The sequence below is a fragment of the Copadichromis virginalis genome, linkage group LG16 (genome assembly GCF_057382275.1).
Source record: "Copadichromis virginalis isolate Kocher_CV1m ecotype Utaka linkage group LG16, C_Virginalis_male_GT1.1, whole genome shotgun sequence".
In the NCBI taxonomy this organism is placed as follows: Eukaryota; Metazoa; Chordata; class Actinopteri; order Cichliformes; family Cichlidae; genus Copadichromis; species Copadichromis virginalis.
In genome coordinates, this window is record NC_140633.1 from 17,776,265 (window position 1) to 17,832,982 (window position 56,718).

General features: G+C 41.6%; 3 protein-coding genes across 3 annotated transcripts in view; 1 reads left to right on the forward strand and 2 right to left on the reverse strand.

Annotated features, from left to right (window-relative positions):
- Window positions 1-13,532: 13,532 nt before the first annotated feature.
- Window positions 13,533-17,692, reverse strand: zic2a (zic family member 2 (odd-paired homolog, Drosophila), a). Its single transcript, XM_085435661.1, has 3 exons — window positions 16,088-17,692; window positions 14,739-14,902; window positions 13,533-14,545 (listed from the first exon to the last, which is right to left on the reverse strand). Exons 1-3 carry the CDS (start codon window positions 17,058-17,060, stop codon window positions 14,351-14,353), a joined length of 1,332 nt encoding a protein of 443 aa, XP_085291787.1. The 5' UTR covers window positions 17,061-17,692; the 3' UTR covers window positions 13,533-14,350.
- Window positions 17,693-21,851: 4,159 nt separating this feature from the next.
- Window positions 21,852-27,363, forward strand: zic5 (Zic family zinc finger 5). The gene is made up of 2 exons (XM_085435662.1): window positions 21,852-23,070; window positions 24,390-27,363. The coding sequence occupies exons 1-2, from the start codon at window positions 22,029-22,031 to the stop codon at window positions 24,827-24,829; spliced, it is 1,482 nt and encodes a 493-aa protein (XP_085291788.1). The 5' UTR covers window positions 21,852-22,028; the 3' UTR covers window positions 24,830-27,363.
- An 11,438-nt stretch (window positions 27,364-38,801) lies between these two features.
- The window catches only part of clybl (citrate lyase beta like), a 68,297-nt gene continuing 50,380 nt past the window's right edge, over window positions 38,802-56,718 (reverse strand). Inside the window, exons 3-8 of the mRNA XM_085435663.1 lie at window positions 52,838-53,026; window positions 48,186-48,287; window positions 46,728-46,821; window positions 45,910-46,077; window positions 41,967-42,091; window positions 38,802-40,787 (exon numbers count right to left, since the gene is read on the reverse strand). Of these exons, the coding sequence (XP_085291789.1) occupies window positions 40,692-40,787; window positions 41,967-42,091; window positions 45,910-46,077; window positions 46,728-46,821; window positions 48,186-48,287; window positions 52,838-53,026 (774 nt within the window). The 3' untranslated portion in view covers window positions 38,802-40,691. The remainder of the gene's footprint in view (window positions 40,788-41,966; window positions 42,092-45,909; window positions 46,078-46,727; window positions 46,822-48,185; window positions 48,288-52,837; window positions 53,027-56,718) is intronic.

Here is a 56,718-nt window from a genome sequence, read left to right on the forward strand (position 1 = left end):
CAACCTGATAAAATGTTGGAAATAAAATGCAATGAACCAGCTCTCTCCCACAGAGCTCCCTCGTACAGGTCTGGGGAAAGCCCAAGGTAGTGACACCAGAAGATTATGATATGAAAAAGCATGCCTATGTCTACCATTTACTCTCTGTATACTATCTTCTATTTCATGCACGCATTAGGCTCTGCAAACATAAAAATAAACAAGGCAATTACAATTGACAAAACAAATGACACGTGCCTACTCTCCTCACAGCTGTATATGCATGCTAACACAAACAAATTTACCTGCAGCATGCGGTGCTAATTAAGAGAAAGTGAACAGCAGGGGGTATAATTCCAAGAAACCTATCCCCGACAGCAGCAGCATAAAGTATGGAATCTGTATGTGCCATGGGCACTATTGTGCTCCTTCGGTTCTCCTCATGTCTTCCTCATCCCTGTGTCTCCAGTGCTTATGTTCTCTCTCCTCATTTGTCATGTACACCCTCTATTGCTTTTCATGGTTGTGGATTGGCAGAGTCTTTGGACAGCCTTGGAGACAGTTGTCTGTAGCTGTTTCCTGTCACTAGGGGGCAGCTTCACAAACAACAGGTTTCTGGGCTGCTTTTGCTTGCACTGTTGTTGGTCCTCCAACCAGAGATGAAGAAGAGTGAAAGTATAAGTAACAAAAAAAGGTCAGAGTTAAAATGAGCGTTGAAAACAATTGTTTCACTCTCTTCCGTGTTGTAGCCAACCTTTTAACTAGTCAGCACATACACATCTTCAAGCTAAGTTCTGTTGGTGTTTTTGGAGGAGTGCACACAAGCACATCTTCTTAGGTTGCATACTCAATCAAATATAATACTATAAAATCTGCATTATGCTTAATTTACATTTCATCAGTGCATCTATGTAGAGCCTACGATGTAGTCACTCAAATGATCATTGCTGTTGCTAGCATGCAGGATGCATCACCAGGGACATGTACTTCCTTTTCTAGGGAGGTGCGCAACAGAGGTGGCCGTTATGATTTACCTGCAGCATAGATTTAACACAGAAGTATAAATCCCCCATTAGTCCCTCCCACATGAAATACAAGCAGAGGAAGCAAAAAAGACACCCAGGGAGCGAGAGAGGAGGCAAGTGGCATTTAACAAAATGAGGCATTGTTGCTTCAGCTTTATCATCTGTCCATTCTTTCATTAAAGCCTACTGCTGCGTTTGCTCATAGCTTCTTTGGTAAGCCTTTGTATTCAAGATGAATTTTAGGGTTTAAAACACCTTTCAAGATGGCCAATTGACACACAAGTCAGGAAGCTTTAGGAGCCTAATCTTTATACCATCCTTTACATATTTGCTAGTAAGTTCGGGTTCCTGTAAATTTCCTCGTCAAGGGATGCACGTGAGGCTGTGTGCAGTCTTCTGCATATCCTGCAATCTGTTGCGACTGCACAGTTTTTTTTTAATGATATATTATTCATGTCTGAATATGGTATTTTGAATGGTAACTGTACTTAGATCAGTTCAAGGATTACCATAATTATCACACCACGGTAAATGAGCTCTGTATTGACCCTAGAAATGTCATCCACTGAGCCAGGCTGTAGTTGAAAAGGACAAAGACGGAAACAAGAAGTGAAGCATAATGTGACATGTCACTAAATGCTTGCTTGACTCTTTTGCTATCTGAAGAGTACCTAAATTCAATTCAGTCTAATTAATTCACTTCATTAAATCAAATATGGTCAAGTCAATACGAAGGGGTTTGCATGAAAAATGTGATTAGCTTGCAAATGACACCCTGATTCTTGACACCATGCCAACTGCACACTTCAGCCTTGTAGTGGCTGTAGCTGGGCAAAATGACCCGACACTACATGTTCTGGAGCCTGATTGATAATGACCCCTTCTGTGGGGGAAAACTGGTGCTCCATCTGTAGCTGCAGTTTCTAGAAAGTGGGATTGGGAGCTGGGAACAATAGCAGAGCAGCTAAACGTGGTCAAAAATAGTTCCTGCTCCACAAGAAAAGTTTGTTCATGACGTGGATGCAAATCCGAAAGGTAAAGTGTGTATTTGCAAGGTTTGTTTTTTATAATTCAGAAACCATCCACATTCCAAATGCTGTGGAGGGCTCAGATCAAGACGAGTTCAAAGCACTTCTTGATTGTGACCTATACTGATCTTCGTCCTGTGCTTGTGTTTTTTAAAAAAAAAAATGGAGCAGAAATACAAATCTTCAATTTGCAAACAACCATACTGTAGTGTCCCACTATTAGTTTCTCTGGGGATGTGCAAAAGTGTTTCTGGTGTATGACATACACGTTTACCTTGAAGGTAGCAAGGCAATCAGAACAGTGAGGCATTTATACATGAACTTAGAGAGTGGAAGAAAATACTTTGATTTTTCTTTTTTAAAGACAAAAAAGAAAATATAAAAATATAACAAACAAACACATCATCTTTGTCCAAATCAAACTGAATGAGACATGATTTAAGAAAAAAATAATAATGAAACAATTTTTTAGCATTCACAGTTCCTATCAGAAGATTGTTGTTTATAATGTTAAACTGAAGAGGCTGGTAACAACTCCATTGTGCATCAGGCGTGCCTCTTATCGGTGCACAGAGCCTCTGCATGTCAAGCAGAGGTGGGGCACTGTCCCTAGAGTCCACTATCACAGCAGGTTAACCTGGCACTGCTTTTCTAAGGACTGATTGCCAGGCCCCCTGCAGCTCGAGGTAAACCGACAATTTTCCATCAGCAGGGAACGTGGCTTTATTAGCAAAAGTAGGGGGGATGGTGGGAGGTAAGGGAGAAAAGTGAAATCAGGTTCACAAAGTAGCTGCGGTTGTTATGGAGGAGGGCAGCAAAATGTGTTGGCAAATCCAAATCTTACATTTGATCATGATATTAGTGTCTAATGTTCTAAGGCTGTTCCACAAACAAACAGCATTTAAACGACCTCCGAATGACAAAACAAAACACGCCCCGGCGATATGGCAACCGCTCCTGAGCTTAAACACAGATTTTATGGAGATTTTTTTGGTGGAGTTTTTGCAAATTAGCTCTAGGGTATCTTTCAAAGTAGTCAGATAACTGTAAAAGGCTGTATCTAAAGACTTAATGTCAAACAGTATTTCATCTTGCAAAGACTTTTTGACAGGTGGGAAAACATTCACCTGAATAAAAAAAAGCAAAAAAAACTGAAGCCCTTGTATCTGAGATGAGACAAACTCTGCACAGCAAATCAATAGAATCCCTGGGCTGCATGTGAATTTGGAAGGGCCATCTCTGCAGAAGACTTTATATTTCTAAACCAAAACAGAGGTAAATCTACAAACAAACACAGACCATGAAGCTATCTGGGCAAAAAAATAAAAATAATAAAAAAAGGTACAACTTAGAGGGCAAACAAGCAGTGCCTTATGGTTTTCAAGGTCTCTATTTGTTTTTCCATGTTCTACTGTCAGGTGCAGAGAGGGGAGAGAGCAGTGGAGAGAATGGCGAGCCATAGAGGGTTAAAAGGCCATGGCTGGGATTATAGCACAAGTAGGGACCCCATACTGTGGCTTGACATGCCTAGCAGCTTACAGTGCATTTTTCTCTGACAATGCAGGGTCATACACTGTCAGAAAGCATGAAATGTCTTCACACACATGTTGGAAGACAAGTGAGAAGCTCAACGTTGAAGAGTCTCCCCCTCAAAAGGTTATTTGCTTCGCATTATGCTTTTTAATGATAATGTCCCGTTGCAAAGTCAACATCCAATAGTTGAAAGGGCATTTTGAATTGTGACCCTGCAAGGGCAGCTCGACATGCTCCTGCGCACTTAGCGGCTGTGAGCCTCATTTCGTCTTTGCTAGTGCTCTCTCTGGACTACGAGTGACACAAGGACTTAGTTTCTCTTAAAATGATCTTCTGTAATGATCTTCAAAATTTCAAAACGCCATTGCATATTGCAAATAGATGCCATAAAGGCTATGGTGTAATCACATATACAATAATAAAGTGTTGTAGCTGAATAATCAGAACTCAATTCTGCAAAGTCATGAAACCAGAGAGGTATTAGCTCATGAAAAAGTATCTAATATATATATATATATATTTTTTTTTTTTTTTAAACAGCAATAATACACCATTTACTAATGACTCACTGAGTGCCTTTGAAATAATTACGCAGATATTTGTTGCTAGGTTCTTCTGATCTGTTGCTGTTATCAAGAGGCCAATGTGAAAAAGGACATAGTGAGGCCTGCTCGGTAGTTAGCTGCTAATCAGCATGGGAGCTAGCTAATCCTGCCACCAATGAACTCATCTGTCTGGCCACTCCACCCTCAGACATGTGCTAACATGCCATAATAGTCATAATTCTACTCCTGCCATGGGCTCTGCCACCTCAGCTACCTGATTAAGGCCCAAGTCCCAAAGGTATCGGTGTTAAAGCTTTACTAATTCCACCCTTAGCTTCACACCAGCCTGTCTATAGCCTTTCCATTAAATATGGAATATCTGAGTCAGTGAGGAAGACATGTAGACATGTGTATAGGGGAGGGGAGATGGGCTGTTTTCTGAGAAGCTTTCTGTGCATCTGACAAAAACAAGAATGCTTCTCAGTGTGTCATCTGCATTGCCCCGTGATGCAGCATAGGATTGCCTTTTATCAACAACTAGCGATGACACTTTCCAAATATTTAATTCATGGGGGAATTTCTCACTCAATCCGAGTGTGTTTAAACTGAAAACTGTACTTCCTTCGGAAAAAAAAAAAAATCCCCCCCTCCAAATCATTTTTTTTCCTCCAGCCACGAAAATATCATGTCATGAATACCACTCTTTTCATGTAATTCCCCATCCTCCTGCTTCACTGTAAGCACCTGTCAACAGTGTGTCTGATTTATTTCTTAAGTGTTGGCGGTACAGGGACTCCCACATGGCACTCCTGTACCACGCTTCGGGGGGTGGGTGTGAGGGGTGGGGGCCCAGAAGGGCAGGCAGAGTCTCATTTCCTGTGGCTCAGGAGACTCGTGGTGGGAAGTAAACTTAGCCAACGCTCCTGGAACAGGGTGCCACACACCCATCAACGCCTCCTTAGCGGGTGAACGAGAAAAGCGGGAGGAAACGTCAGTCTGTCTCTGAAAAGACTCTTGTGTGAGGTGGTTTTCGGAGTCATGTTTATATTCATGTTTTGTAAGACTAATATGGATCTCTCAAGAATATATGCATGCACCTGACACTGATAGGAGCGAAAACATACTGACAAACGTGCTGCCCTGACACTTTTGATTGTCTGTCGACAACACGTGTAGACAACACAAACTACTATGCATCTGTGTCACGCCAAACAGTGATGACCCAGCAGATAAAACTTCGGGAAAACAAATCCCAGCTCCTAATACAATTGTAAAATAATCATAATAATAATTTAGAAGGATTGACAAAATTTAGCCAAATTCAATCATGGCGAGTTGAATTTATAAATGAAAGCCTTGTATTTCTGTGCCCATGGGTTTAGTCAGAAAATGGCCGTGGGTGGCCACAGTCATCGCTAACTAAAGGGCCCATTATGACCCCTGTTCTCACCTTTGCAAGCACCAAAAGCAGTGTCACATCTGCTGGTGCAAGCCATGCTTTGTGTTATTTTAGCTGGTGATGCACCTCTCAAATTTATTAACCGTGTGAGGTTGTCATGGCCACCGCTGCCAAGTTACCCAGACAGCACCTTCCATCACTGTGATGTTGGCATCACAGAGGAATGTAGCTGGTAAAACAAGCTCCTTTAATACAGCGCAGTGATGTATCCTATCTCTGAGTGACTCTACCCAGGAAGCATTGGGTTGTTTGGAGAGAAAGCTACATTAACGCTGCTCTGTGTTTGTTGTGCATAGAGAGTTGGAACCTTGGCAAAGCAGCTCTAAACAATGGAGAAACAACCTCTTCCCACTGCATAGCACCTACCACCACCCACATAACAGATATTCGTCGACGGTAAGTCACTGTCATTATGGCTTTTACCACCATTTCGGTGTTAATATGGTGCAGAACTTCAGCTATTCCCAGATTATACATGGGGAAGTACTTAAACAGCTTGAAAAGATGAGACCTTCTTGAGGAAGGCTTTCTGCCACGTTCCAGGTACTTCAGATGTTGGAACTCAGGAGTCATGTAGCTCCTGAATTAGTGCAATCCAGTAATAATGTTGGAAAAGTAAGAAAAAACAGGATTGGTTTGATTTTTAATAACTGCTGTTTTGTTTGTTTGTTTGTTTGTTTGTTTGTTTGTTTGTTTGTTTGTTTGTTTGTTTGTTTTAACTTAAAAACGCTGTGCAGTTTTAATACTACTTATGCTTCCTGCTGCCATCTTGGATTGTTAAGTAAGGGTTGGTGGGGCCGGAAGGTATGCATATACTCATTTATACACCTACATCAAATAATTATTATCATTGTAGCAAACTTTTTTTGTTCAAACAATGCAAAGTAAATTTTTTAAAATGTTGAAACATCAGTGACTGTGCCATCCAGTGTCCCGATGTAAATAATGACCTCGGCCTGGTGACCTTACCCAAACTAAGTTTATTCCTGGGTACAGATACTTTGCACTGGGGTTAAATCTGCCATAATCTCCCAGACTGCTGTCAGATAAATCAGTTCTGCCAATGAGAAATATACACAAACACCCAGAATCTTAACAAGACCAAGACTGGACTGGACATTGACATGTCAAGTGCTAACTGACTGCCTGTCAATACACTCACTGACCAGAAAAGTCTTACTGTCAGGGGACTGTGGTGTACAAGGGAGAGAAAAGAAAAGGAGGTGAAAGTCAATGAAATTAGCTCCTTCCAGCTCACTAAACTCAAGAAGTAGAGGTAAGCAAGTTCACCCTCGTCTCAGAGAACAGACAATGTCTGAGTGGTACCCTGCTGAGAAAGCCCAGCACTGGAGAAAACTTGTCATACTTCCAAATTTCCAATAAAAGAAGAATATGCAAGAAATATAATCAATACCATATATCATTCCTGTGACCAAATGGTGAATTTAATGGAAAAACAAAAGTTGAGGATTGCTGATTTGCATGTGACAAAGCCTACACACGTGTGTTATTTGTTTGTCTCCTCTGGTGAGTGGAACCCTCTGGAGAGAAGCAGACTGTGAAAATGCTGTTAAGATCAGAGTGATAATGACTTTGTGAATAAGAGTCTGCGTCGCGACGACCGCAACTGGTTTGATCTCTGTCCACTTTCATTTCTTTCTTATTAGTTAAACCAGTGGAAGTCAGACAGCCTTTTACCACTGATGTGCTTTAAGATATTAAGCATTCAACACAGTCACGTCGCAACACATCAGAAATGAAATCATCTCAAAGTGAGGCGAAGATTTACTCCAAACTCTCCTCGCTGCTTTCCTTTAGATTAAGCTCATGTCAGGGGTTGTCTTGTAAGATTTGAGAAGAAAATCAATAAACAAAATCTGAAAAGATGAGAAGACACACAAGTTGACAGAAGGTTTGTAGGCTTGCGTTTGTGTCTGTGTGTGTGTGTGTTGGGGGAATTAGTAGGGGGCATATTCAACTCATTCCTGTGTCATGTCATATAAAAATATTTGAATATGAGCAGTGACTTTTGTTTTCTGATCGTTCTTGATCTGAATGTGAGTGACAGCGGAGGGGGGCATGAGCACTGCGCTCGCACCTAGCTTCGCTGGCATGAATCGCTTTCCTGAAAGAAAAAAAAAAAGTAAAATAAAATAATAAAAAAAGGTCCCTCAGAAACTTTTCTAATCTGTCACAGTGAATGTTCAAATGGGAAGATCAACTGAGTGAACGTGATTTGCATTGCATTTTCATATTGCGATAACGTTTTAGCTGTGACCTTTTGAGTTTGCTGTCACTGTCGAGAGGAAACAAATCAAATGCTGCTCGCTACAGCTTAAGCAAAAATCCTCAATTTGCCCATTTCAAGTGCTATCAGTTCAGTCTTTTTAAATAAAAATACAGACTAACACCTCATAAATGATCAGCTTAGACTGTTCACCATGATCGTATTTGCACAAGAGGTGAAATGACTCCCTTTGAAACCCTTCTACTCACTTTCTGACTCGCTTAAAATGCTTTGTTCTTTTTTGCACAGGTACTATTATTTTAAAGTGTTGCATTTAAAACATTTTGACCTAAAGTGGCAGTTTTTACTTCAGCATTCAGGCTGCAGTCCTTGTTCTTGGACTTGACTGTGAGGTGATCGGGCTTCAGCTTCATCTGAGATGCTCCTCATTAGGAACCCACTACAGCATGGGCTTAAAATATGAAATGCAAAATGGCCGTGAGGTATGCTCCATTACCAGCCAGCATTCCTATAAACCAGAAAACACACACCACCTAGTCACCCTTTCTGCACGGGGTCCCCCAGGGCACAGCTCTGGTCTGTTTGAAGATCAAAAGAGCTGAGGTAAAACAGCATGTTTACAGGTGTGAGGAAATTGAAAATTTCCTTGGCCTTGTCTCTCTCTGTGTGTGTGTGTGTGTGTGTGTGTGTGTGTGTGTGTGTGTGTGTGTGTGTGTGTGTGTGTGTGTGTGTGTGTGTGTGTCAGAGACAGAGAGAAAGAGAGAGACAGGGAGTAGTGTACTTCTTGCAAATTTCTCAAAACATTCTGCAATGAACTTGTCACATGTTCCACATTCTGTGTGTATAAAAATGTGCAAACTGTGGATACATGAGAGAGAAAAAAATCAATAACATAATCTGATTTCTGGTTAGCTTTGTTTTCAGCATGCAGATAATTGGTCTTTGATGCTACACCTGCTCCTGTCTTGAAGAGTCTTGGCTTTGGCCAGAGAGAAAGAAAAAAAGAGGAGTTACCTGAAAACGTCTTGTATTAGCAGCACATTATCTATTGTTTAATAAACAGAATTGGCAAAGTGATGTGTAGGAGCCACTTCGAGAACTTCACTGCAAAATCAGCAGCAGGGGAGGATGCAGAGTTTTTTGAGGGATTAGTGGGTTTCAAACTCTTTTCTGGGGGGACGAAGACAACAATAAGTCAGTCCAGCTCGAGTATGTCATTTACTCTGCACCTCTCCACTTTGTGTTTCTCTGTGTGCATAAGAGGACCAGTCATGCCAAGCTTTCTGCATGAAAGGGAGAGTGTTTAGCTTTTAAGGCTATTTGTGCTTCTGACTCTGTAGTGTTTGTGTCCGATGGGAGGTGCCTGCGCCAAGCTTCCTTAAAGGAGTAGGGGGTTTTGTTTGTTTCTCCATCGTGCCAGGAGAAGTGACAGCCATTCCGGCTCTTTCACAGAAACACATTCATCTGTGTGAGAAAGGCGGCCGCTGAACTCAGATGAAAGGCCATGAGAGCTGCGTTGTACAGGAAGGCAGACTGTGCATCGACTTCAGTACAAAAACAACAGAAGCCGTGTCACAGACAGACAGACGGGCAGGCAGACAGACAGACAGACAGAAAGAACGAAAGAAAGACATTTTCTCCCCAGCGCTTCAGAGAATAGCAAATAAAAGATGAATTAATAATTAAATAACTTCATTTTTACTTTTCTTTATTTTTATCACTGTTGTATATATAAATTTTTCACTTTCTCATAATACAAGGCCCTCTATCTATCTATCTATCTGACATAGTGAAAATGTTTATATTCTACTTAAGCTATTTATTGCTCTGGATATTAAGTGGACTGCACTTGTCTGCACACTGAAGTGACACCCCTATTAACTTTTACGAGGGGAGACCAGGAAGGCCTTGTCACACCTCCTCCTCCAAGTCTACATGCAAATTATAATATCAGCATTAAACTAATCTTGTCAGTCCAACTTTAATTCATATATAAAAAGATAATAAAACATTTTTTCTTTACATCATGTGAGTAAAACTAACGTGAGCTGTGACTGTAAGTTTTTTTTTTTCGTTTTCTATACTGTTTCTCTTTCATTGTTGATCTTTCTTTAAGGAAATCCTACGTGACATTTACTACACGTATTAAAATTCTCTTTAAGGTGGGAACGCCCACTGTTTGAAGTGACAGAGCGGCTATAAATAACACGCGCAGGCGAACAGACGCGTTCATTAGAACGGTTCAAATTCAATTAAAGGATGTGACGTTTTTGCTTTAAAACTTTTCTGACCAAACATGCTCACCGACCGAAGAGCGCTCATGTTATTTCTACTGAGAACGGCCCGTTTGGGAAGTAGCCTGCCTGCATCGTGATATGACATTTCTTTCAACGCCAACTAAAACAGCAGAATTCACAGATTTGGTAACGAAGCAGGGCAGAAGAAAAGAAAAGCAGGCTCATATATATATATATATATATATATATATATATATATATATATATATATATATATCGGTCAGTGTGGAAAAAAAAACCTCACTAATCCACCCACTGCCCCTCAGTGCTCCGCATCAGTACCGCGTTCATAATGTGCATCGTGACGTTTGATATCTCAAAGTAAACCGGATCCGTTTTATTTACCCTCACGCTGGCTGCCTGTCTGATCAGGGGAAGGTAAAACAGGTGTAGCTCTGTCCGTAGCCTTCGCTACAAATAGGCTACATGGACAAAATGCTCGACATTAAACTAAAACAAACAAAAAAACAAGCAAGCAAAGGGTGCCATGAATATGAATTATGAATGACAAAGAGCAATAATTTATGCTGTGGTAATAACCGATGGGCCTGCTGTTACTTTAATTTTTTTTTTATTTCTTTTTTCCCCCCCACAAGACCTCTAACCAGAAATAAACACACACACACAGCCACACGTGTTACAATAAAGCACCTTCACGTACATATTTATACTGGCTGAAAGCAAACCGTGGACACTTAGAGTGTATGAGAGAGAGAGAGAGAGAGAGAGAGAGAGAGAGAGAGAGAGAGAGAGAGAGAGAGAGAGAGAGCTCCTGAAATCACCAACGAACGACGCGTCTCATGTGTTGCTGTGGTTGCAAACCCAACAAACTACAGCAGCTCAGGACACGCGCGTTACGACTTGGTTTAATTCCCAGGAGGCCCACGGTCCCATCCAGAGCTGCCTCCCTCTGTTACTCAAACTTCAAACCAGCTCCAGTCAGCAGATTCCCTTTTAGCTCACATCTTGAACTGCAACTCCGGTGCAGCTGAATTTAGATATTCTCGAGTCAAACGCTGTACCTAATAGTTGTTTGCCGTAAACACGTCCCTAATTATGACCGAGGACATCATTCACAATTCCCTAACTGAGTGTAATACTATCCCCATTCTCCCTGAGAAATGACAAATAAAGTTGGGTGCAATAGTATCCTAAGTAGCATAATAAAGGCGAAAAATACACTTGTCATTTTTTTTCCTATTTCGTTATCTACTGTATTCTATAAATGCGCAATACGCTGTCTGTTAAAGAAGCCATTATTTAAAGTAGCCTATAATGTGAGTGAAACCTGTTGTTTCCAAGCTGATTTTATTTTACTGACATGTTGGTCGCAAAGGCGACGATGGTCTAGCAATCAGGGTGCTGATTGCGTCTCAGTAGCAGTTTAAAATCCAATTTGTATTCTCCATCTCGGAAATTAAACATCACCCCCAAATAGTCGTCCAATTTTTATTTATTTATTTTAATTTTTGCATTTTTTTAATGCATATTAACAGGTTTCACCTCTGCTGTCCGCATATAGTCTGACCGCAAAAGTGACACTTTGTCAAAGTCAAAGTAAACCTTTTTGTCATCTCTGTTATATACAGTACAGTAAGTATAAAGAGAGACGAGACGACGCATAACACGTTGTGGAGTGAAACATCACAAGACTTTAACAGACCTATATGTAAGGGCCCTAGTGAGGCAAGTCGAGTGTGCCTTTACAGTATACACTACAGTATTATCCTAACAGAACACAATGTAGCCTACAAAGAGATGTGAGAAGGAAAAAAAACCCGCTTCCTTCTCTGCGGATCAATATCAGCACAGCAGGAGCCGAACAGGAACCGACATCGACACACTGTGTGGAGCTGACCTTTCCCACTCCCCACAGGTCATACCTTCCTCATGCGAGGAGGTCACCGGGCCAGCCACTAAAAAGGCCATTAGGAGGTGATTTCAAGTGCTAAATACTGTGAAAAAAAATCCACAACTAATAATTCTTTCGTCCATCTCTGCCACAATGATAAAACAGCACCAAACTCAAGTTTGCGCTCTTGATTGGCACATAATCCAAGTATGTGAGGCGGAAAGGAGTCTAACAAAACTCAGATGTATTAAAGAATTGTAAAAGTGAGAGAGACAAAGAGAGAGAGAGGGGGGGGGGAATAAAAACATATTTTTATAAGGTTCTAACAGCTTTTAGTTAATATTGTCTGGTCGTAATCAGCCTGACTTCCCGGAGGATCCACAATCTTTTCATTAACCACATCACTCCGAGAGCCAAGAAATGTGAGCACTAACTCAGTGTTTGCTAACAGCTCAAGAAGACAGAGTGCCACTTGCTGCTACAGCGGTCTGGAAAAGATAACGAGTCCCACTTCGCGTTTTTCTTTGCTCAACATCCATGAAGCACGACTCATGTAAAAATAATGACAGCAGCTCGTTCTGGTAAGCATGCGCAATACAGCAGAGGCCGGCGTCTCTCAAAGCGTCACGCCACTAGACAAGCACTTGTCGTGGCCTCAGACGGTGACATTTAGCCCTTGGGGTGTAAACAGGCTGCAAGGTGACACTGATATTAATCTGAGTCGTTAAGTTTAACAGCAGCAACACAAACCTTCACATCCGAGCACTAAAAACCATCTATATTAATAGCAGGACTACGGGAAACACATGGTCATCCCCAAGAACAGGCTGAAACCAGAGCACCAAGATGAGCTCCCAGAAAACAACTAAAGCTGTGTCAAGTTCAAGTTCACGGCTGCTTCACGGCTGCACTAAACTCCTGTCCAGTGAAATGTCCAGCGTGGGGGGAGGGAGGGTGGGTTATATTTACAGTTTCTATTTTCAAATAAAAATCCCCGCACCTGGTTTGGGAATTTTTTTTAAAAGGGATAAGACAATGATGTACGGAGAAGAAAAGCTTTTGCTCCCCCCACACGCCTGCGCGAACCGAACAGCTTTCGCACGCATTTTGTTGCGTTCACGTGCGCAGAAGTTAAATTGCGTAGTTTGCTTTGTTTTCCTCTTTAATTAAAATAAAACTAATGTACGAATTGAATCATTCTTTTTAAAAAAGTTAGAAATTAAATTCATTATTTCAAATAGTTTGGCTTTCAGAAAATTCAGACTGTGTGCGCACACAGGCCACTTTTAATTCCGGGACTTCTTATTTATCTCCACAGCCCCATTGTCTTAAGGGCCTGACAGCATGATTTCCACGATGCCTTTTCCTCACCGAAAAGAAAAGAGTTGACAGCATGGACATTTAGAGGGGAGATAATGACTAGTTTAGAAAAAGAAAAAAAAAATTTGGTGAAGTCATAAAACTTCTCTGACCCATTCCAAACCAGACTAAATCCCAAACTGCGTGTAACTCACTACAAACTGCACCAAGCACCCAGCAGCGTAAAAAGGAGGAAAGGCAAAAGGGTATTTAGCACTTGCAACACCTTTTATTATATTTGTATGCAGTAAAATTCTTATCACAATAAGGAAGAAAACACCTCTTAAAACTTTGAACAAAAGCACATAACGAAACAACTGCCCATGTTTAGCTCGTAATTGTACATATTTATAGTAAAGAAACATTCTTTATAAATACTGTTTCATCTGTAGCAAGTAAATACCATAATTTAATTACAAATGGATAAATATGGCAGCTGATATTTACAAAAGGAAGGGTGTAGTTACAGGAAAGAAAAAAAATCGAACGGCACAACGTTTATTGTCCTCACAATCTTCCAGATAGTGTTTCACAATTCCAATTTGCAAAGCACAAAACATCACAAGTTAAGCCCAGCAAACTAAAATATACATTCACAAGCATAATATTGTGGTCTGTTTGAGTTAAATGTTAACTTTGGCACTCTTTCCAGTTTATAGATGTTTAGTATAGTACAATCAATTTGCCTTAGGATCACAATATTCAACATTATAGTACAATTTTATTGTAATGTGTGCACTAAAAGGTCCAGTTAAGAGAAATAGCTACCATTGAAGGAACATCAACACACCAAAGACAGACGAACTATCACAACCAAATGGAATTTGGGCTTTTAGTGATTATTTACATTATATGAAATACACCTCAAATATTATACATATTTTTCCTCTGTTGGTAATCATCATCTTCCCTGGTAAATCCAAAATAATAAGATTAAAAAATAAAGAAGTGTTCGTGTGCCTCCTGTGTGCACATGTCCCAAAACTCAGTGAAACGAGTGTGTGTTGCTTCATTTCAGCGTAGTCCTAAACATACCATTCACTGAAATTGGAGGACAGGCCACTGTGGTTGGTGGTGTTGTGCACAGCTGAGGCTGGGGAAAGGGTGGTGTTGCTTTGAGTCTCCGTGGTGGGTGACACCAGCCCTGGAGGTGTGGATGATTCGTAACCAGAGCTGGCTGCTGGTGATGAGTCTGACGCTGGTGGAGAGGATTCGTGGACCTAAAAAAAAAAAGAAATAAGAAAAAAGAAAAGAAAAAAATACATATTTATTTTCTGATTTACACGTTAAACAAAAAAAAACAAAAAAATAACACACCATAAATTCTAAAAACCACCTGGTATTAGACTGTACAAAAATATTTAAAAAAAAAATAGAAGAACACACACACACTTCCCTCAACGCCTTACTTACCTTCATGTGTTTTCGTAGAGAGCTGGGATGTGTGTAAGACTTGTCGCACATTTTGCAGAGATATGGCTTGTCCGACGTGTGAACGTGCATGTGTTTCTTTCGGTCGCTGCTGTTTGCAAATCTTCTGTCGCATCCCTCAAACTCACACTGGAACGGTTTCTCTCCTGCAAGAAAGAAATAAAGAAAAGAAAAGATGTTTTTGAGACTGCCTCAGGCTGAAGTGTGTAACAACAAGAGCTTGTGCAGAACCAGTCTGTTGTAAAAGTTGAGTGCAGAGTATTGCTGATGCCATCCATTTAAAAAAAATGTAAATAAAACGCAGGGTTAAAAGCAACACGTTTAGCCGTAACAATTGTGACAAAGTTTCAAGCGTCTTTTAAAACGAAGTGGGGGTGCTGCAACGTCTTATTTAGCCTAAATAATGCGCATAGTGATTGGAAGGGGGTGGGAGAAAGACGACGAGGCCGTCCTCAGTAGGCCTGCAGAAGGCATATCATTTGCCGGGAGACAATAAAAATCTAATTAGCACGTGGCCAATTTCATGGCACGGCACCGTAATGTATTTCCTAGAAAATAAGTCAAAATGTGAGAGGCTGGTAATGGCCCTGTCTAGCACCTCAACACATATGAGAGAGGCGCATGGGAAAACAAAAGGCATTCCTGGCAGCATTGCTGCTACTGTGCTCGGCTAAATCTACACACAACCCCCGAGCAAACACCAAGTGCAAATCGTTTCAGAGCTAAATACAAATATTTAATAAGGACACAAGGAGAAAAACCTATATGGAAAAGGGTGGGTGGGGTTGAGGAGACGCGAAATACACACATACATACACGCAGAGTATCATGAATGAGCTGATGTGATTTTACTACGAGGCTGGCTGCTCTAGGACGCACGCAACGCGCTCTCTCTATTCCCTTTGACCCATTTCTAAAGTTTAGCCTGAACAATAAAGCTCCCAGAGAGCCAACTAAACTGCTTTCTGTGCGTTTTTAAAGCACCAGAAGAAGAGTTCGAACGGGCCCAGAGTAGCCGTGTAACGAAGAAATGAAGTATCCCCACCATTTTAAACGCATTTGTTCTCTCTTCTCTTCTCCCCCCCCCCTCCCCCTCTCCCTCTCTGCCCTGGATGTGATCCTGGAATACTACTTTAGCAGCCTAAAATACCCGCTGGTAATTAGATCTTAATGTGTGTTTGTCTTGGCAAGACACGCATTTACAACAGCGAAATAAATCCTCGGGTACGCTCGGTGACAGCACCCACACCGGGCTTACTATTTAAATAAAACAATTTTATATCAAATAAAGCTTGCGCGATCGTTATTATTTGCATTATTATTTTAATTACCTGTATGCGTCCTCTTGTGTATCTTCAAGTTTTCCGACCGTGCGAAGACCTTCCCGCAGCCAGGGAAGGGGCAGGGGAAAGGCTTTTCTCCAGTGTGCACCCGAATGTGGTTGACCAGTTTGTATTTTGCCTTGAACGGTTTGCTCTCCCGGGAGCAATCCTCCCAGAAGCAGATGTGGTTGGTCTGCTCCGGACCACCGACGTGCTCCACTGAGACGTGAGTGACCAACTCGTGCATGGTGCTAAAAGTTTTATTGCAACACTTTTTGGGGTTGCTGAGCTGCTCGGGGTCGATCCACTTGCAGATGAGCTCCTGCTTGATGCACTGTTGCCTCATGTAACGGAAAAAGGCACCGGGGTGGTGGTGGGCTGCCATGTTCATCCCCATGTTCATATTCATGGAGCCGTACTGGTTGTGGAGCTGCGCGGCCGAATACGGGTCGGTCCTCGGACTGGAAACCTGGTGGTATTGGTCGGAGCGTCCGAAAACTTCGCCGGGTAGTCCAAGCCTCATTTGCCCATTCAGGACGTTCGGGGATCCGTGGGACCCATGCTGGTCGTGGATCCCGGGGAACAGAATGTGGCCTTGAGTGTCTGTGTGGGAGTGATGAAGGGATCCCGCCGTGGGGCCAAAAATAGTGTGTTGGCTACTCGCCGGAGAGGATTCTCCGAAGCCGCGACTACGAAAGAGAAAGTCCCTGGTGGAGTTGAAAGGGGAGCTTGCATACGAGGTGACATGGGCGGCGTGAGCCCCCAGAGCCGCTGCGGGGTAGCCCGGCGCCTGGGTGGTGAAGGCAGAGCTCTGTCCTGGGGAGAGATCATGGTTCAGCTTAAACGCACCCATGTGTGCAGAGTCAACAAAGCTATTTTGTGCCAAACTCAAGTCTCTCTCCTGCATCTCGCTGGCTGAGTGATGCCTGGCAAACGAGCCCACTCCGAGTCCTGGGAACTGGTGACCAGCATCCAGTAGCATTATGTCTTCAAAGCGATTTCTTTTTTTTTTTTTTTAAATATAAAACACCAGCACAGAGCTCGAAGCTACAGCAAATTAGTAAAAGAAGAAGACGGAAAAATCAAATCTCGGTGCTGGCACGCGACGATTGAACTTCCAGCCTTGGAAACAACATATCAGGCGTGTTTCACAGCGCTGCTCCGCTCAAGAGTTGAAAAAAAGAAAAGAAAAGAAAAGAAAAATGTAAAAAATAAAAAATAAATAAAAGAGGGAATCTCGGCTTATCGAACACTGAATTTACTTCTAGTTTACTTGTGACTTAAAAATCCAAGAGTTTCCTCGTGTCCTCTTCTCTTGACTACGGCAGTTTTTTTGTTTTGTTTTGGTTTTTTTTGCGTTAAAATTGACTCGAAGAATTAAATAATTATCGTACTAGGTGCCTTCTGCATACAGCAGAGAGACAGTAGCTGGGGCATCTCAAAAAACGCCGTTCCCAAACGCGCACGTATTTATTTCTCTGGCTTTGCCCGTGTTTATCGCGGAGGGTCCCTGTTTCTCCGTGGACTGGCTCTACCTCCTCTTCCGCCCCCTTTAACTGGAGAGCGTTCATTCATTCCTCGCAGTCTCATTGGCCGCCGCGCCTCATCAATCCCAGGTGCCCCTCCAATAGCAGGTAGCGCTTTGGCGACTTAATAGCGCAACGCCATTTTCCACTAATAATTACCGCCTACTTTTAGGAGAAGATTTGGGAGGTGTGCGGGCGAAAGGATCACGACAAGAGAGAGGAGAGCTGTTTTTGTTGTTTATATTCTGAGGGAAGTTGTAGTATGAAGGATACAAACACAGCATTTGATGAGAAATAGTGAAGATTGTAAAAAGTAAGAGTTGACATAATGGATTAAGGTATTGATTAGGTAGTTTTGTAGATGTGACGTAAGTGGTCTGTGTTTTACTGTATCCCTGTTTTTAAAAAGCGCTGATGTTGTATTTAATTTACAGAAACTGACATCAAAAATAAATTGTCAATTAACCACAACGCTATACAGTCATATCATCTCAGTAAAGGCAAAAAAAACCCATCTATCCATCCTTACCAGAAAAAAATAAATAAAGTTTGAGTCACTTAATTCATGACAGCTGAAAAAGCATGTGTGGCTCCATATGGAGTCCAGTGGTTTTCCACTGGTTGTACAACCACAACTGGGCCTTTAGTGGTTCTCCAGGTCTCACCCGGGCAGCCGTCAGTGGTGGCTGACGGTTTCTTTAGTGGTTGTATATGTCGCTAGTTCTGCTTCGTTGGTGGTTCTCACTTTACCACACCAATTAAGTTACATGTTACAGCGGTGAACTGGGCTAAGGTGAAAGTTAACCCTTAGTGACCTATAAGGTAGAGGTTGTGTTGAACTGTCAGTGACGCATTTTCGGCCATAAAGTAGGATGTGTTGATAGTGACATATGGTGTGTTTTTGTAAGAAAAAAAGTCGATTTTTTTGCCCCACGTTAGCACAGTAATGTCTACATTGGATTTCTTGTTCTTCTTTCATTTTCCCCCTTTTTGGTGTCCCACGCAGCCAGACAGATAGAAGTCAAATACTCCAAAATACTTCTGTGAATTATTTACTGACACCTTCCCACAACAAACACACACTGAATCTGTAGCCACATAAATACACAGGCCGTGCACCAAAGCTGCTTATTCACATGCAAGTCAAAGGAAGTTTACTTACATTTTCACCCCCCAAAAAAATCCCACAAGCTCTGCGGTTCCGTCACACAACAGAGCTTTCTGCCTGTCTCAGCTTCTCCGGTGCACTCTAGACGACAAATAATGGTGAAGACCAGGGAAACGTTTTAAAAACTTTTTTTTTTATTGTGTCTCCTAGCTCTGAGTGGGACAGGCTGAGCGTTGTATGCCATTCTTCCAAGTCTATTTCAACTCGCACCACAGGAAACGCAGGAGCTGATCCAAGTTCAAAGTCACGTCTGCCGACCCCTATAAGAAGTTCTTTAATTCTCTGAAGAAGAAAAAAACACACAAAAACCTTCCCCAGATAGGGGAAAGGAGAAAGAAAATTTTGAGAAAAAAAATCAATCATCAAGAGGCTGTGGGTTTTCCCTTCTGCCTGGAAAAGAAAAAGCCTCCAACCTATTCAAAATCCCCCACAGACTAGTATTTCAACAGGTTTTAGAAGTACCAATACTCACTATGCTCACACACGTAACAAATAAATCACGTGAAATATTACACACACAATCTACAGTTACAGCTGACAAAAATACAAAAAAAAAAAGAAAAGAAAAAGCCATCTGACAGGTTTATAACATTAAACCCAACAATCCCGATCGCGCAAGGGGCGCTCTGCCCGTGTGTTATAATGGATGCCAAAGGCATATTTCTCCTCTCCGTTGTCTGACAGTATCAATATGTTGACACATTGCAAGGTTACTTGTGTGGCTTGCTTGACCTTGTGTTTCATGCATGTTTGACCTCTGACCTGTTAAGACCACATATGTTGCCCTCTTGACTCCTTTTGGTAAAATAACCCTGTTTATGACAAAGCGTCTTTGTTTTAGAGGGAGCGAGAGAGAAAGAGCGAGCGAGAGAGAGAGAATAAGAGAGAGCGAGAGAGCAGTAAGACGCCCCCCTCTTCTGTCTGAGGCATCGACAGCTTTGGGTTATTTGGAAACTATAAGTAAATAAAAATTAACCCATTCCTACACCGATTCAACAAATCCCAAACTCCATTTATTTATTACTTTTTAAAATGTATTTCCTTTTTAATCATTTTATAATAGGATTTATGTTAGAAATGGGGAAACTACGTGCCAGTGACCAGGATATGTAATGTCCTTAAATTGCCACGATCAAAGCAAAATATTTATAGCCAACTAGCAACCAGTGCTTTACCACCAAAGTGAGACATTTGTTTTATGAATTTCTAAGTGTGTAAATTATATTAAACCCAATGTGCTGCTTAATGTGGTGAGCGTAAATCAGGGGCCCTTGGAGAAATCATAAACAATGCACTCACTACTCTCCTGTGTTTTATGGATTTCCAGAAGCTCTCTTTGGAGAAGGGAATAATTTATTTATTTAATAAAGAGCACAGTCGGTACACACACGTGGTCGTGGGTGGATGTTTTTGTGTGTGTGAATTTACAGTTCCCATAAAAATACATTTGACACAACAAGCGACAATAATATGGGTGCCTATAACTGCTAATCTTGAAAAGTCTCTTTCTCTCTCTCACACACACACACACACACACACACACACACACACACACACACACACACACACACACACACACACACACACACACACACACACACACATATATATATATATACTTAATGTCACTGCAGCGCCCTATTTGTACGTATGAAAGGTCTTAAAGCAAAACCTTCAGTTGCTGATTATCAAGCTCATAAATCCGTTCAGCAGGGGGGCACGTGCAACAGGACCATAACGTGTAGAGGTTTTCCTCCAACATAATGAAAATCAATTACAAAACTTCCGTGTCCGTGGGGAAGAAAAATGCACTGCTTAATAAATATTTTAGATTCTCCCTATTTTCAAAGTCGGCTTCTTTTTTGTTTAAGGTGTACAATAAAACTCCTGACACAACTAGCTGACATGCTGATTTGCGGTTTGAGGCGAGACATCACAATTCGATTGGAAAGGTGAATTAAGACATATCAGTGATGGATACACGTACTGCTGTCAGCAGGGGTTACACCGTCACGCCATAATCTGTCATATGAAGTAAACTTAAATACAGCTGAAATGTCTGCCAACCTAAGTCATAACCAATATTTTTTTTTTAAAAAGCTGGTAAAAAAAAATAAAGAGCTGGTGAAATGAACTGAGGAGAAGGGTGTAAAAATAAATACATTAAAAATAAGTGTTGCCTTTGCAGTTCGCTAAAATAAAACGAAAGGTTAGGCTCTGCTACTCTTGTCCTAGTGTGCTGCTGGACCTTAACACCTCAAGCAAAAAAAAACAAACCTGGCTTACATTTTCTATTTATAAAATTTTTATTTTTAATAATTGTAATAGTTTTTGTAGTTTTTTCCCATCTTTTGTGTGTGGTGGGTGGGGTAAGATGTGTGAACATAAATATATATTTTTTTAATCTTCAACATTAAAATTAAATGACTGCCTGTAAACACAAAGTTATTTCATATTAATCAATATATTGGGGAAATCGGTCATGTGTATATAACACTTAAACAGTTTTATGCATTACTGTTTAATTGTATTTGTGTTTTACTTTAAATTAAGATTTGCATAACTTCCACTTATCAGGAACGTGGGGCGTCCACTCTTGTATTTTGTGACAAATCTTTGTACGTATGAATAATAAAAAAAAAAAAAACAGAACTCACTTCACATTTGAATATTTGTACATATCAATACTTGAAATATTTCACAGCATCCACAAGCGCCCCCCCCCCCCCCCCCCCCCCCCCAAAAAAAAAAAAAAACAAACCCAAAAAAAACAACAAAAAATGTGGATAAACCAAAGCCGGAGTAGACTAAGGTTTGACATGTCACACAAACTGTTATTTTGGTCATCCACATGCACCAGCAGCAGTAAACACAAAGCCGCCCAAACGGATCTGCTGGTAACTTTGAGTACAACTTTTTGGAGTCAACAGCAATAAAGAGAGTGAGGGGGCGGAACCCTGCTGAGCCCCTGCGCTGAACGACAGCCAATCGCTTCGTTCTCCTAACTGCCAGTCACCGAAATCCGTCCAATACCCGCAGTGCCATTTCTAAACTGTATTCCCCACTGTGTCCTCCAACTGTTGTATGTTCTGCCAATCGCTTGAGGACAGAGTGGGAAAAGGAGCAAGCAGAGTTAGAAGCCGGACAAAAGAACTTATAGACCCCTTATATACATTTTTTCCTAATGTTTTAGAGAGCGTAGTGTGGTGGGGAAAAAACAGTTGCGGTGAGTGCGGATGGACTTGTCAGTGTAGTTATGGAACCCCCTTTAAGCAAGAGGAATCCGGCGATAAGATTAGCGGATTTGGCAGCGACTCAACCCCTTCCTCATCAGAATATGACAGGCTTCCCGGGGCTAGGGGGGCATCACCCTCTCTCCCACCATGCCCACCTCCACCCTGGGGAGCTGGGCAACGACCCCGGAGTGGCACTCACTCCATTTGGACCAGAGCACATGGCACAGACAAATGCTCTCAAACTTAGCCCATCTCAGCACATTCAGAGCCATCCCGAAGCCCAGACCGCGGCATCTTTCACTTCTGCTCAGACCACAGTTGGTTTCCCCGTGGCTCACCCCCACTCAGGCTACTCAAGCAGCAGGGACTTCATCCTCAGGAGAGAACTCTCAGCCTCTGCTATGCATGCACTTGGCGACCAGCATAGTTCCGCCTCCTCCCCTCATCACCATGGCATGTTCATCTCCCCAACAGGTGCTTATGGGCACACGGAAAGTGGGGCCCATTCACTTTTCACTGGACTTCACGACCAGGCGTCCCCAGGTGCCCACCACCATGCCCTCAACGGGCAGATGCGCCTGGGTATACCGGGGGACATCTATGGCAGGCCAGAGCACTTCGGGCACAGGCCAGAGCACTATGGACCGTCTTCTCTCCACAGCTACAACTCCATGAACCTCAGTGTGAACATCGCTTCTGCTCCTCACGGAGCCGCGGGGGCGTTTTTAAGATACATGCGGCAGCCCATAAAGCAAGAGCTAATCTGCAAATGGATCGACCAGGAGCAAAGTCAAAAAAAGCCCTGCTCTAAAACTTACAGCACCATGCACGAACTGGTTAACCACGTCACGGTGGAGCATGTCGGGGGACCGGAGCAGAGCACCCACGTCTGTTTCTGGGAGGAATGTCCACGAGAAGGAAAAGCTTTCAAAGCGAAGTACAAACTGATAAACCACATCCGAGTTCACACGGGAGAAAAGCCTTTCCCGTGTCCTTTCCCGGGATGTGGGAAAGTGTTCGCGCGATCGGAGAATCTAAAAATTCACAAGAGAACTCACACAGGTCAGTACTTCAAATTGAATAAAGAATACGCACCACAGTCTGAAAAAAACATGGCTTGGTTGCAGAGAATGAGACTATGTCTGAGGCGATCTTGTTTTACTGTTCACACTCGAAACGGACGTATGAAACGATCGTGCGTAATTGCGCCCAGAAGCGAGAAAAAAAAGACTTTTATTGATTAAAGAATTCGCGTGGTGAGTTACCGTGTTCCATTTTCTTTCTTAAATATAAACTTTTTTTTCCCTTACTCACCAAGACACTCGCAGTAGGCGTGAAAGGATTAGAGCATATGATTTGTAAAACGTGCTTACGTACCTACAGCACAGCGACAGAACACGCGTAAATGTAATTGTCTTTGGGCGTAGGATCCTTACGCAAAAGCACGGTTAATATATTGATGATGAGTGTATGCACATGGCAGATGGCATTTAAACAAAAAACACATGCTTTAGGCTTCGACAGATTTATTGGTAACCTATCGGGGGTGCAAAATATTTACAACTACCTCTCTGAGAGTGCCTTTAGAGAAAGACAGTTTGCTCTCATATTCTGTCTACTAAAGTCTGGCAGAGCTGCTGAGAGATAAAGAAAGTCAATTTTAGCCGAACAACTTCCTTAAATTGTAATGTGTGCTCTTTATGAGAGCTGTTTATGTTTTTTAAATAGACTGAAAGTCAAATTTTGACCAGTAAATAGCCCAGTTTTGGCTTTTTGCCACCAGTATAAATAGGCCTCTTCGCCTAACTGAATTATGTAAAATCCACAGGGGAAATAAATAATTCACTGAAGAAAAAACGTGGAAAACCCTTTGGAAATACTCTAACCAATTATTGTTATGAATATACAGGATGCATTAGACTTCACATTCCATTCCGGGTTTTTGTTGTTGTTTGTTTGTTGTGCGTGACAGGGTTGTATGTATCTTTGTGTGTGCGTGTGTGGGAGAAAGAGACCAGTACGGCACATATAGGTCTCCTGGTGTTTTCCGAACTGCCCCCTTTTCAACTACATACACACATCCCCTGTAAACTAGAGGGGCCTAAAGGCATGTTACACGTGTTCACGCGGGAATATAAAGTGGGTGTGGAGCAGTGGGTGTAATGGACGTTTAGTCTGCGGAGGCATACAGGCTTCTACACTGAACACTTGTATTTATTTAAGGTGGAATGCTGACAAGTTGTGGTATAATAGGTACAGAGCATTCAATTCCAGTTGTTATTCTGACTTATTAAAAAACTACAACAAAAACAAAAGCCATAAAGCTTTAACTTCGTGATGTTATCACTCGTAACAGTATCTGTGTGTTTCATTTCTTCAAGGAGAGAAACCTTTCAAGTGCGAGTTTGACGGCTGTGACCGAAAATTCGCCAACAGCAGCGACCGGAAGAAGCACTCTCACGTCCACACCAGCGACAAGCCTTACTACTGCAAAGTGCGCGGCTGTGACAAATCCTACACACACCCGAGCTCGTTGCGGAAACACATGAAAGTGCACTGCAAGTCCCCTCCGCCCCCTGCCACCAATGTCACCTATATTTCCTCCACAAACCCTCTCGGAGACCCTCTTTCGCCCACTTCTGAACCGCACAGGAACCGCTCCTCGAACCTCTCCCCTCAGGTCACCAACCTCAACGAGTGGTACGTGTGCCAGGGGAGCGGAGGGCCCAACCACCTTCACACCCCCTCCAGCGACGTGCCAACTACAGATTCAGACGACGAGGACTCTTTCAGAAATTCAGACCCGAGGACAATGCTCTGATACCTGGTATACATCCATGGGGACTTTCAAACTTGTCATCTAGTTGACCCGTTAAAGTGTGCATCTGTGTTGTTCCCCCACCCGGTTCACTTGAGATATTGATCAGTAGTGATACTGACTGTCCTAAAAAACAGCAAAATTACATTCAGTGTGGATGCAATGTAGCTTCATCAAACAAGAAAGGATTTTTTTTGTCCCCTTTAACCCAGATGACCCCTGACCTTAACCTAACATGTAAATCACAACTGTCCAACAATCAGTTTAAAACGGAGATTTGACATTGAAAGAAAGAACAAAATTTGCTTCCAATTTGAAAGAACCAAAAAAAATTTTTTTTTCTTTGAATCAGGTCGGACTAGAACTAGATTAATGTGTGTGTATTTTTTTCCACGAGATGAATGCAGGATTTAATTAACTGCATAACTCAAGACTCCACTGGTGTGCTGAAATGACATCTTTCACATCCTTTTGCAGTTAATAACTTCACTGCAATCAATCAGTGTCACATTAAAGAGAAGGTACTGCTTGTAGCTCCACAAGTAGAAATAATGAATTTTAAAAAAATCTAGAGGCTAGAGAGGAGGCCTTTTTTCTATTTCAGCTAATCTCTTTAAAATGTGGTACAAACTTTGAAAAAACTAATAAGAAAAAAAAAACAGGAGAGGAGGCAAACATCTGAGTGTCTTAAGGGTTCGCATTTACCTTATCAGATTTATACATGTGTTTGGATTGAATTTTGTAATATTTAAGAACTATTTAAGACTATATTTTATGCAAAATACACAAGTTTAACACTTGTTAAAGAGTCCAGTAAGTCCCTTGAGACCCTAAATGTCTACACTGACAGGCTTTGATCCTGTAGGATTTGTACATATGTAATTGTGCTGATGCTTGTGAATGTTGTGTAGTTTTTAATTACAAGGAAAAAAATGTTGTTTTGTACATTGTAATTTATTTGCTGGTTTCAATGTTGTACTGGAATTACAGAAACACCAAAGAATAATAATATCAGTTTTGGTGATGCATAGTACCCTGCTGATGGTTTTTGTTTTTTTGTTTTTGTTGTTTGTTTGTTTTTTTCAGATTCACCTTTTAACTTTTTGAGTTTATATTTTTTATTTGTGCTCTGTAAAAGAAGAAACATTTACTTGAATAGGCTGTGTAATGTGAAAAGTCCCTCTCCCCCCGCATGCCTTTTGTAGTGATCTGTCTTTCATATTGAGGTGCATGGTGCCATTGGATAATAATGGATGGAGAAAAAGAGAGAGAGATGAATCAGCTATGATTGTGCAGACCTTTGATGTTCAAGAATTAATTTACAATATTAAAAAAAAAATCATGCTAAAATTTAATAATAAAAACAGGACATATACAGTAAATAAGTGTCACATTATATCATTAACATGATTTAAGGGTGAGTTTGATTATAAGGGGTCATTTGTTTTGGCCTTAGAAGTTTTTATAGGAGGACTGTGCCTGTACTTCTTCTTGTTATTATTATTATTTTACGCTATGTGATTTAGCAGACGTCTTTCTAACGTGGACTACACACAGTGACTGCAAAACATCAACATCAGTCTCACCTCGAGTGAAAAAGCTGAAGCAGCTCTCTTCACCTGCCTTACTGACGTTTCTATAAAATATCCAGCTCTTCTCAGAAACAGGCCTAACGGGCCAAGGAGGCTGGTACAAACTAATCACTGAGCTAATGGGAAAACTTATAGCCCCCTGATGGCGCTACCTCTGAAAGGCGCGACGGCACAAAGCAGCCGAGGCATGAATCATTCATGGGAAAAATAAAAGATAAAAAGATATCCGACAATAAGCTGAGCCTTGTATAGAGTGTATAAAACAAGCTCCCCCTCTTATTTCCTCCATTAAAACGCGAAATCTCACTTTCAAAGAGTTGCCTGTCCAGTCTATAGAATTAAAATTGACCAACGCCAGTTCTGCACCACTTCAAAGGCTGCAGCCTCTGAGAGGAAGGCTGGCTGCTTTGACAGTCTTCATGGTGCGTTAGGATTTCTATGGCAATTGGGTAGTGAAACGCTCGCATTTGAATATGTCCGTTTAAAAGGGGAGAAAAAAAAATGCTAACTGCCACTAAATGAATTATAATCAAAGCATAGGATGTACCCTCTCCAGAAATGTGTGTGCTGTCACAAATATACCTTTGGCAGGTTGGCACCTAAATTCCAACCAGTCTGTGAGCGTATGTGTGCAACTAGATTCCTGTGATCACAACAAGAAAAATTGTTATCAACTAACACTCGCATATAAAAAAAAAAGAACAATGAGAAATGATTATGAGATTTAACTGATAATACACCTGACTTGGATCAGCCTGGGAGGATTTGGGGACTGAGGCAATAAAAGGCGCACAAGGGAATCGTCACCGGCGCGTAAAACAACATTAAATGAACCTAATTTTACAGCCAAAGAGGAAATAATAATAATAATAATCACAGCAGCACCGCAAAGCTTTAATACAAGGGCAAGTTTGTATTACACAAGCTTGATCAATTTTACAGCTGCCTTCTCAAGAAAAAAAAGAAAGAAAAATGGGGGGAGAAAAGAGAACACTTTATCTGCCGCTTCATTCAAACTATACGCACTTGTGGGCCTCTTCTTGTTTTGTGCCTCGACTTTTTTCTTTTTTATATATATAGAAGGGGTAGGGGCCAAGAGAGTAGCGTGCTCTTGTATGTCCTGTTTGGAAACAAATGCTCAATGAATGTTACAAAATAAACACGATGAAAAATAACCAGAGACATTAAAAGGAGGGAGAGTTCATTTAAAAAAGGAGTGAAGCGGTCACCCTTCAGTGAGAAACGCTTTGAAGTAGAACTTATTATCTGAGAAATACTTTTTTGGTTGTCCTAACGACGCTGTTGAATTGGAAAGGCACTCCTTTGTCAACGATTTGTTCTCCTTAAGAGGGATGTCCGTGGAAATCACTTACATGGGCCACCTTAACATACTGCCTGCAAATCAGTAACCGGCAGAGTCAGACATGCAGACGCCACTTGGGAGAGGACAAAGCAAGAAGTCGCAGTGAGAGCGCCGCTGCTTCTCAATCGCGCCCCTTTAAAAGGGGGTTGAACGATAATTTCTCAGACGAGCGTGGAGGCAAAACAAACGCCGTCTTGTCAGAGTTTACAAGCATTATCCATCTCCTGAATACTACCGGCACAATGCTCGCCAAAATTGCATGTGAAGTGATCTTTTTTTTTTTGGTCACAAAAGTTAAGAGTCTCGACTCAAGACTGCAAGAGATTTGATCCGAGTACCTGCGCCAGAAACTGCAGTGCGCATGGATCACCTTTACGGCAACAGAAAAGTGCTCTTGGGTTTGGGGGGAATAAAGTACAAGAAGAAGGAGAGACAGAAGAGGGAGGATAAAGAAGTTGAGTTTAAAAAAATATTTTTTGATTAACTTTACTTTTAGTTTTGGGGAAGCAGAAATCAGGTGCGGAGACGCAAACGGCACCTCTTCACACTAACCCCCTCTCACCTCCCAGAATTCACATACAGCAGAACAGCAACACCTTGTGATACCTCTGGCCCGTTTTACCATCTCACCTAAAAATAAATAAATCACACTTCCCCCGTTTCCTCAATATGAGAATGAAGACGAGGGTGATAATCGTAAGCCACCACTCCTGTAAATAAGACACGGAATATGGCTAAATAAATCTGACATGTCGAGATTCTGCAGGTATTTCACGTCAAATGGATACCAGTTTATTAAAGTAAGTGCACAGTTCACCTACTCAGCTCAAACAAACGTCCTGATGGGTGGAAATAGTTTTTATTTATTTTCTTTAAATATTTCCTATCAGTAAGAGAATCAACCTTATAAACTAGCAGCCAGTAAAAAGACAGTGATAATAGCGTTACATTATCTGCCAGTTCTTGCTGTGGAGCCAAATGTTAATGGAGACTGATGTTTCTGAATGATGGTGGTAACTTACGAGCAAGTTCAGTTTCTCTGCACTTACAGCTTTAAAGAGCGTCTTGCCACAGGATTCCACCTGTTTGGGCGCATAACTTTGTGAGTGGGAACTTTGTTTTTACTGGCTTCATATTTGCAGTGCAGGCATTTTGCCATTTTTCAAAGCTCCCTACCTGGTTACTAGCTAGTTTAAGTTTCATGAGCATGTCAGAAAACAAGGCAGCTCAGTTTCAGTTGCACGGCTCCCGCTTAACTTCCACATTCGCAACTCCAAGGCTGCCTTTAGAGCCGATACCCCCCACCCCCTCCTTTTTTTTCTCTTCTTTTTCCTCCAGCAGAATCAAAGTGCCCCTTTTTCAGTTTGCTCTGCAGCCATTAAGTTTTACACTTTGCACTCCAACCTGCAGGAAAAAATTAGAATTCCAAGTTAAAGGATGCGATTTAAAACATCTGCGTTTTTTTTCTTTTTCTTCTTTTTTTGTTGAGGGGAAATGAATCTTTTTCCAGAAACATGGATTGGGAACGCTTGGAGAAGTGAAAATTCTTCGTCTGCTTTTACACTCGGTGCTCTCGGACTTCTGCATGTCGCTCCTCTTCAGCCCGACATCAACAGCTGTGGTTTCACCTATTAGCCCTGATGTCTTTCCCAAAGGAGTCCGGGACTTTAAACATCTGACAGTGGGCGCGCAGGGGGGGTTACTCTACTGACCTGTAGCCTACTTGGTTTTAGTTTCATAGGAACTTCATTAAATCAATTACTGTGAGCACATCATCATGTTTATAGCGTTAATAGCAAAAATATGTTGGTGTTTTTTTCTCCCCATTATAATATTTTGCCTGTTCTACAAAGACATGTAGGAGCTTTGCAGGTTTGGGCGCTTTTATCATTTTATATAAACAGAACCTGAGTGATGAGGAAAATTATTCTTGCTCTGACATTTAGACTAACTTTTTGTTAAGTGGTACCACTAATACAGGCAGAGTGTACACAAGAGCTTGCTCTTCTGTTTCAAAGTCATTTTTAAAAGCTTTCCATGACTTAATTTTAAATGCTTTTTTGGGTCAAAACATATCCAAAAAATGTCCCTCATAAGGACTATATTTTATATATATTACACTAATCGAATTAAGACTAATTATTGTGCTTTCAGCCTAAAAAATATTCTGGAGGGGCACAAGAAAAAGAAACTCAAGCAAAAAAAGCACAAATGAAGTGTAAAAACCTGCTCACAGAACACATTTCTAACAAGTGCCAGGCAGCTTTGAAACACAATACACATGTGGATATTTGTAATGTTAGCACTGCGAAATTAAATTTGAAGAGCTAATATAATTCTATGTGAATGAATTGAAACAATTACATGTGGCATATTTTCAAGCCAAATAAATATTTTTTTTTATTCTAATGCTTAAACAAGAAACATTTGTGTATTGTTTTGTTTTAAATGTAAGCTCTACGTTAGTCATCCCTGATGATAAACACTTTGTTCTTTACCTTGTCCTTTAGGAGGTAGATAATCTCTGGGATGAACGATCAGTGCGTCACTGGTAGAGGCATAATTATAACATTTTAACTAAGTCTTTTAGGGACTGGGTTACTTAACTGATTTCCTATGTTGTCACATGTATCATGGGTACTTTGCAGGTGCACTGCTACTCAGAAGAGTGTGATACATCACTCAGAAACTGACATAATATCTGGTGGCTCAGTAACATCTGTGGGGGTAGAGACTTGGTGCTGGTCCAAAGCCCCCATCCCAGGACTGGGAGCCACTCCAAGGCAGTAGGTGAGGAGAGCAAGGTCGTCCACGGACAACCGCATGAGCCAGGCCCTGCTACCTGGCCCTTATATTGCCCACCGGCCAGAAAGTAGAAACTAAAGTGCAGATAAGCGTGAGCATGCTGCCCCAGTAGTCTCTTATTGAATGACAGGGCTTTCCTAAAAGCCTCTAAATGCAGGATGTAGGCTTCATCGTACTTGGAAACTAGGGATGAGAGGGGTGGAGGGAAACAGTGAACTATATGCTCAATCAAAGCGAAGCAGATGGACTTTTTAAGTCAAGGATATTTTGATTCGTGCCCAGGGATGGAACTGCTTACAGGGTACTAGGTATATCTAAAAGAAACAGATTCATATCTGGCACATAAATGAGGGTTGCTTTCAGATATAAAAGCACAATCAAATTAAAAATGTTTTGATTTGAGCTCCAAAGAAAAAAAGTAAAAAAAGAGAAAAGGCATGACACAAGCTCCATAATATAGCCAGTTTATATTCATGCACTGACCTGGGTCAAGTACATGAAGGAGGCCTCTCCATAAAATAGGATTTACGTTCACCACCTGAATCCCTGCTTATCAAATTCAAGTCCATATAATACCCTTCCTTTTCTCACTTTACATATCTTAAAACCCATCTTTGATTGCTAAGAATAATTTCAGAAGCATAGTGCCAGTCCACCAGTTTATTTCATTGCCTTTTATAAAATAAAATAAAAAGGCAATGAAAGCCTCTCTTTTGCTTGTAGTGATTGATATCAGAACCAGATTTGTGGAGAACTATCATGCTTGCAACATCAGAAAGACGGCCCCTGGATGCATCTGGTTTATTGCAGAAAAGGTCAGCATTTAGAGAGTGAAAATCACTCTGTCGCAGCTGGGGAGAGGGAGGACGGGGCATACTTGGAAAGGACAAAAAAACAAAAGAGGGTTATGTCCAGATAAGGAGGAGCAAAGAGAGCTCAAGACACAGTCCTGTCAATAAAGAAAAGACAAGGAGCTATTTGTGCCAACACCAGATAAGAGTGTGACTGGCGCTCTGCCTGCGAACATCTCGCTGTCTTTACATCGCTGAAGCACTATATGTTCATCATGGGCAAACTGGTGAAGTTGGCTACCAATCATCCTTAGCTTCGAGGTCACTGCAGGAGCTCTAATCCAATGTGATAAGGCAGTGTGCTAGCAGTAAAGCTTCGAGTATGGAGGCGCCACTGCTTCCTCAACCATGCAGTGCCAATACCTCCCTCTGACTTCATGGAGATGTCTGCGTGGATCCCAAACATCATAAGCTGCCTGAAAACCCATTCCCTTCTTTTAAACATACTTGGGTTTGGCGGTGACCGATATGGCTCTGAATGAGCAGAAGAAAATGTGGAGTCTTGATGTTTCCAACTGGCCAGGGATAAGCCAGAAAGGAAATATGGCTGGATGGGCAATAAGATTGAGATATGGGGGTCTCAATGTGACCTGGGGATTCAAAGAGATGTGGTTTGGGTCTGCTGAGGCCCCAGATGAGGCTTAAGACATGAACGATTGAATGCCAAGATGACCTATGGCAGTAATGGTGTCCTGACAGATTTCCATCCGCCATACATTTCCCTTACACTTTGTACTTAAGGGCAAGTTTGGTTTTAACGCTGGCTAGAAATCACAACGCTCCACCTCCATCTAAGGACATAAACAGCACTCTTTTACTTGCTGTGAAGACACTGATGACAGCCATAATGTGTCTGCTTGTCCCACAGGACACTTAGCGCGGGACTGTCCCAATCACAAGACTAATTGTATAATTAGGCCAGCTCCACTGGGGACGGGGACCTTTCTGGCCCTTCACAGACATTTGCCATTGTAAATGACAGTATAGCTCACAAACCATCAACGCTTATCCATCTTAGTGACACAGGCCTTGAGAGATGGTGTTATTTTATTAACATGACTGATAGTTCACCAAAAGGAAAAAAAGAAGTAAAACATAACCTGTAACTCTCACCTGGGGAATATTTATCACATAACGTGAGGTAATTATGCAGGTGCACTGTTCACTTCTAACAGCTCCAGCACTCGCACATTTCATAGGCATTTGAACGGAATCAGATTGTGAGAAGACCAGCCTGCAAATTATGTATTCATCACTTCAGTGGGGAGGCTGCAGAGTGGTGCTTTTCTATCAGGAGTGTGTTGGTCCTGAGGAGAAATGCAAAGCCAGAATCACCCCCTCCCCTACACATACTACTACTACAGTTCTTATTTCCCTACTACAGCCCCTCCTTAGATTTTCAGCATCACCATGCGCGTCATTATCGTTGTCAAAAGTTGTACACAGAGTATGAACTCTCGGGGATGCGGGGCTGTGGCAGACCCTGCCGGGGGGGAGCTAGAGGGGAGGAGCAGGAGGAGGTGGAGGGTGACGCGCAGGTGTCGGTGCTTCAATTCTGACCGGCCGTGACGAGGTTAAGACACTTTTCTCCATCCAGGAGGGCCCCCATAGGCGCCCTCATTAAGCAGGCCCCTGTAGCACCGAGCGGCGTGAAGAGGCGAGGTCCGACTCCTCACTCTGAAAACCTACCGCTCTCACCTGGCCTCTGTCTGTCTCGTCACACTTCCAATGGGGAGAGCTCCCAATATGAATGATAATAAGCATAATGACGACCATGCAGGTTGCTGGACGGTTGGAGTTGGTTAGGCAAGCGCCAATTTCGCGACGCCGTCTGAGATGTCATTTAAAGCGACGCAATGCGCTGAGTAATCACTTAAAGAGTAAGCTGCACCGAGTCGCTGGTGGCTTTTTTCTTCTTCTGCAACAGAATGCGCTCAAATGACACTCCGAAATGTTTCTCATTTGTTAATTTGCAGCGCAGTCCCACACCAGCCCTCTCCTGCGTCATTTTATTTATGACGCACGTCGGAAAAGTTAAACAAATGAAGTTTCTTCAAACTTCCCCGCCGCACACTGTGACCGAGATCCAAAGGGCAAGTGGTGCTTCATTAACCGTATCCCCATTTACTTTAGATCCCCCCTGAGTCTCAGAGCGAGCGGATTAATGTCAATTACCTGTCATTTTTGCCACATCCACAATATGTTATACCGGCCTGCTTAGACGAAGCTCCGAATAAAATCCTCAGCAATGCATTCCCGCGACTTTTAAAAGAACGCATTTAATTTGTGGCGAGTTCAGTTCATTTTGAAACTTTGATTTCGTTCATCTGAGTTTTCAATTTTTATGATTATTTATTGTATTTTTGTTAAGAATCGGTGGAAGTTTCTACTCCAGACGTGGCTTAATGAATACTGGGGGAAAAGTAATTAATTCCAGAAGGTGCCGTAAAACCAGTCGTTTATTTGTGTTTGAGGTTTAAGGGGTTGGAGGCGGTGACGAAAAGCCAGGGCTGAATGTTATCTAGTTGTTTTTTCATAACAGACACAGGCCTAATCTGCTTAAACAAAAAAGGGCAAATTAGGCACACTTTAGACGTCGATTAATGTTTCCTAAATCCCAATTAGCGGGCTGTTTGGATTACAAGTTTTTCCCCATTTAGCGAGATAATAAAGAGACTCTAGATGTTTGGAGATTTATTCATTTTGTTTCAATAAACTATTCTTCGCTGACGCAGACGAATAACTGCCACCGACTCAATAAACGTGATTTCCCTTTAAAGACCTAAATTAAAGGGCTGCTATGCATGATGACCGTACCGAACAAAAAGCCACAGGACCGGACAAAGAACACACCATCCAGCTCGAGGACCAATAAGGGGTTTCTTTCACTTTTCAATCACTTCTAGTCGTGCCCGGGATTAAGAGAGGGCTCTTGACTCTCTCTTTCACACAAAACCAAGAGTGCTTGTCAGCAACTCGAAGGGAAAAAAAGAGGAGAATAATAGTGAGTCCAGGGTTATCGTGTTTAATTGGATTAGATGGTGTCATGTTGAAGTCCGGAGCATGACAAACAAGAGATAGACGGCAACACGACCGGGATAAATACAGCATTATTCCCACTTAACAGTTTTTTTTGTTGTAGTTGTTTTTAATTTTAAAAAGGAGGAGGCGGATAATTTGGTGAAGGCATTTTATTTGCTTTCTTATTTGGATAGAAAATTGCTTATACGTATCCAGTTCCTGAAAAGAGAGCATGTTTTGGCGTCTCTCTATAAAATGAAGTGAAACATGCTGAGGCTAAGAACTGTGGCGCTGGAGAGGTTTATATTGTCGGGACTGTGTTGTCGGGTTTGCGCTGTGCTCATCTGTGCGTCAAGCAGAGGCAGCAATAACAAGGTGCGCGCAGCTGTGTGCGCAGGTGCAGGTGCGAGGCCTCCACCTGCTCAAAGAGGAGAGAGGAGTGGGAGGAAGGTCCACATCAGTGCGTGCTTTCCCCCTTCCTCCTCATTTTCTGTTTTTGTCGAGATTGTAAAAATAAATAAATAAAAATAGTGCAAATAATGCCGAATTCACGTCGTTGCGTTTTGCTTTTATGACGCTTTTAAAACAGTTCAGTGATTTTTTTTTTTTAACAAGGCAAAACCCTTGTATTGTTCTCCCATGCAAATTGTGAGCGCAGCAGAGAAACACAACCCTTTTAACGCGCCTTTAAACTTTTATCTCGGAAGGATAAAGTTGTTACAGCCTCTTATTCGTCAGTTATGCTCCATTTTAACAGGTCCGACTGTCATTTTTGTTGTTGTTGTGCGTTTGTGTTTGTCTGTTCTGCTTCAAACCGTCATGTGTGACTCGACAAATGAAGCCAGTGTGAAGGCGTTTTTATAGAGGATGAGCAGATATTGATATTGCTCAGGTAAACCGAACAAAGGGACGGCGTGTAGAGAGCAGGATCACAGGGTGCGCATCAGTGCCCAACCACAGCAGATATTTTGCCAGGAAAAAAGAAAGAAAGAAAAGATTTTTAAAAAAAAGTTGCAAGGTTGTGAGGAAGCCGTAAATCTTTCTATAAATAAGTTTGTTTTCAACTTTTTTTTAATCGCTGTCAAGTCATAAATATATAATCCATCACACATTTGGAGATGATACCGACTCTTAGAGGCAGGTGTGATATTTGATGTCTGGCCCTCCTCTTTAAAGACCATACACACACACACATACAGCCCCAATCGCGTAAACTTTCCATCTTGCTGATGCATTCAGGGACATTGCAATAAAACAAACAAAAACCGAGTGGCTTTTTCCCCCTCAAAACTAAGCAGAATCGGTTTCATAGTTTATTCAGGTAAAATAGTCAAATATGGAGGTGATGTCTCATTAAGCCCACAGATGGGATATAAAGAAATACATATATACATTCTGACAGCACACGACAGCCTCCTGTTTGTACGCTTGCTCTAAAACTGCTTTTTGTAATTCATCGGAAATGAAGTCGACTACAAAATAAGGAGCTATTGAAACTCATTATTCAGTAAAGTCAATAGACGAAATAAAAATAGAGATACTAAAATGTGACGACAGATGGACATTTGAGAGGAGGGGGAAATAACTTTTTGAGACTTTTGAGCCTCTATAAGGAGGCTCATTACCATGCCACCCCTCTTCCCTCTCCTCCTCCCGGACACCCGTCCTTACTCCTGGCAACAGCAGACAAAGCGGGCCGATTTTACTGGTCTCCGTCGGGGCGGGCAGCCCCTTTGATCTGAGCCCGTTAAAAAGAAGTGAATCGAGGGGGAAGTTCGAACAAGACAAAGCCTGGAGGAAGGTAAAGTCACCTAGATTTCTTTTTAAAAAAAAGCTTACCTTTAAAAATAATAAAATCTGACCATAATTTAACTTTTGAGGGCATCATTCCTAATTTGCTCGGAAGGCAAAAGCAAGCTCTAACCCGTCCAAAGGTTAGATCTCACCAGCCTGACATCTGTTAATAAACTGCACTATCTTCTTTCACTAAATGCAGATGACATTAAACGGACACACCCCGGACATCCAAAAGAACCAAGAGGGCCTTCAGAGGCCTGCGCGGCTTTGGGGGCTTCAGCTCAATAGATACAGTTAAATCCCGCCCATCATCGTCAGGATGGGTCTTTAGCAGGTGGATAGAAACTAGAACAATATTTATACCCGTGAGGAGAATGAAGCGTCGTCATTATTCGGCTTGCATTGGGAAGAAAAAAAGGTCATGAAAATTATATAATTTATGGAATAGTTTTAGACACACTGCATTTTTTAAAAGAAAAGATTTATGGCACAATTTAAAAGTGAGAGGAGACTTGGGGTTTGATATCTCTCCTGATTTCCTCCCACGCCGTCCCATCCTCTCGGACTTCACTCGGTGATGGGGACACTCAGACAAAAGGTCTCCTCAAATGAAGTTAGTAATGGTCCACATGTGCCAGATGAATCACGCAGCACAGACAGGGCCGCGATGAATTTCATTTCATATCATCCAAACGCAATGTTTTTGTTTGTTTTATTGGGGGGGGGGGGGGGGGGGGGGGGAGCAGACGAAGAAGAGTGGACATGCCCCTGCCATCAGTGGGAGAAATTTAAAAGGTTCCGCCAAGAACGAGTTAGTGAAGATTGTGTGGACGCTGCCAAGCAGGCAGACCATTCAGAATACAGCAGCTGATATTAAAAGAAAAAAGACCCTAAATCAAAGTAAAGGTAGAGCATTTCTGTGTGACTTGACACAACCTGCAGTTCAAATACACGTGCCACATTTTTACTCTTAAAAAAGAAAAGAAAAAAAAACACCTGAAAATTGTATTTCTGCAAGGCCATGATGATACCTAAAAAGAAAGTAATTTCTTTTTATTTAAAGCCCTTTTAAAAATATATATATATAATTTATTTTTTGTATAAGCAGTCCGTGGTAAGGGATAACATTTTTGCGGGGTTGTGCGCCTGAGGGCAGTGATATAATGAAAATTAAGAAGCGACTGTAACAGTGCCGTCACAGTTTCGTAGAAACACGGCCCATCGCAGTCACTTTGAAAATGTCCTCGTTTATTTAAAACAATATTACTAAATATTGAAACAGAGTTAATTATCGTAAACGAAATGTTTCTATATTGAGCAGCTGTGCACACCTTATTTTTAAGCCGTTTTTGCTAATAGCTTTACACTTCTCAAACTGTGCGCCAAGCGCAATAACGAGGTATTTTATTGCTTTAGAATAATCTTCTGCTGCAATTAGTTTGTCATATATTGTCATTACAAGTCTATTAAAACATCAAGTCATTATTTGGGCATCCCCGGGCTGGGGAATTAGAATAAAACTATCTTTGCCACACGGGTCCCATTTAGATTAATGGAAAAATATGTAAAACATTTCGTTTTAATTTTCTTCTGACAGTGTTTTGCATACATGCATTTTCTCCGCCTGCGCTGTCCCTCATTATTTATGAAAGCAATCTCGACCAACACATTACCGGGCTATGAAATACTGCTTGCAGCCTAATTGATTCCCGTCACAATTTTGTGAGGTTATAATCGTGTTAATTGTAATTTAATCTCTCTGGGAATACCGGAGAGATGTATTTAAATACAACAGTCGAGCGAGCTGGGAAGATTTTATCAGTTCCACACATAATAGAAATGTCATGTAGAATTACACAGGCAGACAGGGATGCATTCCTCTAATCTACAGAGATGTCACCTACATCGTTCACTTTGCCTGCCCCCCATTTCCAAATGTTACGGAATTGGAAAGTCGTCTAAGTAAGTGCAAAGATACCAGGAAAGGGGGGGGGGGGGGGGGGATTAAGAAATACCCAATAATAACAAGATCATTGGGCGGAAGGTAAACATGATATTATATGTGGCTCATTAACCTTCAGAGGGTGTTGTGCTCTTTTTTTTTTTTTTTTTCAAAACATAAAGTGACCAAATCATTTCCTGATCAGCCACAGACGAGCTGCCCTTTTTGCTTTGTCGCTGCATGATGCCATGTGCTGCTTCCTCTGCTCTGAAATCTGCCTTCCTGTCTGTGGGGACACCTGTTGGCACAGAGCAACTTGGAAAAGCCAGCTTGTCTCATCAGACTGGTCGCGCTGTCATTGCTGGACTCTCATTCTACTGCGCTCTAAACAGTTATTTTATTAATGGCGGCAATGCTACAAAAAAACTAACTAAAACTTTCTAATCAAAATAATCAATGTATGTATTTAAAGTATACTAAATATTTCATCCATCTGCATACTTTCACATTAAAAGCAAGGTGTGTTTGCTGAATACATAAGATAAAGTATACAGATGGAGGGAATATTTAAGACTCAGCATAAAGTGGGGACTGACGCTGTCTAGACAGTCAATCATTTTATTCATTTGCTTTATCTTTATTTCTGCAACTTTTTAAAAAATTCTCACTCAGATCAAAAATGCATCAATAACAAAACACCTAAAAGTTAAAAAGTTAAAGTAAAGTACTTCAAAGTTTGATGAAAGTCTCCACTGAGTGATTTTGAAACAAAGTTACACCATAATCAAAGCTCATAATGCAACCCAGAGGTAAAAGAACTCATCTCTTTTAATTACTACAGTTTTTGTCACAAGGATGAGCATAAAGATGCCCGAGATCTGTTCTGAATGGAATGACCTACAAAGCCTCGCAAAATAACTCTACCTAAGTAATATTTTGAGGAGGAGGTTTATTTAGTGGAAGTCAAACAGCAGCAGTGTTTTCCACCAAATTCAGGGTATAATTTGGCTGACAACAAACACACACACACACACACACACACACACACACACACACACACACACACACACACACACACACAAGCTGAAGGGGTGGGGAAAAAAATTATGTGGCCAAATGCCAAAGAGACAGCTTACTGTTAGGGTCTTTGGCTGGACCCAGGAGTGGCTTCGATCTTTTTGTCTGGGCCTGGCCTGGCACAGACACCAACCCTGCCCCAGACACAATAGATCATACAGTAAGAGATAGAGATAGAGAAAGAGTGATGGAGACAGAGAGGGAGAGACAGAAAGTGGATGAGGTGGGGTAGAGGAGGTATGGCGCCTTTCATTACCATGGTCACCAATGGCACTATTAACCATTCAACACCCCCCCAATTATCCTCCTATCCACAGTCAGAGAGAGACAAAGCCCCAGTCCTGGTCTGCTGGAGCAACATGGCCACTAATCTGTCTCATTCTAACATCACACCCACTTCACTGTCTGTGCAAGTCAGACACGGACAAGCACTTCACAAAGCCCCTTTATGCTTCTGTTTGTGATGAGACAAACTTCTCTGCCTCGCTCGCTAACGAGTTCATCTTTATGTTTCGCTGTTTATAAGATTAAAGTTCCTTAGATGCCAATTTAATATCGGATCACCTTAATCTCAAGATAAATGATTCATATAAAGACTACTGCTACCAGCTTGTGTACTTTTTTCGTCGAAGTTAATGGTGAGCCTGACGCCACACGCCTTCTCCATCAACACACAATCAACCACAGGCTCACAGCTGTCACAGAGAGAGCTGCATGCCATTACTAAGGAGAATGATACCAAAAAAAAAGCTAAATTGTGAGTTTATTTGCTTCCATCTGGGTTTTTCTTTTCTTTTCTTTTTTTAAAAAGCAAGCAGGACTTTGATGTTTGTGAGTCAGACCCTGCGCAGGGGGCTGAGGCCTGACTTGAAGTCTGGGGCCCAATGAATAGATCCACAACAGTGGCTTGTTGTGTTTGTTTACCCTTTTGCCCAGCTGCCTGGACCGTGGAGATGGGAGAGCATTTATCATGACCTAGGAGAAAGAGGAGGCATGGTCACACACACAGACACACACACACAGACACACACACACACACTGCAGAGTATGCCAAGAAAGCTGCAAGGGCAATAGTCCTTGTAAGTGAGTTTTAAGAGGCAAATACTGTCGACACATGATAGTTGCAGAGTTGGTATTGCTGAAAACAATGTGAATTGGACCTCAGCAGCAAAATTAACAACAGTTTTGTTTTGTTTTTAAAAGGGAAAAAAGCTACATAAATCAACCTTAATAAAACCAAAAATCACAAATGAAATCCACAGTTTCCACACTGCATTTTTGTGAAGCAATGAGACGATGGCTGAAAAGTTTTTGAAATGTCACTTTAGCCACGAGATCAGCAGCCTTTCCAGTTTCCTTTGACCTCCACGTCCCAGATTAGTCGTGTGGTTCCTGCCATTTCTTCTCACCAGTTGTGTTATTTCCTTGGCACCGCGGCAGAGAGTGTTATTATGTTCTGAGCCTGCTTCAGCGAGGGCATGTCTATCATGCTGCCGAGGAAGGTGAACGCACCCTGAACAGGTTTGCAACACAAGGGAGAACACAGAGAGAAACATAAGATCAGACGTGCCCAATAAAACGCATTTGATCCTGATTTGCATGACGAATGCTCGGAATGTCTGCCGTACAATATAACCCTCAAGTGTTATTTAAACTGACAGTTAGCAGCAGACATATTAGTCAAAACAAAAAATCTGCAGAAAAAAAACCCTTTAGTCAAAATTGTTGTCAGTGGCTGGAGGTAAAGATTATGAAAGGCAAGCACCTGTCACATTGTAAGACAAAGGGACAAATCCTGCTCACCATTCAAACCATTACGTACGCACTCCCCTCTCACACACAGAAAGACACGTACACATGCATACACAGCAGAGGGATGGGTAAGATATGAATCCCTCGGGCGATGCTTAGTAGGAGCAGCCCTGGCAGTGAGAGAGGTGTAGGCAGATTGTGTATTACCTCAGCAGATAGACCACAGAGCTCAGCACACAGGATCCAACCATGCACTAAATTAGGAACAATAATATTGTACACTTAATTGGCCCAGCTCCCCCCACCCCTCCACCCTCCTATGTTGTCTCTGAGAGTCACCCAGGGGTGTACAGTACGTATTCTCTGGAACTACAGAGGTGTGTATCACAAAAATTGTGTATCACAAAAGATCGGTCTGAGTGATAGAGCAGAGAAAGACCTCGGACCTGTCAACAGACAGTCGACACAGATATTTTTACTGTCCTGGACACGACCATTTAAGGGGGAGGGATCACTTGAAATACTCTTACATCATTTATAAAAAAGGTTTTCAGTCAGTGCATCTTCTGAATGATTCACAAAAAAATATTACTGTATAAAAGAATAAAAATGGAATTCAATTGTCGCTGCAGCTTGAATACAATTGCTAAAAAAATCGATTAAGAGCCAATACTAACAAACTGATAACCAAAAAGAATATACAGAGTCACATTTTGGGTTAAAAAAAAATTGACATTTAAGGCAAATGACACACCCATCTATGGAGCTGATGAATTATAACAAATTAATAAGATCACCTTCACACTTACATTTTATCAGCTACGAGAAAAAATGTTAAGACATTTTAGACCAAAACACTGCCATCACAGAGAAACTCCACTGACTTTTCAAAGTCTGAAAAAAATGCAGTTTTACTTTTCTCAAAGGATGTTAACATTACCTTTCCCTCCTTCTGATGTTGGTCAAAAGCAGCAATGAGCTCTTTGGCCCACTGGACCCTCTCCTTGCTGGGGGAGAACTCTTCTTGCACAGCTTGGACCTGCCCTGGGTGGATAACCTGCTTACCTACGGAGAAACACACACACAAAAAGAAAATTAACTGTGCTAATTATAACAGCGGGGTTTCAGTGCCTTCAAACGAAACCAAAAAAAGAAGAAGAAGAAGAATGTGTTCTAAAAACAATGCTTTTACTTGTTGATATAGAGGTAATACAATTCGTGCACGACTAAAACCAGATAAACTGCTTATTTTCATGTGAACTGCTGCACAAAGATGATAGAAAAAGAAAAGCAGGCTGAGAATTAGGAAGGACTGAGGCCGAGAGGCAATGAGAGAGGAGAAGCAAGAGAGGATTGTATAAGTTTCAGAATGACGATAGTCAGGAAGCTGAACGGGGCCAGACGATGCTATGCATTATGACAGATAAAACGTGTCTCCGCTCTGCTTGCAGCCCTGCTGTTAAGCAGAAATGTCACTAAATGCTTAGTAAGACTTCATTATGTGACAGAAGTCATCTAAAAAAAACACACTTACTGATGAAGGAACAGTTTGTGAAAGAACAGTTTGTGGGCATACACAGGTAAGTAAATCACTGGAAATTGACAAGGAAAAACAAGGCTAAATAAGACAGTGCAATGTATATGAAGTGTTAATTTTATAACCACAGTGAAACAGTTAATAATCCAATGTCTGAATTGACACGTATCATTTTTCTATATTTAATTTTAGGATGCCATATGATCAGCAACCCTGCCTTCACAATGACACTGATCTTAAACAGAATCCCAACATGGATTTTCCGGCTCCATCTGCCACAATCCCCCCACCTTCCCGCTCCCACTTCCTCTCACTTAAATGTGGGTGAACGGCACAGACATAATCCCATGTACATTTGCAGATCAAACTTGTAGTGATAAGTTAAGGTTATGAAACGTCTGGGTGAGAACGGCGGCTCTGAGGCAGCCAGCAGGAACTCGACACTTTAGGGCTTAGCACTGTCGCCAACAACAAATCCTTCAAGGTGGCTGAGCGGGCGGGCGTGCTGCACGGGCTAAAAAAAAAGAAGAAAAAAAAAGGGGGGGGGGGGGGGGGGAATTCGGCCCAGGAGAGAGGAGGAAAGGCAAGGAGGGGAGACGAGGCGAGAGAGAGAAACCCTCTCTTCATCCTGCTCCACTCACCCTGGTTAACCCTAGACAAACCCGCAGCGCTCGCACAATCAACACGCCATCGTTAAAGGCTCGAACAATTATTTATGAGCCCACATAATTCATAAACCGCCATTTGTAATAAATAGACACCTTTTAGGAAAGTGTGCATATGACAAAATATGTTCAAAAACCCATTCTGTGTGTTTGTGTGTGTGTGTATTTGCGAACTGCCAGTGACTGCTGATGGGGGTTCAGTGTGTGAAGCAGAGATTGTGACAGCACATTTTCTGTTGAACAAACAGCCCGAGGACTCCCCAGGCCACTCTGGAGTTGTGTATGAATGTGTACTTGTATGTCTGCAGGCTTGTGCATGTGTGCATGTGTTTGCGCATATGCCACTGCAACAGTTAGTCTGATTCATTTCAACATAAAAAAAAAAGGTAGAAAGCAAATATTATGTGATAGTTTTTCAGTGGAACATTGTGCCTGTATGTTTAATCAGAAGTGAGAGAGGACGAGTGTGTGTGTGTGTGTGTGTGTGTATACCCTTCTCTGCCACCTGTTTTACTTCTGGGCAGAAGACGGGGGCATGTTTCCACACAGAAAACCACCAGGTTTATAATATGGAAAGAGGGTGTCTATTTGCGTCTGTGTGAGGGTGTGTGTGGTTGTTTAGGACAAGGGGAGAATGACAGAGCGAAGAAGCAGACAAGGGTGACTCAGGTGCCCTCAGTTACAACCCATTGGTTCTCCTAAAATACATCAATCATGCCCTCCAGCCAATCCCGGCCTGCCATGTGGTGCTGGCATCTCATTGGAGGATTGCTATTTAGCAAAGTGCTCTCAAGCGAATGATGGGCAGGGTCCCAGGGATGGAAGTGAAATGTGGTCCCTAAGAGCAGAGAATTTGTGGAACAGTGCTGTTTCTGAGCAGCAAACATTTTCACAGGGATCACTGAGCCTTAACAGGAACCTGATTTATAGCGCATTAAAAAAAAGTGCTAACAAAGTAAAGAGTGAACTGATAAAGAACTCAACGGATGATATTCCTCCCCAACATATATTTGCATAGGAGTTTGGCTTAATTTCTGCTAACCAGTAAACAGCAGTGAGTGTTTAGGTTTGAACAGTGTGTTCCGTGCTCAGCACTAATGGGTGCTGTATGCGGCTTAGTTAGTGCCAAGGTCAATTACTGCACAGGTAGAAGCTTTTGGCTGCACCGCATTATTGCTTAAGCACACTCGGGCCAGTAATAGCTACTAACTAAGATTATACAGAGTGCCCATGGCTTGAAAGCCACTAATCCACTGCTTTAAACAGTTCTGCTCCATATCAAATCAAAAGCATTTATTTCTTCAAATGACCGTTTCTGTTAATTCGTTTTTAAAACGTTTGCTTCATGTATACCACACTTCAGATTTCTTTTGATTCTCTTTTTGCTTGGAATCACGCCGAGTCCAACAACTAAACAAAAACAGTATATTACACGTCTAATAATGGCATTAATGTGAGGAACCCCTGTACTAAACATAATATACATTCTGAGTAAAATAGCAGCATAATTAAAACAAACAAACAAGAAAAATGTAAAATAAAAATAAAAGGCACTTGGCTATAGTGCAATATAGAGTAATTCTGAGATAAACACAATCAAAAGAATGCACACAAACATGCTGCACCGGAGAATAGAGGTGGCAAATGAGGTCACCTGGAAGGGTTTCTGTATGAGACAACCAAAACCAAAAAATCAAAAGCAACAAAAGAAGCTCAACTCCAGACTGATTTGTTGATTTTAAGTGCAAGGTAACGTGTGTGTCGAGTAGATGTTCAGAAGAGTGTACAAAGGGATTTACGCTTTTTGTGCCAGTGCTTATTTTTTCTCCATCTTTTCCCAGTGTGATTGGCGACTAATGTCCGATGCTGTTCTGCTAAAATGATCTGAAACTGGGGCAAAAAATAAAAAATCCTAGCCATTACAAATCCATGAAATTCAGTCATGTGTTGCCTTAGTTTATGTGGATCTACACCACACGGGGGGAAAAGCTACATATATTTTGGATTTTAAAATCTAAAAAATGGTACAAAAATATCAAAGAATTATTTGCAGGATTGCAAGAACAGTGCCTGCAAAAACACACTGTGGGAACAGGTTGTCCTGCCTTCTGTGGTCTGTTGCAGGCAGTCTGCAGGGCTACACACACATACACACACAGACACACGCACACACAAAAAGCATGACCTGGCTATAGACACACTATCACACACTAATAACTCCTTTTAATTATACATACTCAAGTGCACACACACCCATTCATACAGGCACAAAAGAAATGTGAGATCTTCATTGCAGTGTGCAATACAAGTATATAAATAACAAATGAAAAGCCAAAGGATGCTCTGTCACCTCCCAGAGTGTTTCATGTAACATTTTAAAGCATTTATCAGCTGGTTCATTCCCCATTCTCATTTGGAGAAAAAAACAAAACAAAAAAAACCCCACATGTAACAGAGGGCAGAGGGAGTGAAAGCTGAACTGCCTGTATGCCGCTTGCAACAGGAAGTAAGGGATGCCCGTTGGCATGCTATATTCAGGAAGATAAAGTAAGAGCAACAGATGAGAACAATGTGAAGCAAATGCAGAAATCAGAGGTAAATCACAGTGACAGACGTGATGTCTCAAGTCATGACTTGAAGGAACAAGGGCAGATTTCAGATAAAGAAACAAGAAACTTTACCTGTGAAGCCCATGAGAGCGCCTTCTCTGGCCTGCTGCCTCAGCCCCTCCACATCTTTGTAGTCGATGTAGACCAGGTCAATAGCCTGTAGCCCAAAGGCTTTGGCAGTCACAACCACCCTCTGCCTTGCATAAAGGAGCTCTCTGGCATCCTTGGTCCGTGTGGCACCTTATGAAAAAAGTCCAAGGACACATGCACAGTTTGCCAGACAAGATCTCAAAGAGACGCTGTTGATCTGTAAGTAGGTGTAGGTTAGATGAAACTGTGATGGGCGATGAGCAGCAGGTATTACATAAAGTACACTGACACATCCTTTTATGTAATAAAAAATAAATAAATCAAGGTTTATTCTGTCATTTCCGATTCTTGCTGCCAAACAGTCGATTGGGATTATTAACCACTGGTCTCTGTGCTTCATTACCCATTAACTCTGTCCTTTAAAACAAACCTACTCATTGGGTTTAATGATAAGAAACAAAAACCAAAGAATAATCATCTAGACACAATGTCCTTTTTTACTCATGTGACCTGATTCAGTGAATTAGATCTTTGAGTTCCAGCACATTTACATTTATACATTTATCACTTAGGTATCCCACGTCTGTAAATCATCCCTTATTTCGACTGGAAAAAAATGTCTTCCCTTTTCCTGCAGTTCTGCAATTGTGTGTTCAAAATTGAGAACATGTGACATGCATTATATTTAAAGACTAGCAACTAAGCTTGTGCATTTTACACAAATTGATCTTCTCTGCCATGAATCCAGGAGGAGAATAAGAGAATTTGGGGTCAGCAGTGTCAGAATGTGAAATAGCTACCTATGCTTGCACAGAAGTCATCAGAGCCAAACACCACGCCATCATGGTGCAGACCAACCTTAGGACCAAGCGAGCGAATTTCCTCACACACCGCCTGGAAAGAACAAACACCAGCCCGATTGAGATGGGTTAAAGTAAAACAGACGAAAACAGGCTAAACTGTAACAAATGCTCCTAATTTTACACTCGTCACCACAAAACTATCCTAATTACTCTTTCTGAAATCTTTAACATAAAGGTAATATAATAACACACATCATTTATCTCTCCCAATTACACTCCAAGCTTTCTTTCCTCAATGACTCATATTATTATACCAGCCCACTAAAGGTGCCACCTGCAGGTATGTAAACAGACACCTGGCTCGCGGCTCTTAAGGAAAAGTTGCATATCAAGCCTCCCTGCTATTTTACACAAGGTTTAATTTGTTAAGACTGAAGCAGTAAAGTTTTTAAAACCTGTAAGGTAATCTTAAATGTTTCCTGTTTTTTTTTATTTAAATGATTAAATGTTTACATTTTTGCATATAACAGAACAGTAGTTTGTGTTAAGAAAACACGAATCACTAACACATCGTGGAGCTGCTTTATTTTACTAAAGGAAAACAAAAAGTTTTTCAAATTATATTTCATTGCTCTTCAAAAAAGATTTGAAAATAAAAATCAAACAACAACAACAAAAGCAAAGACTAATGGCTCCAATTATTACGGGGGAAAGTAAAACTTTAAAAAAGAAAGAAACCCTTTTGAATGCGATTGTCTGTGGCGAAGGCTGTGAAACAATATGAACATGTTTCCTGCTTTTGTTGGCCTCCAAATTAATTTCACCACTAGCTGTGCCACAGCGAGTCTTTTTTTCATGCTTGTAACCCTGGGTTCAGTCTGGGCAAAAAAAAAAAAAAAAAAAAATTACAGGGTGTTCTCAAGACAGCACACAGAGCCACCCCCTGCCACCAAAACACATATACTTCCAACCACAGCCCCAGAATTAGGCTGAAGAACTAAAAGACAAATCAGAAGAAGCAATGACAGCTGGTTTCTCCCCAAATGCCCCAAACCGTGCCCTCTTTTCTCGTGTAGCTGAAGGTCGTGATGTACTATTACCAAAAAAAAAAAAATCACTTTGATGCTATCTGAAATATCATTAAGAACTTTTGCACTGTGACGATATTAAAATGGTTCTAATTAAAAAATGTCAGCATGTCTGAAGAGGACAGTCAGAGAGAGGGACACGCGACGGAGAGGTAGAAAAAAAAAGCCTCAAAAGGCTCGTTTTGAGGGGGACAGTCTGAAAGCTTTGAATCCCTTTTATTTTAGACATGTGGAGTTCTCTGCTCACTGATGCAGTCTTTAATCTAAAGTGAACAATGGACAAAACAGAAAAATGTCTTACGCATGCAGTTTTTTTTTCCTTTTTTTTTTTTGTGTGTGGAGGGGGGAGATGTTGTTTGTAATTTACCTTAAAATTGAGCAGGCCCACAGCGGTTTCCACAAAGGTGATGAGGCGAATGGGTTCTGTCAGTGCCCATCCTTTCAAGTGGTGCTGAAACCTGTCAACAAACTAAGCACACGGGGACCATTTCATGCTCGTGCACTCATTAACAAAACCCACTGTTTCTGTGAAGCGAATGCAATAAACTCATTTGCTCTCGCTACCCTGTACAAGATAATACACAGGATATTTGTGCTTATTTGGAGCATTCGATACATGTCTTAACACTTACCATAGGAATATTGAATTTCCATATGTATAATCATCTTAAACCCAGTTACAATTTCTTGGATAATTTGTGCATCTACTCTGCTGCAACCCTCAGTGGACTTATCAGCGCACTATTAGTTAAGCGAATGAGAAAACGCAACAGAAAGAGAAATCTGAGGCACAGAGCGATTGTGTGGTTGTGTGTGTGATTTTAAAAACTGGAAGGAAAAAAAATATTCAGCAGTAACAATTGTAAATGATTTGACACATCTTTCAAAAGTCACTGTGGGATAAGACAGAGAAGGTGGAGAGAAAAAAAAATCTTAATGTGCAAAAACTCACTTTTGATACAAATCTTGACACCTTTATTACTTGCACTGTTCCCATTTCGGTCCTTATTCAGAGGCACATCTATGAGGGTTCAAATAGCGCAGAGAGCAAGCACAGGAGAGCGGCAACAAAAGCAAGTGAAATGAAATATTTTACATTATCACCAGGGTTCCCCCCTTCGTCTGAAGTCTTCTGCTCTACCTTCTTTCAGAGGCTCTGCACAACTACAGAATGTGCTCCCCCGAGACTGTGTGCACACATGTAAATGTGCACACGCACGCCCCAGCACATGCACACACACTCACACACAGCAAAACCAAAGAAGAAACAAAATACGGAAAAGGGGAGAAGAAACAAGATTTAGGATGTCTTTGAGTGTGTTTTACTGTGACATTATTCTGTTTTGCGTCCCTCCTCCGTGGCAGGGAACAGGGAGACTGGAGCAACAATCTGAGTGTGATGTGACATTTTGGTGAGGCCTTTATCCTGCACGACTCCTGCTAATATGCAAGCTCACCTAAGTAGGCCTTTAAAACCAAGTTTAATTCTTTGAAGACCAAAGCATTCCAATTTTTTCCAACAGACCAGTTCACAGCTAGCCCTGGACTGCCAGTGGGGTAGCCCAAATTCCTAAATCTATCATCTGGAAACACACAAAAGCCCCCTCCGTCAGATATTTCCTTTCAAAGCCAGACAAAAAAAAAAGACAAAAAAGAAGAGAGTGCAAAAGCTCAGAGTAGAAATGTCTACCTCCATGTCCCCCCCACCCTCCCCCCATGCCGTTTTCTTCCTCTTTGACACACTGGGGGGAAAAAAAAGAAAGGACGGTTATAAATAACCTCAGGTACGGTGCTACTATTTTTCTAAACGAAGAGCAAAATAACCCCCACGCTCACACTCACCACTCTTGTTCTCAAAACTGAAAGAGTGGGCCTCCATTGAAGGATTTCAAAAAATAGGGGCAATTTTAATCATCTCTCCATTCAATCTCAGTTGGATAAATCATATCTGAGAGATTTGCATAAATACAAACCATCAAAGTCTTTTCATCTTCAAAGAGGTTTTCAAGACCCAATAGGCTTTGTACTGTAATCATCTGAGGTCACAACCCTGTGGGAGCAAGGTTGCTATGGCAACATAAAAACTAACGCTGGGGGCTTAGCATAATATCCCCCCCCCCCCCCCCCTCCTTCACAAACACAGGAAGGGGTGCGGGGGTCCGAGAGGGAGTGTGAAAAGAGGGTGTAGATAAACCTATTTCTGTGACAGAGGAAACTAGATAGATATGGCCTGTTGTGGGGAAACCTATCTGATATTACACACGGAGATTACCACCAAAACGCTGCGCCATGCAAACCCTAACAAGGCTGAGTGGACTGTTTGGTTTCCACCAAAGGGAAACAAATGACAGCTCCACGCAGTACCGCCGGCTGAAAAGCCTCCGAGGCTTTCTGATTACATGTTTATGTCCTTCTGCTGTATTCTCCTCCTCAGCTATTATACACTTTAAGGGTCTGATTTACACTGCATACAAGAGGTACTACAGTCCTTGTTCACTGGTACTCAGATGGGTGCAGCAACCATTAGCTATCAATGGCTCTTAAAACTAGGTCCTGTTTAAAATGTTATTCCGCCCAAAAAGGGAAAAAAGAAGTAACGTTAAAAGAAGAAATAACACCTCTTCTCTTCATTCAAAGCCACGCTGCAAACAAGGCCTCTGATAATTTCGCCACCCAATCATGAAAAGAGAAGGAGGGGGAGATAGAGCTAGAGAAAGGAGGCTATAGTGGGACAAGTTTCAATTAATTTTCTTCAAAAGGGGGCCAGATTAAATGTTTCCGGCCAGCTGAAGTGTTCATTTCACAGAGGGGAAGCGGAGAAAGGGATGAGGGGAGGGGACAGGAGGAGGAGCAGAGGAGGAGGAGCGGGACAGGGTGCGATTCTTTTGGTCCCAGTGCACACCAAATAGTGTGGTGGGCAAAGAATGCACACGGCTCCGAAATCTTTGTGAGAATTGTATTCAAACAAAGGAGGGAGTTACGCCTGTTACAGCCCAATAAGGCCTGTCAGTCACACAAGGGCCGGAGGAGAGGAGAAAGACAGAGGAAAAGATTTCCACACAAAGAGAAACAAGCAAGTCCATCTTTTAGCGACAAATCAGTCTGGAGGTTCCTGAGCTAATATCAATAAAAAGGGAGGAAAATAAACAAGTGAGGGGATTTACTGCACTGCCTTACAAGAGTGGAGAAAATCAGACACTTGTTTACAACACAAGGAACATGAATGCGCACACAGACGCACAAAAAAAGTACAAAGCGCTAGAGACTGAAAAAGTTGGGAGGGATGGGATAAAGATAAGACTCAGGTCCTCATCGAGTGCCACCAAGTTCACTTTGTCTAAGGGTACATATGCACCAACTGATGCAAAAATCATACTGGCAAATAAATCAAATGCTTAAAACAAGCAAGCTACCTACAGGCTTTTTCTCTTAAGGGGTACAGTAACAATATAAAGGGCTAACTTAAGTTTTTGCATTAATATTAAAAAAAACCCACCACATAACATAAACAGACAGTTATCCACAACTTAAAGCTTTCTAAGTTGGCTGAGTCACAGCATAACAACACAAGTGGATTTTTTTTAAAGTAAAAAAAAAAAAGACTTTCTTAAAAAGCAGCCAAGGGAGAAAGGAGCTAGGGGAGAGAATTAGTGAACACCTGTCAGCAATTATACTTGCAAGAAAGAAAGGGCAGCAGGAAATAGACATGTTATAATTAAAGCCACTAGTTAAAAACTTCCTGCTCCTTCCCTCAGACCAAGTATGAGCATAAATGTGTGCGTGTGTGCATGTATGTAATAACACAGAGGCAAAAAGAAAAAAAAAAAAAAGAAGCAGACTAGACATACACCTTCACAACGTGTCGCAGTTGTTTAATCAACTGTAACTGTTCTGAATACATGCAGCTTGATATAGTAGAGACCAAAAAAATGTTACTTTAAAAGCTATATCCCCCACTTTGCATTGCTTGCTTGGGGTACTCAATGCAAAGTGACAGCAAGAAAATCATTTAGACGTAGTTCGAGCACCGTGCCTTTTTTATGAAAATGAAGGCCAGCAAATGATGTCGATGCAAACAGTAAGTAGACTGGGAATAAATCTTGCTTACCCTGGCATGTGACTGGAGCTGATCATACAGGTCTGCATTAATGATGTCAATGTCTGCTGACTTTTTGGGCTTGACTTCTCTACATCTGTTTTCCTGGTCTTGGCCATCTTGGTTTGTTTTCCTGGTATTGGCCCTACCTTTAATCTATAGAAAGCAGAGGTAGGGCCAATACCAGGAAAACATCTAACACTATTGCTTCATATTAGATTTATCAATTCAGTTTAGCGACCTTTTTCAGAGAATCAACCTTTTTAATATCTGGCTTCAGTTTTTGATAGGCAGTGCAGTCGTGGTTAGGCTTTTTTTGCAAGTTTGCACATGCGTAAACATTTGCAACATGCTATATTTAAAGGTGTATAAGAATAAGAGAAAGTAATGAATCTGAAGCATTCTGGTTTGGCTATCGGGTATTACATTTGATTAAATCAGTTCTTAGACACAACAGGACACTGTTCACAGCAGTCCTCCGTGAGTTCACCAGAGGCAGAAGGCACCATTGCGCTCTTACAGAAAGTTATCAGGCTTCTGAAGTTAAACCGAAGAAATGTCATCTGTTTCTTGAGCAGCAGCCAAGAAAAACACTCTGTCTGTCCCTGACAGGGATCGATTCCCTCTTTTACTTGGAAACGGGAAAGCTTGTTATGACTGCTTTGAAGATTCTCGAGGTTTCTTCTTACTTCATGAGTTTGTGCAAGATCACCAGTGCTTTTTAAAAGACTGTCAGAGTTCAAAGAAAGAAATGCAATGGGAACTTTAAGTGCAGCTGTTTTTTTGCTGTTGTTTTTTTATTTATTTACTTTTTCATACATTTTTTATAGGCTCAGAAAAAAACTCAACTTGTGACTTTGAGCCTATTTTGATTTTGAAAAACAACAGTTATTTATACATGACGATGATGATTTTTCACTCACCCATTGCACTTCCTGTGTGTCCTCCACTTTGGGCAACATGATGGCACGAGGGAGAACCTTGGCCTTCAAAATTACCTCCAGGTCCGCCTCAGCCAAGCCACTAGACACCGAGTTCACTCTCACACACTTTTCTGTACGGCCCAGGTCCAATTCCGCTAGCATCCTCGGAATAGTTTCTCTGGCTTCTGTCTGTGAAAGAAACCATAATTTGAATATGCAGCATATAGTTGTTTTAAAATAAAAAATGAAAGTGTGTGACATTGTTAGATTAAAAACTCTGCATGGTGAAAGCACGTACAGTTAGATTTCATCATTGCTATAGTAGTTATCTACTAAAACAAAATGCTTAAAAAGGACAAAAATCTCTCTGGTGCTGAAAACTACCTACTTTGATTCAACATATACAAAATGCAAGTTCTTAAAATTTGCAAAATCATTGGAAAAGTTCAGTTTTCATCAAGGAAACTACAAAAGTGAATTTGGACACTGAGATGAGCATGAAAATAAACCTCGCATTATGAACACAAACTGTGTGATCAAAATGAGCGGCCGACAAAGCACACAAATACGAAATGAATGACCTCAAAATGAAACATTAAACGTGCATGAAAATACAAAACCAAAATAACATAACATAGATCTGCACTCTTTTTTCCTCTGTAGTGCATCTATATCCAGTTTGTCAGAACAGAAGCTGCACACTCAGCTTTGTTCTCTCAACGTAGGCATTGTAGGATCTGAGCAGGAAGAGAGATGATGAAAAATCAAAGAGAAGCCTACACTCCCTACTTCTATCGGTAACACAGTAGCACGCACTGCAATATTCAAACCAGATGCTGGCTACAGGAACGGAGAGAAAGATGGATGGAATGGGGAGAGAAGCCAGACTAGGGAGAGCAGAGAGGCTCAGTGGGAGAAATGTGGTCTGAGTTAAGCAGCATGAGGAAACGGTGGCTTAGGAGTTGTCAGCTCAGATCAGAAGCTGGAGCCTTTGAGTGCTTGTGTATAAATGTGTGTGTGTTTGGGAATTCTCATACTGGGATTTTTCTCCTGATTCAAAGACTACCACTAACAAAATGTTAAGAAATGTACACTCAACCTGATGCCAATTGCTGGGTGAACCACAAAAATGTTCCAATAACTCGTGAAATAAATTTCAAGTAATTCAAATATTGCACCGAAAAATGCTGGCAAATGTGGCACGATGCCATGTGATGTAACTCCCTGGATCACGCAGAGCATATAGTAGTGCATCTAAACAGGGTGATAATCAGCAGACTGACAACTAAAATAAGTGTGTGCATAAAAGAGAACATATAGACAGACATAACATATTGAGCCCATATATCACAAACGCTTGTAAAAACTCAAGCGGACAAGAGTCAACCTTGGTTCAGTTGTATGAGTTTAGGGGGTACTCTCAAGGGTCACAAGGACTAAACCAGTCCTAGCTCTGATCTCCTGGAATGCAGAACTGTATGTGATATTGTAAACACCCTCCCAGCATCAATAAAATGCGGTATCAGAGTACATATCAAAGATTTCCTTGGATTTAATAGGGTTCATGAACAGGCTGAGCTGCTGTGTGTCATCTTTGTCTCCTTTTTGCCTCACTGAAAGAGACAAGAGGGATTGTCACACCATATGATGAGGGCACTGTGATCTTTGACTCTTACTCAAATTTTGCTCTCTCCTCCTTTCTCAATGCCGCTCCCATAAGCCAACACAGACCCGCAACTCGATTGCAGTAACTTGAAACGGACGGAGACGATTTACGCAACCATAACTCACTATTCATAAACCTGCTACTTGGTGGATAAAATTCTGTCTGTCCCTGCGTAGTTCATGGTGACTAGAGAAAACTGATCTGTGAGAACTGCTGGCTGTTTTATGTGCCAGGAGTCACATTGATCCCTGACCAAATTAAATAAATAGATACCCAGAAACGATCAAAAAGCGTGCTTATAACGTCCTCAGATCAGAGACGGGAACGCTCCCAATATCTTTCTCAAGGCTCAACCTGATATACTGGTGACCCGCGTGTATAAAATTCTTCTTATGTAAGCAGAAATCACTCATGAAAAGGACAGATGTCTTTTCTTCTCTTTTCCAAGGCCACGGCAGCAGAAGTGGTCAAGGAGACGGGCTGGGGTCTCATATAAAAAACTCTTACAATCAATTTTCATCTTAAGAATCCTTTAAGAATCCTTAAAGATGGAAAACATAGAACACTATAACAGTGAGTTATTTTGCACCAAGAAAATGTTAATTTTGAAAAAGTGATTATTCTGCTGTTTACGTAGAGACACTCAGGCCTGTGGTTCTTCGGCAAGTCATTGTCAGAGTCGTGGGAGGGCTGGAGGTGGCCAGCCTGATGCAGGCTAGCACAAAGAAATAGACAACCACTTGCACTGACATTCACAACTATGGCCAATTTACCCACTAAGTGCATTTCTTTGGACCGTGGAAGGAAGCCAGAGTACACGGAAGGAGAGAACCACTCGAACACTGGGAGAACATGCGAACTCCACACTGAAGGCCACTGTGCTGCCTTTTATGAACATAACAATAAGATATGTTAGTGAAAGGTGACAGGAATTGTTTGTCACACCGAAGGCTTTCTTGTCCTTGAGTTATGGAAGGACAGTGAAAAGTTAGTTTGCAGATTTGACAGACTTTATTTGCACATAATTGCCTTGCCTTCCAAAATAGCATCTCTCTGTTTTTGTTATCCACTAAACATTATAAAATGGGAAGCTACAAGGCAGGTGCGGTCAGTTTAAGTTGTTTTGTGATCTGAAACAGAAAATGACATTCTCAGAGCCTGTCTAAGCACCTTTATTTAGTCCTCAGCATCTTTCATGAATCGATTGTAAGCACGCGATCTAGACATCTGAACACACGATCTTAAGACTAAGTTCAAACATAGAACATTTTTATAAATGAGGCCCCAGGTCACTATTCACTATCCTTACTTTTATCTTCTTTTCCGCCTAAAGTGAGAGAGAGATTATTCTGCCAGACACCTTGACCCCTATGGGCTCCGCTACTCTGAGCTTGAATAAAGCTCTTTGAAAAGAAGATATTTTACATTAATGGACAGCCATCCAACAAGTTGCTTCAAAGCTCCCTCCCCAATCACCTGGTGTCCTATGGAGAGCTCGCCCCAACGTCAGTGCCATCCCCTCTTTGATTCCCTCCATCATCCTCATCATTAGAGGCTGACACACAGGCAGGCAAGCTTGCAAGCAGTCACCCAGGCAGGCAGGGCCGTCGAACGCATAGATGCACATGAGAAGCTTTTCAAGTGCAGAGAGGCTGACCTTCCAGGAGAGCGAGGGCAGCTTCTTAACACACAGCCTGAGCTCTGACACTCAGAATCCTACAGAGTGCTGTATATATGTGACACAGCATGGCTACCGCCTTGTAGACACCAAATCAGACTACAGCATCCAAACTGGTATATGTGCAGTCCACAGCAGGACCAAATTCCTCTTTAGCATCAGATCATGGACTTCCAGCCCTTCTGCCATGTTGCTTGAAACAGGGAACGTCAAACACCCCCTCTGGATAGTCTATACATGTATACGTGTACACACAGTCTGTCCCTTCATTCAGCTTGAATTGTTTTTTCAGTAGAGGCATGATTATGGTGGATATACAGAGGATATGTGACTTTTTTTTAAAGGGCATAATTTGGGCTAGACTTATTTTTTTCTCATACAATATTGTTATAATATTGTTATAGTTATAGTAAATAGCAAAAACATTAAGATGTCATAAATTAGCATTATTTACAACATTAAAAAGTCAATGTCATTCTAAAAAAAAATTACTCACATCTGTGCACCTGCATTCACAAGAACAGCTTATATGTTCAT

Bases quoted from the DNA above. Each gene is read 5' to 3' on its own strand.
- zic5 (XM_085435662.1), top strand. From the start codon at position 22,029: ATGGAACCCCCTTTAAGCAAGAGGAATCCGGCGATAAGATTAGCGGAT. The intron at 23,071-24,389 runs GTCAGTACTTCA...CATTTCTTCAAG, and splicing joins TCACAAGAGAACTCACACAG to GAGAGAAACCTTTCAAGTGC.
- zic2a (XM_085435661.1), bottom strand. From the start codon at position 17,060: ATGCTACTGGATGCTGGTCACCAGTTCCCAGGACTCGGAGTGGGCTCG. The intron at 14,903-16,087 runs GTAATTAAAATA...TCTTTCTTGCAG, and splicing joins ACACAAGAGGACGCATACAG to GAGAGAAACCGTTCCAGTGT. The intron at 14,546-14,738 runs GTAAGTAAGGCG...TTTTTTTTTTAG, and splicing joins CTCTACGAAAACACATGAAG to GTCCACGAATCCTCTCCACC.